General features: G+C 35.5%; 4 protein-coding genes across 4 annotated transcripts; 2 read left to right on the forward strand and 2 right to left on the reverse strand.

The window, feature by feature from the left end:
• Positions 1-2868: 2868 nt before the first annotated feature.
• LOC123530170 (putative L-amino-acid oxidase YobN) lies at positions 2869-13079 on the forward strand. The gene is made up of 6 exons (XM_053534159.1): positions 2869-3016; positions 5926-6010; positions 6528-6665; positions 8339-8440; positions 8835-9028; positions 9803-13079. The coding sequence occupies exons 1-6, from the start codon at positions 2885-2887 to the stop codon at positions 10736-10738; spliced, it is 1587 nt and encodes a 528-aa protein (XP_053390134.1). The 5' UTR covers positions 2869-2884; the 3' UTR covers positions 10739-13079.
• Positions 13080-25084: 12005 nt separating this feature from the next.
• Positions 25085-25585, reverse strand: LOC128553048 (uncharacterized). The gene has a single exon (XM_053534158.1). It carries the CDS (start codon positions 25583-25585, stop codon positions 25085-25087), a length of 501 nt encoding a protein of 166 aa, XP_053390133.1.
• A 359-nt stretch (positions 25586-25944) lies between these two features.
• On the reverse strand, positions 25945-27309 carry LOC128553049 (uncharacterized). The gene has a single exon (XM_053534160.1). It carries the CDS (start codon positions 27307-27309, stop codon positions 25945-25947), a length of 1365 nt encoding a protein of 454 aa, XP_053390135.1.
• A 9806-nt stretch (positions 27310-37115) lies between these two features.
• On the forward strand, positions 37116-38446 carry LOC128553050 (complement C1q tumor necrosis factor-related protein 4-like). Its single transcript, XM_053534162.1, has 2 exons — positions 37116-37470; positions 38316-38446. Exons 1-2 carry the CDS (start codon positions 37116-37118, stop codon positions 38444-38446), a joined length of 486 nt encoding a protein of 161 aa, XP_053390137.1.
• The last annotated feature ends 25358 nt before the right edge of the window (positions 38447-63804 follow it).

Below are 63804 nucleotides of genomic sequence, written 5' to 3' on the forward strand. Positions count from 1 at the left end.
ATATAAATTCTCTCTCTATATATAAGCCTTTTGTAAGTAAAAGTCAAACACAGGGACATGACCATTTTCTGACCCAAGAGTAGAGATGGTACCTACCCAAATAAATCAAAGGGGGACAACTCTGAATTGACCAATAAACTGAAGCCAACATTAAACATTGATCAAAAGTGAAAGAAAAATCAGATAGGTCCTTATTCAAACAACTTATCAGGCAGACAAAATATGACCTACATTTGTTTAAATCCCTTTGTATTCAATATACAATATGCATGCTTTTCTCATGACTTACACTGACAGTTATTTTGTAAGTTGTAGTGAGGCCCTGATAGAAAGTTTAGTAATGCATGAAGATGATATAGAATAATGCATACATTCCTTTGAAGAAAATTAACGACATTAAGAAACATTATTAAGTTTTGATCTTTTAGCCAAAGTTATTTATTTATTGTTCTCATTGGTGATACATTGGTTTACACAACATTTATGTATCAAAATGTAAAATGTATATATCTAACAATGAGAAATAACAAAAAAAGTTAAACTGGTAACACAAAAATTCATTGTCATCAAATATAATTACAATGTTTTAAGGTAGTGGTTGTAATTACTACATGTTAAGGTAGCTGATAGGTAATGACTATATGTAATGTATTTTAAGCAATTCTCAATTTAAACATTCTCTGGAGGGAACTAGCACGATCATTTGCTTTCCTTGAAAAACGAATAAATGCTGAAAAATCATATGGAGATTACTCTATTTGATGATTTTCGTTACAGGTCAACTACCCTAAACAAACTTTAAGGTGTCTTATTTATTGTTGAAAACAAGTAATTGGATAACTTCAGATATCAACATTAATTTAAAACTTAAACTGTTTACACAACTTGAAAAAAAGGTTTTTGTTGGGGCCTCTCATTTACAAATATATCAACAATGAGTGCATTCATGAATGGAAAATATTGATGGTAAAATGGTGTAGGGGTTTGTTTACAATATAAAATCTTTAATAACTTCTTTAAGGTACATTTTTGGTATGTTTTTGGTAAGCTTATAATAAAGAGCATGTCATTCTCTTTCACTCAGAATTTTTTTCAAGCGTTTTAGACTCTTGGCTAGTCTTGGAATTTGACTTTATTAAAAGACAAAAGGAAGTTCAGTATAGGCTCTTTCAAAATGTTGAAAGTAGAGTAAACTTTCATTATACCCTATTGAATTTATTTAGTTTTGGGAGGTTTTGATATAGACTATAATTGGGAAAGTCCTAAAATCTTTGAAAAACGGTCAATACAAGAGTTGTCCATTTTGCTTCAGATATTTTGAGAAAGTCATTTTTTAGATATCAAATATTTCTATTTTTGCCATGGAGAAGAGGAAAACCATAAATATATCTAGAAAATTGATGCACTTAGCATTCATTTCACTCTGAAAAAAAAACCTGTAAAGATGAATTTGAATTTTTTAGGTACCATCTCTACCAAGAGTAAAAATTTGAGCATTAATGGTGGAGAGGCAAACCCTGATATCACGTGCCAAATATCAAATGCTTCAGAGAAGATTTTCGAAGTTTGTTATACATAAGCCTATAGTATATACATGCAATAAAGAAATTGTTGGCGATGGGCGGACGGACGCTCGCAAGGACAAAGTGATAACAATAGCCCATCATGAGCACTTCGTGTTTAGATGAGCTAATGATGTTATAAACCGTTATTGTTGTTTTTTAAAAAGCATTTTTGTTTCAAAATTATTGTTGGTCCGTTGAAAACGCATTCAAAAAGGGACAAATCCTTTCAAACTTCTCGAGTGTTATAAAGATATCGATAAATGACGCATATTAAGGGTATCAAGAGAAATCGGAGGGTAAGGAGCATATTACATGGTATATGACAGGATATGTGACAATGTCTAAAACATTTTTTATCAATGTAAATACCTTGATTTTTCTCCTGAAATGAGAGAAAGTGTCAACAACTTAAAGTCACGTGATTCCAAACACTGACTGCATACGTTTATAAAATCAATAATTATGCTAGAAAAATTACATACGCTATAATTTTTGCATGGAAAGAAAACATCTTTTATTTTCATTGTAATAACATCTAAGACGGTCCTTACCAAAAGATTGTACGCGCAACCTGACGTGATTCATGAAAAACGTTAACAAAATGGCGTCGATAGAAAAATAACTTTCAAAATTTGACGCCAAAAATTCAAAGATAACATCTAATTATAGCTTGACCTAATTGTTCTGATGTTAAAGATCAAAATTGAATCGAGAATGTCGACTTTATGATTTTTCAATAGATTTAACGATATTTTAAATAAAAAACTGGAATTGTATTTTCATCGGACGGCAAATCACAATTGAACGTGGGTGGTTCTTTTTGCCAGTTCTGTTTAGATGTTGAAAAGATCGATATCCTGACTTTTATTTTGACTCTCTGATACTCATCGAAAGCAAATAGCAAGCTACCGTAAAATGTAAATATAAGAATTGAGTGCTATTTTTCGTGCATATATACGGGTATAAACTACATTGCAAATCATTCAAGAATTGCTAACATATAAACGCACAAAAAATAGCATTTAATTCTTAAAAAGTTCTATTTTGTTTTGAAAAACAGAATAGGAAAGTCAAATTTTAAACAGCACCAATGAAAATGATAGAGGTATATCAGCGCTAGGTATGCATAAAAATGTAAATAACTTGATATAAAGTTTTGATACAATCCTGACTAAAATCTGGTTGAACGTGCGTAAAATCTATTCAAGTAATTACAAAAGTCACTTTTTCATTATAGTGAAAGCGGAATTCAACAGGACGACAATTACAGGGAGTTCATGGGATGGATCACCAAAGGCGGGCTCAGATATGCGTATGCGATGTACAATGGCACACTAGAAAATCTTTACCGAAAGAAAGTGGATAAAGAACATAAACGTCACGTGATCATTGTTGGTGCAGGAATGGCAGGCTTATCTGCAGCTTATGAATTGGCTCAGATTGGTCATAAGGTAACGAGATGATCTTCAAACCTCTAGTCTTATATTATTTCGAACGTTTACTTATACTCATACATAAGTGATACACGTTAATATATTTCAGTTACAATACGCATTTACATGTCCATGCAGTTTTAAATCAAACTTTGTCGAAAGACTAACTGACAATCAAAGGCCTGAAGGGCCTGAGTCGGCTAATGATTGATGTACTGACAGTATAGTCTACCAGTTTCAGTTTGTTTTTAGTTTTTTTCTTAAAATTTCATAACACAGCTCGATATTTACCCAAAATATTATATCCGGGGAAGTGTCTATCGGCACGACCGTCGTGCCGATTATTTTTCTTATCCGCACGACGGTCGTGCCGATTAGTATTCTTATCCGCACGACGGGTGTTTCGGTGGCATTTCTATTTTTGGCGTAGTATATCTTAGTTAAATATACTAGCTGTAACAGCATCATGTTCATTGTTTGGTATTAAAACAATCATTATTAGTAAAATTCATTGAATAATTCATCCATTGCAAATAAATCAAAAGAATAGTTAGTTAGTTAGTATAACTTCATGCCGTTATTTTATTTTTCATATTATGTTTTTAATTCAATAAATCGTGTGTAAGGCAAAGGTAAAGGTAAATTTTATTTACCGTCGCTTTGTGAAACAGTTAACATAAGCTCTGTAGAGCTTTTGAGCGACCCTGTTTTAAGAACAGTTAAAACCAATTATACCTTACCCCCAGCAATTTGTAAGTGATTCAACATAATGCGAGTAGGTGCATGCCAAAATTGTACTTTATGGAGATTTGATAAGGCTTTTGAAAAATTATTTCCGGTAACATGCTCAAAAAAAAAATATGATCTAGGTCGGATTTTTTTTTAAGTGAGACTTTTCAGAAATTATTTGTGACAAAAAAATAATACAAATAAGGGGGTTATGTCTTTCGAGCGTCAGTAAGTTGATTTCTAACATCACTGACCATGTTTAAAGCATAAAAAGTGCAGTATTGCAACTTTTTGTTAAAAAGTTGAAAAAAAAATCTCCAAGGAAAAAAGGGAAAACTTCAGAAAAGATTAACTAAATTTCACATATGTATACAGTGTTTTTAGTTGTATCATGAACAAAAATAATCGACTTTTCAGTCATGTCAGCAGATCGTCGTGCGAATAACGAAAATAATCGGCACGACCGTCGTGCGAATTACGAAAATAATCGACACGACGGTCGTGCGGATAAGGAAAATTATCGGCACGACCGTCGTGCGGATAGCCTCAGCCTATATCCGGATACGATTACACTTTTTTCTTCAGTTTCAACAATATATTTTACAAATTGTGATGATAAGAAGACATTTAGCAGCAATTGGCAGTATCTGACATTGAAGTTTACGGTTAAATTACCTCTTATTTAAATCTTTTCATAAAAAAGTTGTTTCGTTTCGTGAAAGCAGCCAAACATAGACGATCTACTTTCGATTTCAAAATTTACAAGAAAATACAATTTAATGTTTCGCCGATTTGTTTATTTCTCTAAAAATAAGAATTAAAATCATTTTTAATATCAGTAGTAACTAAACAAACCAGTAAGAGCTTCTTCTTCCGATAACTTATCCGTTTACTGACTGCAAAATTCAACCCACGCAAAGTTTATAGAAATCATACGATGCGTGTTTACGTTCAATGTGGGAGAATTAAGGCTGATCGGCTATGTTACCTAACGCATCCGGACGATTCAGATTTTGTTTTTAAAAAAGCATTGTGTGCGTTTCTGTAATTTTATATACGTTTTTATAAGCTTAGAAATTATTAGACATGCGTATTTGCATTATTTCTATACGTAATTTACGCTAATACGCATCTTATCTGGAGCCCTGTGGAACTATTTTTTGTCTTTCGCTGGATGTTACCCAAGCTTTGTAAGCCTGCGCAATTCTTAAAATGCACATTTATGCTTAATGAGTTACATTCGAGTATTGCACAATTACAAGTCATAAATTTGACAGATTACATCGTATATTGGTCATAGCAAAGGGAATTGACACAACTTAACTTCATTCATGCAGTGAACTGTTTGAAGTTTGAGAAATCTAATGGAACTACATCCCTTCACGTGTTATTCGGTCCATTTAGAGAATCGCTGAACAGCAAGGACTCGTCAAAAGGCTTTCAGCCTTTAGCCGACTCAATAAAACTGGGCATAAACATGTATGGTACAGAGGTCATCATCATTTACATGTTGTCAGTTCGTAGTTATATATCCGGCAATTCATTTATTGTTTCCCTATTGGATAAACTTAAAGAGTGTCTCCTTTCTATCTGAGCCGGTCTATATGACAGTGTAACTGAGTAATCAGAGTTAATGTGAATTTACCATAGAAAAAAGAGAGCCTATTTATGGACGATAGTGGAAATGCAAGCTGCCATTCACGCCCTCAAGCCCCAGGTTGAATAGAAATAAAAAAAAAAATACAATTTAGAGACATCCACAGATGTATTCATACGGTGGTGAACATGGAATCTTCTATGACACAGAATGCAATTCCATGAAAAGCGGGCGTACGTTCCCTATTTAGAATAATGGGTTTGTCCTAAACGAGAAAACAATGGGCGGAACTAAACAAACTGAAATTTAAAGAGGAGATACTTGGTTATGAAGCCTGCATATCGAAGAAACTGCTCAAAGGCAAGCACCAAATTCAAGAAGTGATCAAGCAATACAAAAGGCTAATGAACAAAGATAGTAACAAAAACTAATGTATCCACAACTATACAGTACGAATTGTCTTTTAGAGACACAATATGTCATTCCCTTGAGAAAGACAGCAATTACGAAAAACTGAAACTGTACTTACACTACTAGAGATCTTTCAAATAAAGTGGTCGAACACTTATAAACTGGTCTATAATCTTTTTTGTGTCCACAGGTAACTATACTAGAGGTACAGTCCCGTGTTGGAGGTCGCGTGAAGACAATTAGAGAAGGTTTTACTGAAGGTCTTCTTTCTGAAGGTAGTCTCTACAGTATTTGTTTCGTATTTCGTCTTTATACTCCACAATCTGAAATCGTTAATAGTTAAAATGATAAAGCCCTTGTTGATGACTTAGTAGCAAATTCTTAAATTGCAAATAGACTATAATTACAAGGTGGGCACGTCTATTTCCGCCAGATGTACCATATCATAAAATACATTGCCAGGAACTCCACGATGAGACCAGCTTCTAGAAAGATAACATTTTCACCTAATAACAAAGCTTTAATTCATGAATTATTGATGTGTGGCCTGTGCCGGGATGCTTTTTTGTAATATTTAATGATGTATCTTTACCCCAAACCTGCTTCTTCTAGTTTCTAAAAACTGATATTAAACGTCAAGTGTTGTCGTTGAAATATCTGTCGCTCATGTTGAAATCCCATTTAATTATTGTACTATTATTGCACATTGACCTATAATTAGATTACGTTTATATTACTAAATTGTATTGCTAATGCTCAAGTTGATAAGCCTTTATATATTTTAAACCACAGCTGGGGCGATGCGACTTCCTCTGAATCATTACCTGACTTGGCACTACCTGAATTTGTTCGGTGTAGAGACAGTACCATTCCAGAATTACAACGAAAATGGATACCTATACTTGTACGGAAAAAAGATAAGAATGCATGGTAAGTTTCGAGGGTTTCAAGGAAAAATGTTGTTATTTAGCTTTTTTGATTCAATAAAGTACCACAGTTATCCGATCAGTTCTCTATGTATTTTACTAACAGGATGAAAATTGTCTACGCCAAAGTTAAGAGATTTTTCCTTGTGTACATTTTATTTACAGTCCCAAGATTAGCTTTGAAACGTTACGAGAGATCTCAAGGAGGTGGTCATAGTTCTTGTTTAGTTTAAAGTCACACCGACACAATATAGGTCACATGGCAAATTTTCCAGTTCTTGATGGTTGACGAAGACCCTTTGTGTCAATCCGGGCATTAGTTCAGGCAGTCGCGGGCACCTGTTCGAAACCATCAACATTCAAAAAGCTATAATGGGTTCCTCCCATGAATAATTCTACATTCCAAGTGAGCTTTTAAACTATCAGTCAGGTGCAAGCGATTCAAAGTCAGCGCCATTAACCACATTAGCCAAGAACATCAGAGGCCGAGAATATATATTTCTTTATACAAAAAAGAACTCAGCTGAAATAGAAAAGACTCCATGGTGCTAATCCTAAATCGTACACTTCATTGGTATAGAGCCAATTATTGTTTTACTGTTAAGTTATTTTGCTCGTGTCTTTCGATCATTTGGACTGTCCGACGATGAGCAATTTGATTTCTTATCAATAACCTTAGTCTATTGTCGCCAAACTTAATGTAATGATTGTAGGTGATCAGTAGACGATCCTAATTAACTATTTTGGGAAATACGTAAAAGTGACAATGGTCTTGTGGCTGAACACGTTTTCTGATCATGGTTTAAATTACTAAAGAACACGTACCCCGACATCAAAATTTCGTAAGCCAGCGGATGAACTATGTGGTTTTCTGGGTCATTGCTTCAAAGTATATGTCATAATGACCTCGAGACAGATATCAATTTCCTGTCAACAGCTAGAAAATCCTCGGGACTACGCCCTCAAATCTTCACAGAATGATTGCCTTCAGCCAGCAAATTACGTCTCAGAATCATTTGTGGTAAATGCAATCTTTAGAGAAAAAGACGTTTGCGAATAATGACATCTTTTTGGCCTACGGCTTTTAAACTTCATTGAACAATACATATGCCCTTCCATTAGAGGGTTCAGACTTTCAACAGTTAAGTCTACAGTTGCATGTATGACCGTGAAGTGAGTGAGTTAGATCTTACGGCGAGTCGAAACTAAAAGGCCGTAAATCGCCAAAAACAAGTGTTAAGAAAAAGTAAATTGTAAGCATCTTTAAAAACAATGTAAAAATGTATAAACATATATAGGGTTATAAAGTAAATTGTAATGCATGTCTAGTGTATGACCGTGAAAGTTCATAGGAAGATTGTTTATGGTCTGCAGATAAATCATCGTTTTCAAGTTGAAAGTCAAATCGCAGGGACCTTCATGCTGATTACGGTTTCTAATCAATAACATTTACTGGAGAACACTCTCTGTATTCATTGAATAACCCTAATAATTATATGGTCTGTAGGCAAAAGGTCAAAGTCACATAGTACTTGATACGGATTTACATCTGCATCTATTAAGTTATCATAGTTGTCATATGTGTTTTGCAAACAATAGTTGTTACCTTTGAATTAAAGATATCACAAACTTCAAATTTTAAAGGTGTAATACAAAAGTAATGTAACTTCATTTCAGATTGGAAGAAAAACAACAAAAAGTATAGTGACGAACTCTGGCCAGGCTGGGACAAGAATCTAACTGAGGAGGACAAAGCAAAATATAAGATTGATGGAATACGTAAGTGATCCATGAAATTTCTTTTTTTCTTTTTTGTGTTAAATGTCATTTCCCACACTATTTTGTTTTGTTTTGAGTGGCTTTAGTTGGCTTCGCTTAAATTATATATGAGAACATTCGCCTAGTTCGGAGATCGAACTTGCCACCTTTCTATTTTCAGTAATAAGACCTAAAAGGGCAATATATCATTGACTAGGGTTTATCAATTTTGTGAATAAAGCATACTTAATACTTCAAGAATGGGGAACACATAGTGCTAAATGTCTTATGACGTGCAAACACTTCTGGCGAGAGGGCTGGACTTACATAATGATAATACGTTAGTCTTTCATTCTATAAGTATTCCTAAACCAGTACAAAGAAGAAACATAAATGACATATTAATGACTTTCAGTTAGTTACTTCGAAGCAACAATGAAACCGATTAAAGATGAACTAGGACCCTCTCCATCAGAGAAGAAATGGCAGGACTGGCTGCATAAATGGAGTAAGCTCTCTACAGAAGATTTCTTAAGAGGGTTATGTGCAGATGAAATGAAGGTTTCTCCGCTTACTCCATGGACAGAGAAAGCCATTGAATGCTACAAGGTATTATATGCGGAATAACCACATTTCCGTCAAAAATTAACGAATATACGAAGTTTACCTGAAGCATAATATGTGTCAGTTAGAATTGTAAATGCAAATCGGGTACAATGTATATGATTTTATAGCCGGTGCTAGGCGTACGTGAGGTGTGTTGCAAGTTTTATTACCTCTAATGAACAGAATCAATCAAACCGAGTTTGCTATTATGTTGCCTAATTGCTTTCCATGCTTCCAAGGATCTTTTCACAAATACAAATGTAAATTTGTGTGTAGTTACGTTGTGAAAATTGCCAGATTAATTTTCAACAGTTTTGCCCCCAAATAATCAAATCTGTATGAAGATCCTTTTGAACAGCACAACAAAAAAAAAAAAAAAAAAAAAAAAAAAAAACAAGAAAAGCACATCCCCGGTTTGAGTCAATAAGTTCACGTCAAATTGAAGATTACTTGAGAAAGCCAAACATTGTGCCTTTTTGCTGTTAACTTACTTATTAAACTATTACCGTCGTAGCTTAGCGGTTCAGGTTGCTAATTTTCTTTCACATCCCCCGATTGGTTCTACCCACGTGCCATCCGTGCTTAAATTAGGCTCAGAGAGTCACCTGAGATCTTCTTCTATCACCAAAGCATGACCTAAAATTGTGTTGGTGTCTCTTAAAATCCAACAAATCAATCTCCTTCCACTCAATTTGAAAAGAACATTATAACTGTCAAACGTAATGCTTATTTAATCATTCTGTTGTAGTATTCATTATTTTTATATTCCAATAACAGGTTTCTACATATACACCAACACTTGGTACGGACTTAGCAACACAGCTTCGAGAGGATCTTGGAAAATGGTGGCAAGAATGTCTGAAAACACCTAAGCTTGGAATGGACACCCTGCCGAAGGCGTTCACTAAAAAGAATGAAAAAGGCTGGAACCCGTCTGTCGATCTCTCGCAACACATCAAGTTTGGAATCAAGGTAACAAAGGTGGAAAACGTTGAACATGTTAAGGACAAGAAAGCCAAGATGGTCAAGGTTACTGGAGAAAACAGAAGTACGGGACACAAGGAAACATTTGAAGGTGATGCCGTTATTCTGACATTACCGCTACAAATCCTGCGACAGCTCGATATACCGTTCAGCATTGAAAAACAAAAAGCCATTTCGCAAATTTCGTATGATGCCTCTACAAAGATAATGCTGCAATGCAAGAAAAGATTCTGGCAGAAAGACGTAGGTCATGGAGGTTTCAGCAAAACTGACATGATGATCGGACAGTTACATTACCCGGATTACGACGGCTCCGGAATTGGAGACAACGAAAGAGGAGTGCTGATGGTATATACTTGGCAAGACAATGCGTTGACGTATGGTTCACAACCAAAAGATCTTGCTATTCGCAGTGCCGTACATGACATAAGCAAGATCCATCCCGAAATAAAGGACGAATTTGAGGTTGGAACCGTTCAGGCATGGTACAGCGATCCCACATCCGAAGGTGCTTTCGCGAATTTAAAGCCCTATGAGTACATAGATAATATGAATAGCCTGACAACACCAACAGACACCGTATACTTAGCTGGAGAGGCACTGTCCTGGTCAAATGGTTGGATTCAGGGAGCTATATTCTCCGGGCTGATGCAAGCCTACTGTTTCCAGTCGCACCAAGAGAACAAAGAAATCGTCACGCCTGTATCTGTAATGCTTGGAAAGAACTAGATGACTCGTTAGCAGAAAATCAGACTTTAGTTTCATTATGATATATTAAGTTATGGCATTCTGCTTTGAAATACTTATAACCCCGAGTACAACCTCTTCCTACAGTTGTAGGCTTTAAGGTATTGGATCTGTATTAGTGTACCTAATTTTGAAGAGTATTTTATACTCAATAAGTCTACTTAAACTTACGTTTTCAGGGGCAAAGGTTCAAGCCAACTGGGACCAACATTGTTTTCCGTATTTTCCTTTCTCTAGCACGTTTTTACTTTTATCGAGACTTATTATTGATTTGTTGTACAAGAGTGATTTGTTTTTATTTGATAAGTGATTTCTTGCTGTTAAAAGTTAATATTCCTCTGAAACAGATTGGGGCAGAGTTAGAAAGTTTTGAAAATACTGAGTTATATGCAGTAAAAGTTCTCTGTTTTGCCTTTACTTTATATATTACATATTGTGGAAAAAATGTAGCTAGGTTTAACCTCTGCCAAGCTTAATTTTGAACGAAATCTTTTTACTTGAGGCACCCTTGAAAAAGAAAGAAATGGACACAGCTGTATTTTGTGTTTTATAATTGTTTACTTATAGTTTGACGTTTATTTTATCAAAATTAATGGTTTAATCAATTCTCTGCAAGCGTTTTGGACAGTGGCCATCACTTTAAAATTTGCCTCTACTTGAGCTTGAGTAAATATTGTAAATAATACAAAATTTATAAAAGAAACAAACACCGTAAAAGTTGTTTAAAATTGCAACACAGTGCGAAACAAGAATTCTGCCAAGCGAATGCCAATTTTTAACATTTCTATTAGGGATCTAATACCTTAAGTCCAATTTCGATTATCTCGAAGTAAAACGTTCGTATCTCTCGAATAAGAGTTACCGAGATTCAATATATAGAAATGCAAATCGGGTGTTTTTTGTCCGTGCATTGTAATGACAGCTTCAATAGGTTTTAGTTTTCTTGTGTATATTTTCTAAATGCATTAACGCGATGAAATCGGAAATTTTTTGTATTGAATTGACAATATTGTCAAAGGTAAAAGCTTTGAGTAAACTAGCCAGACACACGAACCTGTCTATGATATATGCATATAATTAAAACTTTGAAAGGGCATACATTTTATGTTTAACAATCACAAACCCCGTTGACTCCATAAAATTGTATCTGGAAGATAAAAGTTAGTGTTGATGCTAGGGCTTCGGAAAAGAAGAAACAACCTACTGACTGAAAATATATCAGGTCTGCTTTGAAGTCCTAATATTTGAATGAAAAGAACAATTATTTTTCAAGCATATTTGGCATTCAAGCTTGTGCACAAGCATGTATGAAATAGTATTTTTGTTGCATATAAAAAAACCTTGTTCTTCTTTTGAGATAACATAAACTAGATGCTTGCATTTTATACTCATAAATGACAATCTTATGCTGTATTCTGGTTCTGGGAAAGGCTTTTTAGTGTGTGCTTTTTTCTGTCTGATTTTTCTGTCTGGTTTTCTTCATTTAATGTTGGGGTTTTGGGATTATGTAAATATAAAGCTACTTTATTTGACTGTTTGCTAGACATGTCTAGTTCCGAATATACTTGTACACTATAATGTGTTACGACACTGCACCAAGCCCGCTCGCTTAAATCAATAGGGAGAGCCCAGAGCTACAAATCACGAGGTCATCAGTTGGATCCCCGGACGGGGCGTATAATCTCCGTGATGATTTGATAAAAGACAATGTGTCCAAAATTATTCGCCCTCCACTTTAGGTTATGTGGTAAAGTTGGCAGTTATTTGCGGAACAGATTTGTACTGGTACAGAATTCAGCAACACTGGTAAACTGCCTGCCGTTACATAACTGAAATATTGCGTAGTATCATCAGTACAAAATAGTTACAAATTTGCACCTTCTGCAGATTTGGAAAGTGGTAACAAAAGAAGTTACAATGATTTCAGAACCTTTGTTCCAAATGTAAATTAAAGTACTTTTACAAACATACTAGAACAATCGAAGTTAAACGGAAAACTTTGGAGTTAGAGGAGACAGATGCCTATTTACTACGTTTGCATGCCTGTATTTATAAGCTTTCGTACGAAAATATGCTAAATGATTGATCTACGTTTTGTTTTCTCTGTCACTAATCTACAGAAAAGAAAAGCAGTACTGTCTGAATAAGAAAGCCCAATAAGTACCAGATTGTATTGTAAATTTTTTGACATTTTTGTTTGTATTGGTCAGTTAATGTCGCTGAGTGTCTTTGTTCCATGAGAATATGGTAAACCGCTGTGCAATTTGCTTATTGTCTTTGTATTTTGTGAAGTGTGCCTCTCTTATTAAAGCTTATACAAGTTCGCTTTGTTCTCGTGGTAAATTGAGATCCAATTTGTTATATTTAAGCAATTAGTGCGACTATATTTGTATATTAAACTTACGTTTACGTTTCTTCAGACATAGTAGAAATCCTGTTAATTTATGCATATACATATATTTGCGTGATATTCTTTTCGTTTTTGCTTAACAAACAGAATGTTATAAGGGACACGTTAAACATTGGTCAAAAACAATAGAACTGATCTCCCTTTCAATTTTGTCAGGTAAAGACAATTTGTATTTCTTGTATTTTTCTTTAACGAGGCAAATACAACAATTATTCTATGCAACATACAGATATAATTGTCAAAATGTATCTGAACACAAAGACAACCTGTTCTTTATATGTACTGGCAAAATTCAACGTAAGAAAGTAAGACATATTTACAGTAAATAATTTTACATTTTCGCAAAATCACACTGAAACATTATGACTTTGCATCCCCACTGGCTCAATTAAACCGAGCAGCATTTTCGTTTATGTCGTGTTAGACGACTTGCGGTTTTCCACATTTTTATATTAATTGAAATTTCTTCGTGTTTTAATGATGAAAGATTAATTAATTAAACTGAAATTGGCTGGTATTTTCTTAATCTCATACTTCAGAGGGTGTCACATTAACGACAAAATCAGCATCTGCAATAAAACTACAGTAGAATATGTTTTTATATTTCAACATGAACACTATTATATCTTTCGGAACTAACTTAGTAGCATGGATTCACAGAAACTTGTTATTTTGTTAAAATTAAGATCATTCGATAATTATGTACAGTAAAACTCGGTTATATCGAACTCGTTGAACCAGGTTCTTTGTAATCGTATAACGAACCATATTTTGATACCTACTTGATACGTCAACAGCAATTCTATGGGGAATATAATGTGTTGCCATTGCAAAAATTAATGCTACAGTAAGTACTTTATGTATCTCCAACTTTGAAATAGTAACTCATACAAGCCATATGCACAATTTATTTGCGACATTTACCTACCTTAACAATTACCCTGCTAAATTTCTGTAATGGACTGGTTCATCATTCAATTTTGGCAATACCATTTATCATTTGAAGGAAAAATTCACTGAAAATTTATTGGGTGAATAGCGAACAGTTCAGACCATGATCAGACTGCACGGATGTTCAGGCTGATCTTGGTCTGCACTGGTCGCAAAGGCAGAATCACTTGCCGCCAGCAGGTTAAATGTTAAATACAAATTAATGTAGGGACCAAACGTTTTTGTTTACTTCCTGAACATTTGATGATTTTAATTATTTAAATTGTTCAATCGTTCATTTAATTAGAAGTCATAGAAAATAATATAAATGTGTCACAATAGCTCATTAGTTTTGAATAGATAATCAAACATATTAACTGTACAAACAGATCAAATAATAATGCTATTTATCATATAGAAAAGTACATGTTCAAAGGTGCTTTACAAAATAAATTGAAAACAAAACTAATAGGCATTCAACACAGACAAAAAATGCATTCCACATAAACAAAAATCATGCATGTAAAACACATAGATAAAACTAGAAATTGAAACTGAAACTGAATAATTTGATTAAACGCCTATTTTTATACAAAGTTATATTCAGTGGCGTTGTACATAATAATAAATTGATAATAAAGATTATTATAACAATATTTATAATGACAATGATAATAAAACAGCCTTATTGTAACAAAAGGTCAGATCGCATCCCTCCCCTTGAGGTTATTTTACCCCTATTGCAATACCAGTGCTTAAAACACCACAAACAAGACTAACATACATACATATTTAAAAGTATTTAAGTGACACTACGATAAAATAACTGTTTTACGCTGTTTTGTGAACAGGATTAAATGTATCGGTCAGTTAACGAAATGTTGTACAAAGAAAAGGATTTTTTGCGTGAGCGTCCTTATCTTGACGGGAAGTTCCAAAGCGTAGGAGCGATGAACAAAAAGCTGCGATCGTCATACATCATTGTGTTAGCTTTTAAAATAATTAGTGAGAGTGTGTCTTTAATCTTAGGTTTCTGACCGATTTATACATTTCTATCGCATCCCTTATATAGGCAGTGGACTGATTGTTTAAAGCCTTAAACGTGTGGGTCAGAACTTTGTTCTGCACCCTGTATTTCACTTGCAACCATGGGAGCTCCTTCAGAACCCGTGTTATTTGATTGCGACGGGGCGTCTTAATGATGCCGTGAGCTGCCGTGTTCTGGACTTTTTCAACTTGTTAAGTGTGCTGTTTTGAATACCAACTTAACAAGGCATTACAGTAGTCTAACCGTGAAGTAACCAGGCTGTTGATAGAGGTCTTTGTGGCATCACTGGTAAGATACCGTCTATTGTGACCTATTCTGCGTAGTTGTGCATATCCAGCCCCGCACATAGAATTGACTTGTTGTTCCATACTGCATCAAGACCTATAACTGTGTCGGTACGACGTTAAACTCAACAAAAAAAAAAAATAAATAAATAAACCAAGATTCCTTACACATTTTGTGGATTTAGCACAGTCACCAACATTCACCGAGACGTCATCAATGTACTTGGAGCTTTGATGTGAATAACATTGCCTGTTTTATCTGCATTGAAAATTCATGTCTACCACAATGAAGATTACTTTGTTAATTGTAGCATATCTGCCCAGGAAAGTAGACTATTCTTCTTCTAGAAACACATTAGTCTTTAAGCAATTTTGTTTTGTTGGTGCTGGTCTATATATCACTGTCACTCGTGCAGAAAATTCATTGATACTAAAATTACAATCCATGTTTTCAAATAGTTTAAAGGCACTTGCTACAGTTTTTCCGTACGGGTCGATATTTACCCCAACACCGTGCCAGTTTGGATCGATGTAGCTCACTGCAGACTTGGTGGTTGGAATTCTGCGCATGCCCGGAAGTGATTATCTAATGTCGCGTACGGCAAAAATTCGCAAATTATTGTATGTTCGCATGCATTTAATGTACACAATGTATAATATACTGACTAAAGGTTAGGGTAAGTATCACAATGGTTACCAAATATATACATTTAAAGTACTTTTAGTTCAAATTGCTTCAATTCGGCATATACTGGAGTCTGTTATTTATACCAGCGATCAAACTCTGCATTGAGTCACAGCTGTTTCTAATCCCGTACCGTAACCGTACCGTATATTCGTAAACTATAGGTTTTGTTAAAAAAAAGGGCAGAAACTTTCATCGTTCTATGCCATCAAAATGCTTCAGAAACACCTTAAAATCCGCTTATTAAGAAATCTGCCGTTTGATAATTTTATATATATATTTCTAAGTCATTTGCTCAAACACTGAAATAGTATTTCGTACCAACCTGCGTTGTATAAATGCCCGCCACACCCCACCTCGTTGTAATTTGATTTAAGCGATATCTAATATGGTGACCTATCAATTTTCTTTTTGTTTTAGATTAAGTAGACATAACCAAAGGTATGTGCAGAGTTTGATTAAATTCTATTATGTGAAATTCGATAAAATAGCAGAAGTACCAACTTAAAACTGACCAAAATATGCAAAATAGCCCTTGGGTCTGCTGAACAAGTATTCCTTTCTTTACAAAATCATGTTCTTTTTATTTCTCTGAGCATGTTTCAAATAGATATATTGTTTTCCGTTATAAAAATACTTAGATAATCAAATTTATGCTGATTATTGTACTTTACTGAAAGATATTTTAAGATTACAGAAATTTTGAAAAATGCTTAAAATAGCACCAGGGGCAAATTAAATTGAAACAAAGCTGGTGACTTAGTATTTTTATTTCATTTTTCAATACATCATAACATGCTCTTTGAATACAAAACATTTCATCAAAATTTATTATTGAGAAAAAAAAAACGAAACTGTAGCTATCGTCCTTAAACTCTTTGTCACGACTAGATGCAAACACAAAGAGTACAATCATGCAGATTTATGTATGAGAGCCACACTCCCTCCATGGCTGCCGCTGCACCGTGCAACATTTTCAATTGAATAACCATTCGGTATAAGTTCGCCAACACACGTTTTATCTAGAGTAGTTCCGAGCCAAGTTTCAGTAAGTGCTACCAAAAAAAATCATTTCAAACTATATGATCACATAGAGAAATTGTCTGATTTTTAGCTCACCTGAGCAATGCTCAGGTGAGTTTTTCTGATCGCTTGATGTCCGGCGTCCGTCGTCTGTCGTCTGTCGCCTGTCTGTCGTCTGTCGTCTGCTGTCCGTCAACATTTAGCTTGTGTATGCGATAGAGGCTGTATTTTTTCAACTGATCTTCATGAAATTAGGTAGGTCAGAATGATTACTTTGATGAAATCTAGGCCGAGTTTGGAAATAAGTCATCTGGGGTCAAAAACTAGGTCACTAGGTCAAATCAAGGAAAAACCTTGTGTATGCGAAAGATGCTTTATTTTTCAATTGATCTTCATGTTTTTTCAGAATGATTACCTTGATAAAATCTAGGCCGAGTACGAAAATGGGTCATCTGGGGTCAAAAACTAGGTCACTAGATCAAATCAAAGAAAAACATTGTGTATGCGATAGAGGCTGCATTTTTCAATTGATCTCCATGAATTTTTGTCAGAATAATTACCTTGATAAAATCTAGGCCGAGTTCCAAAATGGGTCACCCGGGGTCAAAAACTAGGTCACTAGGTCAAATCAAAGAAAAACCTTGTGTATGCGATAGAGGCTGTATTTTTCAATTGATCTTCATGAAATTTGGTCAGAACAATTGCATTAATAAAATCTAGCTCGAGTTTGAATGTGGATTATCTGGAATCAAAACCTAGGTCACTAGGTCAAATCAAAGAAAAAACAATGTGTATGCGATAGAGGCTGTATTTTTCAGTTGATCTTCATGAAATTTGGGCAGAATGATTGCCTTAATAAAATCTAGTTGGAGTTTGAATATGGGTCATCTTGGGTCAAAAACTAGGTCACTAGGTCAAATCAAAGAAAAACCTTGTGTATGCGATAAAGGCTGAATTTTTAGACTGATCTTTATGAAATGTTGTCAGAATAACTGCTTTGATGAAATCTAGGTGGAGTTTGAATAGAGGTCATCTGGGGTCAAAATTAGGGTCACTAGGTCATATCAAAGAAAATACTTGATTAAACTTAAGAGACCACATTTTTGGTCATATCCTTATGAAAATTGGCCAGAATATTGTTTCCATGAAATCACAAGGTCAAACATGTTTACACTGCTATGGTGTGTTTCTCAGGTGAGCGACCTAGGGCCATCTTGGCCCTCTTGTTGACAGATCTTGGATTGAAACTGCATACACGAATTTTCTTCTCACTTCTCCCAGTTGTAATGGATTCATAACTAATTTTGGTATTTATTTTTTTGTATTATGCTGCTGAATTTCAAGATTTTGGCTGTCCATACAATTTGAAATGTTAATACAAATTTCATTTCGTGGTCGAACTATAATTGTGATTGCTTCAGACAGTACTTGTAAATCAAAACAAGAGCTGTCCGTAAGACAGCGCGCTCGACATTTTTCAGTGCTTGACTCAAAATAAGAGCTTTGCAAGTAAACACTTGATAAAACTTTAAATAAGTTTAAAAGGGGTATAACTTTGACTACATTCAAACCAAAGTTATGGGGATTGTTTCTTCAAGTGTACACTTTGATATGTAATAACTATTTTAAGTTTCAAGTCAATAGCTTTGATAGTAACAGAGTTATTTTACTTTGTCAGAAACTTAAACCAAAATATCTAAGTCAAAATGGGGCATAACTCCATTAAAATTCAAATCAGAGTTATGGGGATTATTTCTCCTGGTGTAGACTTTGATGATAAATAACTATTTTAAGTTTCAAATCAAGTCAATAATTTTGATAGTTACAGAGATATTTGACTTTATCAAAAACTTTAACCGAAAATTCTAAGTTAAAAAATGGGCGTAGTTCCATAAAAATTCAAATCAGAGTTATGGGGATTGTTTCTCCTGGTGTAGACTTTGATAGTAGATAAACATTTTAAATTTCAAGTAAATAGCTTTGAATTAACAAGAGATATCGACTTAATAAAAAACTTTAACCAAAAATTCTTAGTTAAAAAGGGGCATAACTCTGTCAAAATTCAAAACAGAGTTATGGGGATTGTTTCTCCTGGTGTAGAATTTGATAGTAAATAACCATTTTAAGTTTCAAGTCAAAGACTTTATCAGAAACTTTATCCAATGGCGACGCCGATGCCGACGCTGACGCCAGGGGAGTGCAATAGCTCTACTTTTTCTCCGAAAGCTCGAGATAAAAATGGACCCCTTCATTGACATCCCATATTGACTTACCTCTATATTTACCCCCTCTTGTACCTCTGTATTTCAAAATACCTAACTGTTATTATAGTCAGGAGAGTAGCATCTGGCCGAGATTTCCTCCGGGCATATCTTTCAATATCAAGTAGTTCACGTCTATTGTACTGGTGTTTGACACGAAAAGTGGTAATTGGTCAATCATTGTGTGTGAAGAGAATTCGATAGAAAAATTCAACGTAATTCTGAAAAAAAAAGCAGAAATAAATTGAAAAAGTACAATCATAATGCAAATATTTCACAATATTTCACAAAACTAGTTACATCAATCCCCTCACAATCAATTAATACACACTTAAGACTACTTCCACAGTACATATATATATATATATGTGTGTGTGTGTGTGTGTGTGTGTGTGTGTGTGTGTAGTAATAATCGAAAAATAATCAAATCAATAAAATGCAGTCTACACTTGGCGCAATAACATAACATAGTTGTCAATTTTGTTAAAGGTTTGATTTACTTATAAAGATATTATGTGAGGATGAATGCCTTAAATTAGCACCTTAATTATTCCATGTATTGGTGATAGCTGATAGAACAAAAGAAGTAGTAAAAAAAGCCCGATAAGCTGCAGTTATATAATCCTTGTTATTTCTAAGAAGCTATGCCTTATCACTTGTAAGTAACACTGTTTGACTCTACACATTATCACAACATTTTGAATTTTCTTCTATGGACAGGGGACCAGTTTCAGACCTGTATCACAAGTAACAAGACGTTCCGCCTATTGTTTTAAACAGAATGTTTGTCCACAGTCGCGTCCAAGTCTATATATGTGTAGATTTCCTGTAAGCAGTATCAAAGCTGGAGATTGCGACATGTGAATGGACCTGACCATGCTCGATGTCATACAGATGTTAGATGTCGTTATAACCAGGGAAAACGTCAGAATAATATAAGGTGTCAGGGTCACCGATCCAGGTCTTTGTGATAATATGTCACAAGACCATTATGCAATTCACTTCAACACCTGTGCAATACAATTAGCTCCGGAATGGATGGCGGTCTTTTAGGAATTCACGATCTATTGACGTAAGTTCTTTCAAACAAGACATCTCAGCGTCCTATGAACTAAATATATTTCCAAAAGTCACAGACATGGATCAGCTAGTAATTGCATATTCAAATAGATTTTGCTTACTGATAGATAAACATGCACCCCTATGCATAAAAACTATCGCTCTTCGACCTAGCTGTCCGTGGTTTACAGATAAACTTCATGATGCAAAGCACTTAAAGCGCCGGCTTGAACGGAAATGGCGTAAATCTAAACTAACAATCGACAATCAACTTTATAGATACCAATGTGCTACCGTGTATAAACTTCTTATTTCAGACTGGAACTGACTTCTTATTCTACTTCTCTGATAAGGTAAAGTCATAGGGCACAGACAAAAAAGGCTTGGCCAAGATTACCAAAAATCTGCTAGGAGACTGTTAATATGCTGCCCGTGTGGCGGTATAGACAACAACGAAGACCAATTCCCTTGAGATGTACTGCAGACATACATTTATTCTATATTGTATTCTACGTCAAACTCTTTGGGACGTATTTTAGCCTTTTAAACGCAGAAAACGCAGAAAAATATCTTCTTAGAAACTGTTTGATTTCCCGCAAAACGCAATACGAAAAGACGAACCCTACGGTTACAATATCGTTGTCGTCTACATCTCGCTGTGATCAACGCGGTCCCAACGAGGCAGTCACAGGAATTAGGAAGACTAATTTGACAATGCATTACAACCTTGAGCACATAAACAATTACAAGTAAGCACTCAGTTACATAGGAATACATTACCAGGGTACCTCGACAATTACAAGTGAAGAGTCAATTACACAAAAATACAAAATTGCACCAAGAACAGCATTTAAATCTGAACTTGCAAAAATAGTTAGCAGACAATTAATCACTATAATGTACTAAAAAACAAAATTAATGTTTTAATATTCTATTGAATACGGTATAGAGTCTATATGCATTTATCAAAATTAGTCTACAGTGCTTAAATATACTTTTACAATGACATAGACATATATTATTATAAATCCAGCTGGAAAATAATAGAAGCAACATTTTGTTCAGTACCTCTGTGAATAAAGCAACAACATTAACATTTGTCCAACATTTTAACATTATTAAAGATCTTACTATTCTTAGTATCCTGAATAAATCTATATACATGTACTGCGTGTTCATAGAGTGAAAGGCAGACTGTTACGTACATATACACTACCTGTTAACAAGGCTCCTCGACGGGGATCTCCTCGGTTTCCTTCAACAACACTAACTTGTGGACTGGCCTTTCCATATACACAATAGAAGTATTGCGCTTACCAGTTTTGTCCAAACACGCCGTACCCAAAGCAAGTCTTACCTTACGTACAATCCGATCCGAGTCTTTGAACACCTCCTGTACTCGCCCTATTTTCCAGTTATGTAAAGGAGAAAAGCCGAAAACTGTCCATTATGTGAAAGAATGGGAAAATCGAGGCGCAACGCGCCGAGATTGTCCATTCTTTCACATAATGGATAGTTTGAGGCTTTTCTCTGACTTAAAACACGCTCCTCACGAAAAAATCAAGATTGTCGTGATATTATATAATGTCACAAATATTGTCCTCTTTGAGGCAAAGACAATTCATTGATTTGTGTCTCTGTGCTAAGTAAAAATACCAAGTCAAATAGATCTGAAATTGGATTGCATATAAATATTTATTGCAATTAAAAGATTTTTAAACATTAATGATATTCAGTGCTGATTCTTAGGAAAGGTCTGAACATATCTCGTCTTGTCGTATTTATTAATGATTGGAGGTACCTTTACAAAAAGTAAAATTTAACTTGGCCGTATGATGTATGTATCAATAGTTGTCCATGATTTGTTCGTGTTGAGTTTGCAGTATATATAAATGACGGGCCCAGGATAAGACATTCTTAAATGTATGTATGTATAATGTATTTTATATCATTATTGTAAAACAATCGTTCTTATCTCGTAATTACGAGATATTCTATCAATTTCATTAGAAGAAATTACGCGTATTACATTAGATCTTTACTAGTTACGACTCGTATCTCGTTATTGCGAGAAAATATTTTGTTGTTACAATAAATAACATCGTCATTGCCGAAAAATTGAATTGTTAAATTAAAGCTAAATTTTCTGGTAATATCGAAATACTGAAACGTGCAGTAAAACTTTAGGGAACTTGACGTTTTTCTTTTTTTTTTTGTCCTCGTAGTAGAAAGGTGAAATTACACATTTCTGGGTAGGACTGCAACACATGTCAGTTATGGCCAAAAATAAACCAATTTTACACGGAAAACTGCATGAGAAAAATAGGTCTGCAGCATTTCAAAAAGAAAGGAAAATTTCGTTTTCGTTAGATCTACTATTCAAAGAATAGGCAGACCTATTGGACTCAAGTTTGTATAATTTTGCCGATTGTTTTCTCGTTTATTATCCAGCCATTATTTTACACGGGGACCATACGCCGGTTTTCATGGAATTGCTATCTGTGCATCATTGAAGGTTCCATGTGCACCGCCGTATAAGTACATTTGCGGATGTCTCTTAAATACATTTTGGTACTTATAACATGTGGAAATATTGAGTTCTGCTTAACCCGGGGCTAGATGGCATGGACGGTAGCTTGCACTTCCGCTACCGTCCATGAACAAACCGAGCCTGCAACATTTTCTTTAATGACGTGTTGGGCGACCTGTGGTTTTCCACTTTTTTTATTTCATCTATGAGTCTGCGTCCGCGTCAGCGTCCCTATTTGTTTAAGGTTCATCAACAGTGTTTGGAGACGATCCTTCAGATGAATATTAATTTCTGAAATTTATATCTCATAGACCATTACCATTTATAATAAATATACTGACTTGTTCAGAGGAAGTAGGAAATACTTTATTCAAAGGTAAGATTGTTTAGGAATGTGTATTTTGTTTAATATCACATTCACTTCGACAGTAAACGTTCTATTTTGTAGAAAATATCAAACTTCTTTTTCAAACGTATTTTTCTTTAATTTTGTTTTGGTTGTGTGTGCAACATATTTATCTGGGTACTCCCCAGTAATAAAATGTTAACTTACATATTCTCTTGAACATAGCAGTATTTATTTCATTTTGACAGCTCTATTTTCACTTTCATTTTGCAATTTTTGCAACGTTTTGAAATGTGCATGTTTTTAACATTTTCAACACTGGGAGTACCTGGAGAAATATGTTAGGCACACAATAAGTATAGACATAATGTCAAAATATTTTTGAAAAGGAAGTTTGATATTTTCTACAAAACAGAATGTAGACGAGCAAAGTACATGTGATATAAGAGAAAATTGATTATTCCAAACATAACACTTCTCTTAAAAGACACTTCTACTTATTCTGAACAGTTTGGTGTACATTTTATGAAAAACAAAGGCTTATGATGGCTAAAAACATAAAACAAAAATTCCCCTGAGGGGCAGTTTCAAAACACTTTATATGAACCTTATTCACTGTGATAAATTGGATTACACTGCACAGGTTCAATAACTCTATTTTGCGTTTGTATAAACGTATGCCCCTTTAATGACAGACATGTTTTGATTGAGGTTTTATATGTAAGTAGGTATTTCAGTACCTACTAATGGAAATGGATTGAATCGTCACACACTTGTTCACTATTTTGATCTGATATGCAGTGCTCAGGTGACATAACTCTACTTTGCATTTTTCCAAATTTATGCCATTTTTTTCGACTAAGCAGTCGTTGGTTAAATTTGTGTAGGTAAACTGGTATCTCAGTACCCTCTAATGGGAATGAATTTAAACTTGCACAATTGTCCCTGTCATGAGATGATATGCATTGCACAGGTTCCATAACTCTTTTTGCAATTTTACAAAATTATGGCCCCCTTTTCGACTTCAATATTCATTCAATTGACAAAACTGTTGAATAGTCGAGCGTTGCTGTCCTCCGACAGCTCTTGTTTTTACATTACGTAGCCTAATTTCATCTATTTTCGACTGAAAATGCCATACCAGGTTTATATCTGCGATACTTTTCTATTGCGATTCAGGAGTACACAAAGAGGACTTTTCTACTTTCTAACGGTTGAAGATTTAAATTAACATTCAGTAATTACTTAAAGCACATTGTTTGATTTTCATTTGACTGATAATTTGTGGGGCGATTTGGGTTAAAATCATATGTCCCCCTTCAGCGGTTTTTTATTGCAGCTACAAATTGTGGAAAAAAAAAACGTTGCAGTTTATGTTTCGAAACTTTCGAATTTCATAGGTTGATGTACTCACACCTCTCAACGTACAAGGTTCTTACTATACCTGTCCATTATTAACCTGTACCTGTCCATTCTTAAAGCATCCATTATTTTAAGAATGGACAGTTACAGGTTAAGAATGGACAGGTATAGTAAAATAATCGTGTGTATAGAGCGGTATCGGTACAATAACCTATATAATGGACAAAACTAACAAAGGATTACATCACAGCTGTGTTTTAATTCTTGCTAGATTATCATCACGTACCAGAACAATATCACCGTTTGACAGGTTTCTTTTTGCAGATGTCCATTTCTTACGTACCTGCAAGTTTTGTAGATATTCGTTCCTTCATCTGGTCCAGAACTGATTTAGTAAAAACTAAAAGTGCCTCTGTCAGAACGAAGCTGACGAATCGGACCCCTGATTGCAATGAACCGTCTTAAAGAGCTGATGAATGAATCAGTTTCTAAGGACGTAGCCGTTTCAACGTGAACTGCCCTGCAGGCTAGACAAGTGAACAGAACCCCATAGCGCTTCATTTCCTTTCGCCCTTCCTTAACATAAAATGGACCAAAATAGTCTACTGCGCAATACGTGAATGGGGGAGATGGTTCTAGACGGTCAGATGGCAAGTCAGCCATTTTATGACCTTCAAAGGAACACCATAGCCTACGACAAACAACACATTTCAAAATTACATGAGAAACTGCCGAACTACAACCAATAATCCAGAGTCCATTATTCCGAATAATATTCGTAGTCATTCCGCGACCCTGATGTTTAACATTGTCATGATAATGCCGTATAACAAGCTCTGTTATATGACCCTTTCTAGGAAGTACAACTGGAAACTTCACCAGATCTGACATTTCGGCATGTTGAACACGACCACCTACACGAATTAAGCCATTTTTGTCAAGAAACGGATCTAAGGAACATAGGTTTTGACCTTCCCTTTAAGGACTTAGTTCTTAATGACTGTGTTGCCCTGTCAGAAGAAACTCTAACTATATTATGAGTTTTAAGTGTATCAATTTCACCCTTGAAATCATTCAACTGGACAGCCTTAAAGATTTCAGTATCGGCGTTCTGTAGTTCATTTACTGTGACGGGACTGTAATGTAATGAACGTTTCTCCACACCAGTAGTTTGCAACTTCCTTGATTTTTGCAACAATTTTCCCTTGTACCTAAGCACCAATGCTACTGCTCGTTTACACCTGTGCCAATCAGAGAAGTACACAAGCCGTTCCAACAAGCCGTTCCAACAATGAACTGAAGCAGGGTGGTTTTGCATTTGGCAAAAATGTTTGAACATGTTTTAACTTTGGGTCATCAGGACATACTGAAAACTGTGCACCGGTATTTGCTGAAATTGCATCCTGCTTCCAGAGAAATTCTGGACCATTGAGCCACATAGGGTTCTTAGCTAGCTCTGCTACAGATGCACCTCGAGAAGCCAAATCCGCAGGATTTTCACCAGAGACAACATAATTCCATTGGTTAGGGTTTGTATGCTCTTTAATTTGCTGAACTCTGTTAGCGACAAATATATGAAATCTCCTTGCTTCGTTGCAAATATATCCCAGTACAACCTTACTATCGGTCCAGAAAAAGGGTTTAAGGTTTGAGTACTCAAGTTCTTGATCCAAAAGTGAGGAAATTATAAATGACAGCACAGCTGCTGTAAATTCAAGACGTGGTATTGTGATGGGTCTTAAAGGTACAACACGAGATTTGCCCATTAACAACGAACAATGCACCTGGCCAACATCATTCACCAAACGAATATAAGAGCACTGCCCATACCCATAGCTACTTGCATCGGAAAAATGATGCATCTCAGTAATTCTAATGTCGCCAAAACCTTCAGGCTTAACACACCTTGGAAACTTCAAAAGAGGAAGATTCTTCAGGTCAGCGCACCACTTCACCCACTTGCCATTTAGACTTTCTGGTAAGGGGTCATCCCAACCCACCTGGTCTGCACACATCTGCTGCAGAATTTGCTTTCCGGATAAAGCCGCTGGAGATATAAAACCAAGAGGATCATATATCGAACTGACTGTAGATAAGATACCCCTTCTTGTGAGAGGGCGATTGTTTGAGACAATCTCATATTGAAATGTATCAGAGTCTAAACACCAAAGGACTCCCAAGGTTCTCTGAACAGGTAAGTTATCACCAGTCAAGTCAACATTTTTGAGATCTTCATCTCGAGACTCAGAGAGGGACTGTATCCCAACCTTAGAATTAGAGACAAACTTGTGGAGCCTGAGACCAGCCTTACTGCATAACTCAGTACTTTTCTTAATCAAATTGACAGCTTCAGGAACAGAAGATACAGACCACAACCCATCATCAACATAAAAATCACGCCTTATGAAGTCAGCTATCTCAGACCCAAACTGTTCTTCATTGTCGGAAGCCATATTCTTCATTCCAAAGTTAGCACAACCTGGGGAGGAAGTTGCTCCAAATAAATGCACAGTCATTCTAAATTCTGTAGGGGACCTTTCAAAGTCGTCATCCTCCCACCAAAGAAACCTAAGATAATCTCTATGGGCCTTACAAGCCTTGAATTGATGAAACATTTTTTCAGCATCACACATCAAAGCCACCGGCTCCTTTCTGAACCTGCAAAGGACTCCCGCGAGTTTATTGGTCAAGTCAGGGCCTTGGAGTAGATGTACATTCAAGCTTTCGCCTTCAAATGTTGCGCTGCAATCAAAAACCACTCGAATTTTATTACGTTTCGGAGAGTGATACATGATGTGGAATAAACCAAGAGGTCTTATTCGAATCAAGATCTGACTCAGGGACCCTTTCAGCATGGCCATTACTAATCAGCTCCTTCATAAATTGGGAGTAGTGTTGACAGAATGTTGAGTCTCTTTTCAGTCTTTGTCGCAGAGATTTCACCCTTTTCAAAGCCATAAACTTGTTATTTGGAAGAACTGGATCAGCTCCCTTAAAGGGGAGTAGCATAACATAATGACCATCCTGAAAACAGATACCTTTGGACAGCTTCGACACAAAGAGCTGATCTTCCTGAGACAGTTTGTTGCACATTTCCCCAGAATCGCAAAACTCACGGTCATGTATGCGCAAAATGTCACTGGACACAACCTCCTTGACCTTAGTACGCAGTGAGAACAGGACAATTTCTTTCTGACTATCACTGACTGATAGAGCCGAAGGAACTTCGCAACAGAGAACACGGTGACTCAAGTCGATTGAGTCATCTTCAACGCAGTTTAAATCAATAGTTCCAACTATTGTCCATCCTAAATCTGTCTTTTGAGCGTAAGGACCATTACCAACAGGAGTTATAACTTCCCGAAGGACTAGGGCTTGTGGGCAATTATATCCAATCAACAAACCTATCTCTGCCTCTTGCAGTGGTGGTAAGCAGTCAGAAATGCATTTTAAGTGCGGCCAGAACTTAGTATGCTCGGGTGTTGGAATGTGTGCACGATTGGCTGGCATTATCTCCCTTGTATAGGTGTCAGGTAAGGTTATACGGGTATAGTCATAGAAACCTCTAACTTGTAGACCCCTCAACTTTTGACTGTTCACTAATTTGTTCTCGGCATGCAGAGTCGATAGTGACAATTTAACGTCAACCCCAGAAAGACCCAATGCACTGCGTGTATTATCTAACAAAAAGGTAGTACCTGATTGAGTGTCCAATAAAGCATATACAAGAACCTCCCTATCAGGATTGTCGCAATGCGATACACACACAGGTAGAATCATTGAAACTTACTGGTCTGGCTTATGTTGCTTAAGAACGCAGCACCTGAGTGTCTAGTCTGTACAGGTGTACCTGTAACTGTGGTCTCCCTGTTGACATCACCATTACCATTTTCGCTGCCAGTCTTCCTGGAATCAATCTGGGTAAGTTTGTCACCATGTAGAGAGCTAGGGTGATTCTTAGAACAAACATTACATTTCAACCGTTGTCTGCAACTTTTAGATACATGGCCTTCCTGTAAGCAGCCAAAACAAAGTATCTTTTCCAATGCGAAGTCCTTTCGATCACCTACCGATTTTTTCAGAAAGGAAAAACAAACATCAAGACCATGGTGCATTTGACATAAAGGACAAACATTCTGAGACTGACATGAACCTTGATATGTAGTCGATTGTGTATTCGAAAGATAGGAACGACAACCAGGACTGGCAGAAGCCTTAGCATGTCTATGTGAGTATTTTCCAACCTTGTCACTAGCAGAACTGAGATTACCCTTGACGCAAAAGACAGAAGTAACTGGGTCCGAATCTATCTTTGCTTCCTTTGAACAAAGTCAACAAACTGCTTAAAGGAGGGGAACACCTTGTGTTCTTCCTTCGATGTGGCTGCAATTCTGTTCCACCTTATAACTAGCCGTTCAGGCAACTTGGACAACATTTTTTAATTTTCTCGACTATCATTCAAAACACTTAAGCTTGGAACATTACTCATTGCTGTAAGACACTGCTTCAAAAAGTCAGAGAATTTAAGCAGCCCAGAAGCATCTTTTGGTACAACCTTTGACCAGGATTCAAGTTTATCCCGAAACGCTGATGCTATCACAAATGGGTTACCATACCTTTCGTCCAGTAGTCGTTTCGCATCTTCGTAGGCATCGTCTGTTGACAACAGAAAATAATTTTCTACCACCTGTCTCACTGGGCCACCTAAATACTTCTTTAAATAATGAATCTTTCCCCATCTGGAAGATTTCTTTGCTTTATCAATGTTTTGAACGCTGTCTTCCATGTGGGAAATTGGATGGGGTCTCCATAAAAAATATTTGGTTCGGGTGGTGGGAGTCTATTCAAACTGACCTGGGTAGCAAGAGATTTTGTTAGTTCTACAAGATTTTTACCAAGTGATTGAGTAGAGTTACCATCAGGAATGTCTTCATGTGTTTGGGTTACACCTGCACTGTGACTTGAAGTGTTAGCTACAAAATCTTGTGCTGATGGATTTAACCTAGAACCATTTGAGTCAGTGTGAGTTTGAGATGTTGTTTTCAGAGGCTTCTGAGAGTCGACACCCATTTTTACCTCATTGACGGCATTATTCACTATTTGTTCTTGTTTAATGATGAGATCTGATTGCGAGTCCTGTGACGCATTCTGAGATTTGACATAGTCATAAACATAATCCTTTGACACATCCTTTGGCACTCTCAACATCTGCCTTGGTAACATCCGGGGAGAAAGGATCAACAGAATTAAGAACCTTTAGCTTAGCATTAGCCATCTCTAACTGTTTCATTGTTTCAATTTTCTCTAGCTCCTCTCTGGTTTTTGCCTCAACTTCGATAAACTTTAACTTAGTTTTCAGACTAGGAGCCTCAGCTTGAACGGACACCCTTGTAAGAACTGAAGATATTGAGAGGAATGTCAAGAGGAACGACGAGATGACTGGGACTTACCCGAAACAGCTGAAGACCTTTCCGCCTTGATTGTTCTAATGGCATCGGATATACCAATCATTAAACTTTGATGTTCACTTTCAATGCATTCATATTTTTTCACTTCTGGGGAACTATTATCTAACTGATAGAGTGAAATACATTTTAAACATCTGAAAAGAGTACCTCCAGCACAGAACGCTCATTCCTAATAAATTCATGATTGTCACAATCTGCCAAATATATAGTAATCTGATTGGCTTGTTTACGCCACTTCGTAACTACAGATCTAAATTTACCTGACAACTGCTCTTGTCTGTCGGTTTCCGTTCACGAACCTCACCAACCTCACCTTCAGATGTAGTAGACTGTATCTCTTCTCCATGAGCATCTTCGCCACTTGTTTCATAAGATTCTTGTGTACACACCTCACCTTCTGTTTCACACGTTTCTGTAGTCTGCGACATTCTGAAGAAATGCATATTAAGGAACAGAGTACAATATTTTGTCAAGCACACATGTATATATGTAATAAATCTAAACCCTTAAAATGAAACCTTAATGCTCGAATGTAATTTATCCAAAAATGCTTGCAATCCAATAAAATTCAAGTTCTTAAATTTTAAGCAGTCATAGAACAACGAAAGAAAAAAATGTAAGAAAGGTAAAGTACAGTGAGTGGTTACTATTTATGGCTGATCGGTGCAAACTAGAAATTTCTGTAATGCAACATGACAAAATATGATCACAACAGACGCAATTGCAACCAGTGATTAACAATACGTGGCTGGGCAATCCCGGTCTACGCAATAAAGTTCAGTTAAATGTGTGGCTGGGCAATCCCGGCCTACGCAATAAAGTTCAGTTAAATTGCACCCGATTATTTGCTCTACCCCGGTTGCATACTACCATGAATGATGATGCTAAACACAGTCCTTAAACATTTTTCACTTCAGTGACGTCAGCCATGCTCTACAAAGATTTTCGTCCGGATGAATAACATCTGAGAGTAAGTTGAAATTTATGGAGTAGCGTCCCCGCGATGACTTTGCCTTCCGAGATCTCACCAAATCTTGGTTAAATTTCAATGTGTATGTATCAACTTGACTGTTTAATTCATCAATGAAATTGTTTGCAGAATCAATAAGTTCGGTTAATTTTTTGTTATCGGATTTGAAGGTATCTGGAGATTCTAGACCCTTTCGGCTGTTCCAAAGTTGAATTGAATAGTATGTTTTTTGCAAGAAAGTTACTTTAGAATTGTGGTCTGCGCAGCATTGCTTGATTTTTCCAAGATTTTCCTGAAGCTTTTTTAAGCATGTGTCCGATTTTTTGCGTAAATTTATGAAACGGTGACCCTTTTCTGCGAAATCACACGTGCCAACCCAAATATACACACTCATGGGTGAAAGTGTGCTAATTTTATTGTCAATATTGTTCGACAGCCACCTCAATGCAGCCGCAGACGTCAAGCCACCTTTACAAACCCAATTAATTTTTCTATCAAAGTTTGAACTCGTGTTAACTGCTCGTATGTACTTTCCCTTGCTGTCACTGACAAAAAAAAGGTGTCAATATAGGGTTAGTAGGTTCTTCCACAACTCGACCAGCTTGTTTTAATAATTTCCGGTTACTCATCTGATGTCATCAACACGCTGATTTTGGCAGAGTTTGACTGTGGCGGTATAGACAACAACGAAGACCAATTCCCTTGAGATGTACTGCAGACATACATTTATTCTATATTGTATTCTACGTCAAACTCTTGTGGACGTATTTTGGCCTTTTAAACGCAGAAAACGCAGAAAAATATCTTCTTAGAAACTGTTTGATTTCCCGCAAAACGCAATACGAAAAGAAGAACCCTACGGTTACAATATCGTTGTCGTCTACATCTCGCTGTGATCAACGCGGTCCCAACGAGGCAGTCACAGCCCGTATCTCCAACTCATCCACAAAGGAACTTCATACAGCGCCTTCGCCGCAGAATATCTTTTATCCAACAAAACTTCGCATTATTCTCACCAGCAACTATGCGCTCTCGCAGTTACCCGATATACGACGACTGATCGATTGATATCGTTTAGAGCCTTAAACTATATGCATAATTTTATACTCGAGGTAAACTGAATACAATTTTCGGTCTATACTCTGCGTGGCATGGTTTATGCTTTATTGTGTCTGAAAGGGCGGATAGACCGTAATTAAACTTATACACTGACTGACTGAAATATACGTACTGCACCTATTCAAGCTGGTAAATAACGGACAGTTATTTTGGTAAAACGTTTTAACTAAGCTTGTGATCCGAGAGATAAGATCGATAATCAACGGTCTGAACTGATCCGTTATCGTGGCATTATCGTATACCTGTACGGCCCTGTGATGTGTTACGCGTATTGAAAGCTTTATGAATATGTTGTGAAAACTGATCAACAATGTGTATGTCAGGTTGTGAAACAAAGAACAAACAAGAATGGATCAGCAAATATTGCAGGCCGTCCAGAAGTATCACGATATGTGTTTCATTCTTGGCCCTGGCCTCGTTATCCGATTTCGTTCGGTGATCGGTGATAAGCAACGGTAAATAAACTAAGCGCTGAGCTACATTTGCATATCTTTAAGCTTAGTTGCATGCGTTCTAACATAAAATCAATATCACACGTACAAATTGATATTGATATGCCTTACGCACGCAGCAGCATCGTCTTAGCAATGCGTACGTATGTTAGATTATAAATATGCAGCTTAGTATTTATTCTGTCAAATAACGTGAAAGTATTATGAAAACTTTGGGCGAAAAGATATCCCTGAAGGAGCTAATCGCTGTGAAAGTTGAAACGGTAATATATATTGATTTCATTTTTAATATGATTATTCGTTTAAGTTGCAGTTTTCTAGCGAAAGAAGCCGAAAACATGAATTGTCATGAGTATGTTTGCTTTCCCCTGAGGTTAGAGTATACAGCACGATAAATGTCAATATTTGCCACCAATCCTTCCATAAAAAGGTGTTAGTGAAAGAACGACCAGGTTCCGCATTTTAAGACAATATCTAACGTCTTCGGAAAATACTTTTTGACTTTTACAAAGTTTACCTTTTGTAAATTATTGTAACTGTATAGTAATTTGTAAAACAGAAAAAAAAACTACGAAGTTACTTCAACAACAGTCCGTGTAGTGTTTTACATATTGATCTTGTCTTCTACAATATAGCGGAAATTTTCTTCAACACCCGAATTCATTGCATTTTACAATACAACGTTGAATAAAAGGTATGTACTCTGGATTTAATTGAATGAAAAGATGTTGTTAACATATCTATAGGGAGGCGTAAAATCAATAAGTAATAGATCTAGAAATGAAACATTCAATGCGTTTTAGACATTTTGTTTTAGTTAGGTTGCGCTGTACTAGATGTGTTTTTCAGACAATCATATAAATGCCACTGGCAAATCAGGTGATATCAAAAAAGGGATATAGGTTTCACCCGAGGCAGACTTCTTTTTGTAAAAATGCTCGAAAAGCAACATTGATACATGCCACAAGTCGTCTGATAAAAAATCAAGGCGAACAATCCTGTAAGGTCTTAACTTGGTAATGCTTAAAGGTATATCAGCTCAAAATTTCGTACCTAAAAACAGGAACAATTACTTCCTACAGTTTTATGGCTGTATCAACAGCACTATGCATTAGCTTTAAACTTGTACACACTGCTACATGTATAGATAAATACATAATAAACGTGTACAACCGCTGAAATAATGGCTTTAATATGTTTGTGGCTCAATATATCAACATACAAACTTAATTTGTATTTTTAGTAAAGTTAAATACATTTGAAGCTGATTATATATATTTCAAGTAAATTTTAATTTTTAGCAAGCGTGCTGCACAAGAATGCTTCTGGCTGCCCTCAAAACAACTCCACCAGACAGCATTGTTTTACATTTCAATTTTATCATGAACATATCTATAATGCTGGCGCTACATGCCCAAATCCCTTCATTTCCGTCTCCCAGTCAGACAACAGGTTATCATCATCAATACCGTCTATGATATCTGAGTGCAATATTTGCTCTCAATATTAGTGTCTTTCGCTTGCACGCTCGGTTTATAGTTCAAACAGGAATGATCCCTTTGTTACAGCCAACCTTCGCTACACCCGAGACAGTTATGATGAAGTGCGACAGATTCTAGCGTATCTATGACGTACCTAGCATACTTTAATTGTAAATATTTACATTCGCACTATTCTTTTCCACTGAAAATTTTAACGTTCATTTCGTATGAATAGCAAAAGAAAAGGCGCGTGAGTAACGTCAACGCTGCTTAGTGATAACTGACCGCTGTTTTGACGACGTTCGCGTATAGTCAGGGAGAACGTTCCTTAGATGACGTCTCTGTTGTTCCGTCTGGTGAACAGAATGGCCGGGAAGCTGTCTTTAATTTTGAATGCCACAAAATATTTGCAATTTTTAATATTATCTTTTTTATAAATCAAAAGGAAATGTAATGTTAATATAATAAAATGTAAATATAAAAAATATAACTATTTTTTCAGTGCCCATTATAATATACCTTCGTATTATAAATAAATAGATATATATTTATGTACAAAGTAAGCTACAATTAATCGAGTATGGGCACACATTTATTGATTGGTACACTCATACATATGGAGCCAGCTAGGAGGAGTTCGTACTTAATTACGTAAATAATTTTCAATATCGTTGAAATTACTTGTAATGAATATTAACTTATCGGATTACTAGCTGCTCCCCTAACTCACCCAAAGAAATATAAAATACACAGAATGGCAACTGGCGGTAATCTCACGTGATCTCGTGTCAGAGCGTGAATCGGCGTTATCTTAGTGAAGCGCAATATTCAAAATACTTGTTAGCTTCTAAAACAACATCAGTTTAATGTGAAATAGTCTTTATCAATTGAGACACATGAAATTGTCTTCAGACACAAAATAGGCCTACACGTTTCTTACCATCGAAATAAGCGTGGTCATACAATGATAATTGATTTACCGATTAATAATTAAACGTGTCCCTTTTTTGCATACATATGGCGCTTGGAGAATGCGTCACTTCCAGTAAACGAAATCTCGTTCAGTTGTATCGTTTTTTGGTGAGATTTGCTCTATATGCTTTTCAAGTTGCCGATCTATTTATTTTTATAGCTCTTTAATTGACTCACCCAAAAATACACTGTCTAAACAATACACACATTACATCCCCGAGCAGATTAATTGTGTAATCTAACTGGATTAACACACCTAATGAAAGGATTCATTGTGTCATCTGAGCGGATTAACATCTTAATGAACGGATTAATTGTGTAATCTAAGCGGATTAACCAAAGCGGATTATTTACTCATTTACTCCGCTAAAACAACAAAAACGAAACCCCCGATCACCGCTACTCATGCGGACATCGCACATTCTCCGTACGGTGTCCTTAATACCGTACGGACATCTTACATTGACCGTGCAAGTCCTCTACGATAGTAGTGTGAGCATCAGCAAGCCTCGCAGTTTTCCAAATCCGTGCAATGCCCGTACGAGCTTCTCCGGGGCCCGTGCGTTCCCGTACGGGGTTCTTGCGAGCTGCTCCCGATTTCAGAAATCTCTACGAGCTAGTAAAGAACTCGGGAGCTCGGTGAAACAGAGTTCTCTACGAGTTCAAAAAATCCGCACGACGGTCGCACAAATTAACGATGTCCATGCGGACGCCGTACGAGTTTGCCAAAATTCGACTGAAAACCTACTCGTACGGAGCTCGTAGCGTTCTTGTGACCAAGGTATAAGGAGAGTGCAGATCTACGGATCGCACGTCCGTTGGCGGGGCGTATGTTCTTCGTCACGTTTTGATATTATACATTTTGCCAGGAGTCATTTCGTCTTCCGCCTCTGAATCATGTGGAGAAGTTGGCAGTTACGTATGGAGAAGAGATTAGTACTGGTACAGAATCCAGGATCACTGGTTACGTTAACTTCCTGCCTTTACATAACTGAAATACGGTTGGAAAACAGCGTAAAATCAAAAGCAAACAAAACATAAATATAAAAGACTTCTGTGACTGACTGTTACGGTCGCTGAATTTAAATCATTTGCCCCTAACTGACCACGTTTGGATCGTAGAATTTTCATGTGAGGAAGCCATCCAGGTGGCTGTCGGAATGTCAGTGGTTCAATTTAGGTGCCCGCACGTGATGTAGTAATGCCCAGACGCGCACCTAGGATCTTCCTCCACATTCAAAAGCTGTGCAAATCGCCATATGAACTACAGTGAAACGGTGGAGCCCTGAACTTAACTGAATCAAAATGTAAATATACAAAATCAACAAACATCGTTCTTTTTAATTCGAAGTAGCAGTATCTTTATTTTGTAATGACAGAAAGATTTACTCTAAATAGCTCTTTTGTTGTAGCATGGTGATAAGTAAGCATGAATAACACAATTCAAAAAGTATAATATTATATCGAAATAACGAAAAACTAACCTGTAATTACATTGCAAATCATATATGAACAAAATTTAAATTTGATAAAAGTGTTAGATATTAAATATCAGTTTTGATACTGAGAAATATACCCTTACCTATTATCTTTTTATAGATCTATAAATTTCAAAGCTAAAGCACAGAATTATTGATGAAAGACGCGTCAGGCAAGGACTGGACATTTTTAGCATGAACGCGTCACTGATTGTCCAAATGGACCACACTCGTTTGCAAGAGATTTTGAAACACCCCTTGATGTCTAAATGATAAAATACTCCCGCCTACTTCTTAAAATGTTATTCAACACACAACGTTCTAGTGTCTGCTCAAGTTCATATCTATTAAGATATATTTGTAAGTCATATTAAAGACTGTGGTATTAAGTCAAAGATATGAATATGTTAATTATTTTTATTGTAATTTTTACTCCACACAGTGCGTCAGGATATTTGACCGAACTTTCCGACGGAAATAAATGTCAAGATTCATGTGTGAATATGAGATACGAGAAACACTTACAAATCTTATGGACAGAATTTCTAAACTGGAAGCGCAACAGAGACCGGCAGTATCGGCCTACGTACGTTTATCTGAAACAACAACCCTCGGTACATCCGGAAGAGTCAAGTATAATATTGAAATTACCAACATTGGTGGAGCTTACAACTTTGAGGCTAGTCAGTTCATTGTTCCCGTGCCCGGTATCTACATAGTTGACGTGACCGCGTGTGTGGCGAACTCTGAAGCCATGAACATAAATATCATAAAAGACGGTCTTAAAATCGGAGTTGTGAGGTCTGGATCCCCGGATTATGTTGATTGTTCATCAGGTGAGGCTTTTGAAATACCATATTCATTAAAAGTATTTTCTTTTCGAACAGAAGCTTGAAACATTGCTTATGAATAAATATAAACCGTCTCGAATTTTTAGGCTTTTAGCATAACTAATTATGCGCTTGTGGTTGGAAAGATACCAAGTGGGTTCGATCCTTGCCATGGTTTGAATTGTCTCTTGTGAAGAAGCATTCTAACTGTTTTGCCTTTTGCCTCAACTTAAGAAAATGGCTCTTCAGGTGCCCGTCGCCTGAAAAACAAACGTCGAAAAGGACATCCTAGTAACATTTCACAATTACACATGAAAGTTTGAAAATTTAAATCGACAAAACATCAAACAAAATGAAAAGTGTAAAAATGCTTTCGTTATTGTAGAGGTCTCAACTTGGTTTAGAATTCATAAGCTTGAGACAATAAGCGAAAGTTTGCATATAATTATGTTGTGATTTGTCGTGTCTATGGCTAGAGGAATCTCTAGCATCTCAACCATTCTAAGAATCAAAACAAAAGTTATTAGGTGTAAGTGATTTAAACCTAAATTGAAAATATAATACTGTGAATTGTAAGCCCTTACACACATATATAAAGGTGAAAAGTCCTTGTAAAATACTAGATTTTCTCCTGTTACTTAAAAAAGACAGGTACAGAGGCGTAGCCAAAACAATCGGGCGTCTGTGCCTACAAAAAGTTTTTCTTCACCATTTCATGAAAAAATTACCAAATGGCCTTAGATGTCAGCAGGATTTGAAACCCATATAACATGGCAATGAGAATATCAAGAAATTGTGCTTTAGACATGTTTTAATAATAAATGACGTACATGATCCTTGATATATTGCAGCTTCCCTAAGCATCCATCTTGACGCTGGAGACAATATCTGGGCGGAGCGTGGTGAACCTTCTTATTCACACAGCTTGTTTGAGGGACGCGGATGGAACTCCTTTGCAGCGACACTCATACATGCAGACTAGATTCATGTTTTATGCTCTGTGTATAAACAGACTGATACATAATGGATTTGTGTCCAATTTATATTAGGAAAATGTTGAATTGTTGCACGACTGGGTGAATCCCCAACCGAAGAAATGATAACATTAATGCAGGTTGGGGGTCACCAAATACACATTCTAATGCTTTAAAGATATTTAATGTGCATCTTAGAAGTGTATTTTTGGCACTAACATTTTCATCAAATGAGACCAACTTGATTGAATACATGTATATAATTTAATGTTTGTAGAGCTACATAACAGTCATCTGTAAAAAAAAGCCGTAGATGTATTAGGAGTGTACTACATGTTCTTTAAACCTAATTCACAAAACTGTTTATATAGGAGATATCGCCGTGACGTCACGCATTAACATCTGTTTATCTGGTGGTGGGCAAAACAAATGTTTTTACATCGTTTCTGTATGACATCGGAATTTTCAATTTTTAATAACTTTTTCGCTCATTTATGGATTTTCAAAATTCAAAAAGTTTTGAAATACTTACAATTTTCATATTTTCGTATTCAAATATCTTTTTTCAATGAATAACCGTTTTAAAGCAGCATGCCTCCAGATTTGGCTAAAAATAATCTTTCTTTCAAATTGAAGTTTTGGTCATTTTATGAACATTAGATTATGAATTTTTGTCTCTAAAATATTTTAAAAATTCCAAAGCAATAAAAAAAGATGACCGCGTCGGGAATCGAACCCTGGACCGCCGCGGCAATAAAGAAATTTTCTCGTCGTCGTAACTAATAGTGCTATAGCTGAAGTAGTGAATAATGACTTCGAAATATAGATATTTAAAATTGAGACAGTTTACCTGGAGTAAAAGCGTGACAAATGCTTTTCGATTTTCATCGTACAAAGTAGTAAAAACAGCAAATTCTCATGTAAAGAAATATAGCATTTATTTCAAGATATTAAAAAGATTTTTTTGTCGAACGATTTGGAGGCAAATGACATATAATTTTAAAAGCGGCGTAGTGATGTTCAAAACTGTTAGATATTTTTTACACTGTAAGTTAAGCGTTCATAATTATTCCATTTTATTTCGAAATAACAATTAAAAGTAGTTAATAAATTGCTTGTTTTATAACCTTTCCATTGATCCAAAAATATTGATATAATTTGTGTTTTAAGAAAGTTTAGACCGTTAGAAAAACACCACTGTTAATACAAAAAAACTTTGACAGTCGGCTTCTGCCCACCCGATCACAGTCTTATAGGTTCTAAAAATAGAAAATACACCGGATTTGTATACAAACACGATCTCTCCTAAACAGTTCGTTTTTGTAAACACCATGTTTGTAAAGACTGCGTTTTGTAACCTTAACTCCGGCTTCCATAATTTAATGTTTCTAGTATAAGAAAAACGTGAGCTCAAGCTAAAACAAAACATAATCAGAAAGTAGAAAGGTCATTTTGTAAGTAGAGAAATTTTGAAATTGAAAAACCTGTAAATACGTATGACCTAGTAATCGAACTGTATATAAGCATATTAATTTTATATTTACATAGATATTATGAAGTTTTTGTGCATTTTCTAATATATCTTAAATTCTTTGTGTTGAAATGAAAGGATCACCTTTAAACCATTTTGAGAAATAAAGAATAATTGTGTTACTTTATTGTTCATCTTTTTGTCCGTTGTCTGTATAAACTTAAAAAAATATTGACATTGCATGAAACTAGATAAACTTCAGATATTTGCAATAAAAGCTGTTTTCATAGGAAAATGGAAGGCACACAATAAATGTAACACAGTAAAAAGTTACTGTACCCCTCCTCCACCTCCCCATACTCACAATTATAAGTTAAAACAAGGGTATAGTTCCTGATGAGAATATACAACTAGAGGGTAATGTAATTTTTATACCCTCGTTTTGAAAAAACGAACGTGTTGGCGTGTGCGTCTGTCTGTCCGTCACTTTGTTTCTGGAACATAACTTTAATAACCATTTAAGGTATTGCCTTTAACTTGACCTTCAGGAAGGTGATAAGGAGACGTTGTGCAGAATGTATGAACCGAGTTGGTAGGTCAAAGGTCAAGACCACACACTGAGGTTAAAGGTCAAGATCACACACTGAGCTCAAATGTTAAATCTTTCCTTCACATTTAGTATCCGGAGCATAACTTAATAACTATTCAAAGTTTTGACTTAAAACTTGACATATAAGTAGGTAGCGATTAGACAATGTGCAAAGTACAAAACCTTGTCGACATGTCAAAGGTCCAGGTCACATACTGATGGTCACATACTCAATGGTCAAATCTTTTTTCATATTTTGTGTCCGGAGCATAACTCAAAATCATTCAAGGTATTGACTTGAAACTTGGTATATAATCTGTTGGCGATGGGTCAATTTGCCGAACGCATGAACTCGTTTCCGGATCATAACTACCCATTCAATGTATTTACTTTAAACTTGGCATATAAGTAGGTGGCGATGAGACGATGTAAGGAGTGCATGAACTGTTGTGGTAGGTAAATAATCAAGGTAACAGAAATGTCAACTCTGTCCATCATATTTCATGTCCTGAATATAACTTAATAACCATTCAATGTAATGATTTCAAACTTAGCTTATATTAGTAATTAGATGACGATAAGATGATATGCAGAGCACATGGCCCAAGTCGATAGGTCATGTTTCAAGGTTACAAATTGAGCAGGTCAAATTTGTCCCTAAAGTAATTCACTAGGTCAAATCAAAGAAAAACTTTGTGTATGCGATTGGCTGTATTTTTCAATTGATCTTCATGGAATTTGATCAGAATAATTGCCTTGATGAAATCTAGGTCCAGTTTGAATATGGGTCATCTGGGGTCAAAAACTAGGTCACTAGGTCAAATGAAAGAAAAATCTTGTGTATGCAATAGAGGCTGTATTTTTCAATTGATCGTCATGAAATTTGGTCAGAATGATTGCCTTGATGAAATCTAGGTCGACATCGAATGGGTCATCTGGGGTAAAATAAAGGTCACTAGGTCAAATCAAAGAAAAATCTTGTGTATGCGATAGAGGCTGTATTTTTCAATTGATCTTAATGAAATTAATTGATCTCCTTGATGAAATCTAGGTCGAGTTTGAAAATGGGTCATCTGAGGTAAAAAAGTAGGTCACTAGATCAAATAAAAAAAAACTGTATACAATAGAAGCTCTATTTTTCAACTGATCTTCATAAAATTGGGACAGAATGATTGCCTTGATAAAATCTAGGTTGAGTTCGAATATGGGTCATCTGGGATAAAAAAGGTCACTAGGTCAAAACAAATAAAAAACTTGTGTATGCAATAAAGGCGGTATTTTTCAATGATCTTCATGAAAATTTGTCAGAATGATTGCCTTGATGAAATCTAGGTAATGTTAGAATATGGGTCATCTGGATTCAAAAAGTAGGTCACTAAGTCATATCAAAGAAAATATTAGACCGCATTTTTGGTCCAATCGTAATGAAAATTGGCCAGAATATTTGTTTCCATGAATTCGCTAGGTCAAACATGTTTACACTGTTATGGTGTATTTCTCAGGTGAGCGACCTAGGGCCATTTTGGCTCTCTTGTTTAAGTAATTTTGCACAGAGTGACAGACTTTTTATTTCTCCCATATGAAAAGTTCGCCAACACAGATTGTATGCCATTTACCGCGCAGCTGGACACATAGAAGACTTGGGAGGATAGTGGAAGGTGCAGGACACATTCTAATTCAAGAAACTCGTTCTTTTGCGTGACAGGTGTGAAACACCTGTACACGGGACACTTAATATTTTAGTTGGATAAGGATGGGCTTGAACTCACGACGTCGGGTTTCTGAGTTTTACCACTTGACCACTGCGTCCGCTCTTTTATTCATTGCCACTCTATAGTATATCGAAAAACTTGTAATTGATGCAGAATAACTTATTCAAATAAACACATTCTAATTGTTCGAAGCAGTTGCTGAATCAGACGGCTTCGAGGAGTTGATGGTCTAACTCAACACGCTTGATTTTACTTGACAGTCATACAGTCCTTGGAGATAGTGAAGGATACCTATTAACATTGAAGTCACACTGATTGTTGAAAAGCCATTGACCTACGATCCTCCAACTGTAGGCATATTGCTTATGTACCTTATATAAATCATATTAAGATCATAAGGTCAAAGGTCAATGACACACTGATTCATATTGCAAAACCCGTTTGAGAACGACTTGGCCCTTGACCCTCAAACTTGATTACACAGTGCCATTGGACATTTAATGATCCTGATTGACATTAAGGTCAGTTGGTCAAAAGTCAAGGTTACATTGAATAACATTCACCACCGACCCTTTTTAGCTCGACTATTCAAAGAATAGTAGAGCTTTTGGACTCACCCGTGCGTCGGCGTCGGCATGGGCGTCCCGATTTGGTAAAGTTTTTGTATGTTAGCTGGTATCTCAGAAACTACTAATGGGAATGGATTGAAACTTCACACACTTGTTCAATGTGATAAACTGACTTACATTGCACAGGTTCCATTTTTAGCACACCTGAGCACGAAGTGCTCAAAGTTGAGCTTATGTGATCGCCCTTTGTCCGTCGTCGTCCGTCCGTCGTCCGTCCATCCGACATCGTCAACAATTTGACTGTTAACACTCTAGAGGTCACAATTTGGCCCAGTCTTAATGAAACTTGGTCAGAATTAGGACTGGGACGATTACTCGGTTAATCGGATCCGATCCGATTACTAGGTGAAACCGGTTTCAATTTTGTAAAACCGCTAATCGCTCTCAAACAATAAACATCACAATTTGTACTTTATCGCTATACATTTCTTTGACTAGCACATAGCCCCGCGGTATATTTCCGCTAAAACACATTGAACATAGTCAATAGACCCTGATTTGCCTGTCGTGATATATGTAAAATAAAATACACCAAAATATGACTTATTATTTATCACATTGTTTGCAAAGGATAAAGTTTTTAAGTTCCAATTGTAATCAGCTGCTGGATGTACCTTGATACCGTCGTCAGGAAAGAAAACAGCATTTTCAATATGGCGGCCGATTAACAGGTTCGATTCGATTTCATACAAAAGATTAACCGGTTTCAAAATTTTGAAATCGTCCCAGCCCTAGTCAGAATGTTACCCTCAATAAAATCTCGTATGAGTTCGATATTGGGTCATCTGGGTTAAAAAACTAGGTCATCAGGTCACATCGAAGGAAAAGCTTGTTAACACTCTAGAGGTCAAAATGTTGGCCCAATCTTAATGAAACTTGGTTAGAATGTTACCCTCAGTAAAATCTTGGACAAGTTTGATATTGGGTTATCTGGGGTTAAAAACTAGGTCACCAGGTCAAATCAAAGGAAAAGCTTGTTAACACTGTAGAGGCCACATTTATGACTGTATCTTCGTGAAACCTGGTCAGAATATTAACCTTGATGATCTCAAAATCCAGTTTGAATCTGGTCATGTAGGGTCAAAAACTAGGTTACCAGGTCAAATCAATGAAAAACTAGTTAACACTGTAGAGGCCACATTTATGACCATATCTTAATGAAACTTGGTCAGAATATTAATCTTGATGATCTATATGTCACCTTTAAATCTGGGTCAGGTGGGGTAAAAAACTAGGTCACTAGGTCAAATCAAAGGAAAAGCTTGTTAAATACACTCTAGAGGCCACATTTATGACTGTATCTTCATGACACTTGGTCAGAATGTTAATCTTGATGATCTTTAGGTCAAGTTTGAATCTGGGTCATGTGGAGTCAAAAGCTAGGTCACCTGGTCAAATCAAAGGAAAAGCTTCTTAACACTATAGAGGCCACATTTATGACTGTATCTTCATGAAACTTGGTCAGAATGTTAATCGTGATGATCTTTAGTTCAAGTTTGAATCTGAATCTGGGTCATATGGAGTCAAAAACTAGGTCACCGGGTCAAATCAAAGGAAAAGCTAGTTAACACTTTAGAGGCAACATTTATGACCATATCTTAATGAAACTTTGTCAGAATGTTTATCTTGATGATCTTTATCTAAATAGGTCAGGTGAGCGATACAGGGCATTCATGGCCCTCTTGTTTACAAAGTTATGCCCCTTTTTCGACGTAGAAATTTTTGGTTAAGGTTTTGTATGTAAGCTGGTAACTCAGTACCCGCTAATGGGAATGGATTGAAACTTCACACACTTGTCCACTGTCATATCTGACCTGCACTGTGCAGGTCTCTTAACTCCACCTTACTTTTTTTTCAAAATTATACCCCTTTTCCGACTTAGCAGTTTTTTGTTAAGTTTTTGTATGTAAGCTAGTATCTCAGTATCCACTAATGGGAATGGATTGAAACTTCACAAACTTGTTCACTGTCATGATAATGGTTCAGTAACTCTACTTTGCATTTTTTCAAAATTATTCCTCTTTTACAACTTAGCAGTTTTTTGTTAAATTCTTATATGTAAGCTGGTATCTCAGTACCCACTAATGGGAATGGATTGAAACTTCCCACACTTGTCCACTATCATGAGCTGATAAGCACTGTGCAGGTTCCATAAGCCTGTTTCCCATTTTTACAAAATTATGCCCCTTTTTCGACTTTTGTATTCATTCAGTTGATAATAACTTTTCTTTACCTTTACCTTGCCCGAGGATCGAACTCGCGACCCCGCGATTCGTAGATCTGCGCTCTCCCTGGCGGACTGGAGCAATGGTTACACTTACAGTAAGGAAATGAAGGCATTATACATCTGGAAAGCAACGTATTGTAAGCACATATTTCATTTTTTTTTGGAACAGCAAAAAGCCGAAATGGATATCACAATACATGTAATATAGATTTTATTAGTAGTGTCTCTTAAATTAAGGTTCGTTTAAGTATTCGAGTAAAACACAGATAAGAAGTATGTGTTAACATTTCAACTTCAAGTACAGTCAACTGAATTTGAAAATCATAAATTACATTTTTTGCTAACATGGATGTATAAATAGAGACTGTCTCATAAATATAAAGAGCCCTCCAGCTTATCTCAATAAGGAGAGTGCAGATCTACGGATCACACATCCATTGGCAAGGCGTATGTTCTCCGTGACGTTTTGATATTATACATTTTGCCAGGAGTCATTTCGTCCGCTGCCTCTGAATCATGTGGAGAAGTTGGCAGTTACGTACGGAGAACAGATTAGTACTGGTACAGAACCCAGGATCATTGGTTAGGTTAACTGCCCGCCTTTACATAACTGAAATACGGTTGGAAAACAGCGTAAAATCAAAAGCAAACAAAACGTAGATATAAGGCCTCTGTGACTGACTGTTACGGTCGCTGAATTTGAATCATTTGCCCTTAACTGACCACGTTTGGATCGTAGAATTTTCATGTGAGGAAGCCATCCAGGTGGCTGTCGGAATGTCAGTGGTTCAATTTAGGTGCCCGCACGTGATGTAGTAATGCCCAGACGCGCACCTAGGATCTTCCTCCACATTCAAAAGCTGTGCAAATCGCCATATGAACTAAATTGAAACGGTGGAGTCCTAAACTTAACTGAATCAAAATGTAAATATACAAAATCAACAAACATCGTTCTTTTTATTTCGAAGTAGCAGTATCTTTATTTTGTAATGACAGAAAGGTTTACTCTGAATAGTTCTTTTGTTGTAGCATGGTGATAAGTAAGCATGAATAACAAAATTCATAAAGTATAATATTATATCGAAATAATGAAAAACTAACCTGTAATTACATTGCAAATCATATATGAACAAAATTTAAATTTGATAAAAGTGTTAGATATTAAATATCAGTTTTGATACTGAGAAATCTACCCTTACCTATTATCTTTTTATAGATCTATTAATTTCAAAGCAAAAGCACAGAATTATTGATGAAAGACGCGTCAGGCAAGGACTGAACATTTGTAGCATGAACGCGTCACTGATTGTCCAAATGGACCACACTCGTTTGCAAGAGATTTTGAAACACCCCTTGATGTATAAATGATAAAATACTCCCGCCTACTTTTTAAATTATTGTTTAACACACAACGTCCTAGTGTGTGCACAAGTTCATATTTATTTAGGTATATTTGTAATTCATATTCAAGCCTGTGGTATTAAGTCAAAGAATGAATATGTTAATTATTTTTATTGTAATTTTTACTCCGCACAGTGTGTCAGGATATTTGACCGAGCTTTCCGCCGGAAATGAATGTAAAAAATTCATGTGTGAATATGAGATACGAGAAAAACTTACAAATCTTATGGACAGAATTTCTAAACTGGAAACGCAACAGAGACCGGCAGTTTCGGCTTACGTACGTCTATCTGAAACAACATCTCTCGGAACATCCGGAAGAGTCAAGTATAATATTGAAATAACCAACGTAGGCGGTGCTTACAACTTTGAGGCTAGTCAGTTCACTGCTCCCGTGCCCGGTATCTACATAATTGACGTGACCGCGTGTGTGGCGAACCAGGACTACATGAACCTAAATATCATGAAAGACGGTCTTAAAATCGGAGTTGTGAGGTCTGGATCCCCGGATTATGTTGATTGTTCATCAGGTGAGGCTTTTGAATAACCATATGCATTAAAAGCATTTTCTTTTCGAACTGAAGCTTGTAACATTGCTTATGAATAAACATAAACCGTATCGAATGTTTAGGCTTTTAGCATAACTAATTATACACTTGTTGTTGGAAAGATACCAAGTGGGTTCGATCCTTGCCATGGTTTGAATTGTCTCCTGTGAGGAAGCATTCTAGCTCTTTTGCCTCAACTAAAGAAGTTGGCTCTTCAGGTGCCTGTCGCCTGGACAACACATGTCGAAAAGGACATCCTAGTAACATTTCACCATAACACATGAAAGTTTGAAAATTTCAAACAACAAAACATAAAACAAAACGAAAAGCGTAAAAAGGCTTTCGTTATCGTAGATGTTCCACTTTGGTTTAGAATTCATAGGCTTGAGACAATAAGGGAAAGTTTGCATATATGTTATAATTTGTCTTGTGTTAGAGCTTACAATTGACAGTATTAAATTTTAAATCTAGGTTTGAATCACTTACTCCTCACAACTTTTAGTTTGATCCTTAGAATGGTTGATATTTCAGAGATTCCTCTAGCCATAGACGTTTTTGCTCAAGTTGACTTCCTGCATAGTGCCGACCCGTGTCGACGGGACGTTATTACATTCTGACTTTGCAGTTCCATTGGCAATCTGAAAATCAGTGTCTTGTCGGGCTGCCAAAATGAATTTCGTTTTTGCAACTTTAAATTTCGAATCCTTCCTCGTTGACTTGTTTATAATTATGTTTTATAGTCTGTCGACTTGACGGTTTCTTATCATGAAATTTGTACAAATCTTTTAACAATATTATAAAATCAATTTAAAAAAAATTGTATTAAGATTAGCTATTTTTGGTGTGGTCTAACCAAAGAAAAAAGTACAGAATGAACAAATCTGGCTACTAGTAGATTAAAACAATATATATTTGCGCGGAGGTTGGCAATTGCATCGGCATGCTGAGAACATATAAACCCAAAGAGACTCTTTCGTAAATGAAAGTTGTTTCCATCTTGTGTAACTGCTCGATGGAATAACAATATTATGTACATCACAGAACTTTCAGTTTCAGACAAACGGGCCGCTGACTAGCTATGGTAGCGCTTTCATACTGACGCACTGACAGAAATGACGTCACGTTCTATGTATAGAATTGACTACCTGTGCTACAAAAAAATTTTCTCAACCATTTCATGAAAAATTATCAAATGGCCTTAGATGTCAGCAGGATTTGAAACCCATATAACATGGCAATGAGAATATCCGGAAATTGTGCTTAAACATGTTTTAATAACAAACGATCTACATGATCCTTAATATATTGCAGCTTCCCTAAGCATCCACCTCGACGCTGGAGACAATATCTGGGCGGAGCGTGGTGTTCCTTCTGGTACACAAAGCTTGTTCGAGGGGCGCGGATGGAACACCTTCGCAGCGACACTCATACATGCAGACTAGATTCGTGTTTTATGCTCTGTGTATAAACAAACTAAAACAATGGATTTGTGTCCAATTTGTGGCACGATTGGGTGAATCCCCAACCGATGAAATGACAACATAAATGCAGGTTGGGGTCACCAAATAAAAATTCTAATGCTTAAAAGATATCAAATGTGCATCTTGGCACTAACATTTTCATCAAATGAGATCAACTTGATTAAATATATCAATTACCTTTGATTGTAGAGCTACATAACAGTCATCTGTGAAAAAGCTATACTGGTTGGGAAGCAGTATCCGGACATAACCAGTTTCCGGACACATGTAATAACCGCTTTATTTCGGCGTTATTCACGCAATTGTTTCATCTGGATCATTTGGATGTTTGTTCTCCATGTCTACAACAAACCACTATATTACTATAACAACCTTCAGTTGTTATTTATCTATGTGTGTTTTTTATTATACAATAAGGCCTGAAATTCTATTATTATAAACTTTTTAACGCCTCAAAAAAGCTAGATCCTAATATCTGAAGTTGAATGAATTGATAGGCATTCCGATAGACATTTGACAGAACTGATAGACATTCCGATAGACATTTGATAGAACTGAAAGACTTAGTCAATCTTCTTGAAATCAAGTTCCATTTGAAAAACAGTTTAGTTCAATAGTCACATTATCATTATGTAACAATTTAGTCACTTTTAGTTTGATGTTAGACTGATATATGCATGATTTCTTCAGATTTTCTCAAGAATATTTTGAGATTTAACGCGGAATCTTTCACTTCCGGTTGTCTGTAATGCTAAGTTTTCCAGCAATTGTTTGTAACATATACTATAGGCTGTTTTCAGATCGATTCTGCTCAAAAGTTGAGTAAGCGCCATATTTTGAAATGTCTTCCGCTCACTTCATTCGTGAAAGACATATGTCTTTCGCCCTCTACCTGATAAAATAAGCAGTTCTACCAACCTTAACTTGCATGGATAAATTCCTTATATTCCAAAGCATCCATTTGTTTAATGATAGATAACTTTCAACTAGTTACATTTATGTATTTTATCATTAAAGATATTTCAACTGCGAGATGTCTTTCAAGATGGCGGCATTCTGATAGATTTGCCAGAGATGCTGGCTGTAACGGCTCATTTCATTGGTCGACATTTTTAGACCGCGTTTTTTCATTGGTGTTAGACTTTTCTTGCCAGACTTTTTCTCTATAAATATAAGTGTGTCACTGGAAAAACCTTAACCTTCACGCCTACGTAAAAAGTATATATTGAAACTAGACTACTTTTTGTAAACTGCTACGCGACTAGTAAAACTTAGTCGTGCCATATTGTATGCCTGATAACTTAATACACCTATCTTAATGAGATGTACAGTTAATTATCATGATTCAAAAGTTGTTTAAGTAGTAATGAACATCTGATTATAGATATTTTGAGCTGTTTTGCATCAGAATTACCAATTTGTGATGTATTGCTAAGGACTACTGAATCAGTTATAAAGTTTAGTAAAAACTTCTAGCAATCTATATTGCTCATTACAACCATGAACTTTAAACTGTGTTGACTTTAATTTCTTCCGCCTGCCATTACTGACTTAGCACCTACGGGTGTTACATTACTAGGCTGTATAATGTTAGGTTTTATGATGATACCTCACCTGTGTTTACAAAACTACTTTCTGTCTTAACGGGCCTGAAGATAGCATTGCGCATGCGCAGTTGTTTACACTTGTCAAAATATCAAACGGGGAAGAAATAATTAAACTACAAATTGATTGTCTGTTGATAACCCCTGCTACTTTTAATTTCACGGTAATAGTTACATAAAATGCAGGCTGTCGAGTTTTGCACTAATTTTATTCTATATCTATTTGAATTATCAAGAATTCGTGTTAGACCGTCGAAATTCGAGTTTTTATAGTTAGCCTGTCTTTGCTTTCGTAGCTACTATTGAAAGTCAGGTTATCTTTCATAAATATCATATGGCAACCTGTGTGGCATTGATATTGTCAACCCGAGGACAGAATGTCACCCGAGGCGAAAGCCGAGTGGTGACATTCTCTTTCGAGGGTTGACAATATCAGTGTCACACACGCTGCCAAATGATATTTATTTTATTATACCGAACAAAATTTAGTACATACAAAGTTTTAAAATGCTTTTAATTCATTTAATTCAACAGTTTCATCTTAAGCGCGGTAATCGCCTGTGTACATATTGAATAGTGATGTCACTACTATATGTGTACAAGGGAGACAATCATTTGGCTAAAACATTGAAGCAGTTAATTTCCCTTATATGACATTCAAAATATCAGCGCGGTCACATGACCTGACAGTCACTTTCGCTTGGTCACGTGTCAAAAAGGTTGAAAATGTTTTTGATAGTCAAAATATCTCTTTTTCGGGTTATGGGATTTTATCATTGTAGACAAAAGAGTTATAATAAAACTTAATAACCATTTAAGGTATTGACTTTAACTTGACCTTCAGGAAGGTGACAAGGAGACGTTGTGTAGAATGTATGAACCGAGTTGGTAGGTCAAATGTCAAGATCACACATTGAGCTCAAAAGTTAAACTTTTCCTTCACATTTCAGATCCGGAGCATAACTTAATAACTATTCAAAGTTTTGACTAAAAACTTGACATATAAGTAGGTAGCGATAAGACGCTGTGCAAAGTGCAAAAACTTGTCGGCATGTCAAAGGTCCAGGTCACAAACTGAGCTCAATGGTCAAATTTTCCTTCATATTTCGTGTCCGGAACTCAAAATCATTCAAGGTATTGACTTGAAACTTGGTATATAAGCTATTGGCGATGGGACAATTTGCCGAACGCATTAACCGGGTCGATAAGTCAAAGGTCAAGGTTACCCATTGTGCTCAAATGTCAAATTTATCTAATTTTGTTTCCGGAGCATACCTTAATAAACATTCAAGGTATTTACTTTAAACTTGGCATGTAAGTAAGTGGAGATTAGACGATGTAGGGAGTACATGAATAGTTGTGGTAGGTAAATAATCAAGGTAACAGAATGGTCAAATCTGTCCATCATATTCCATGTTCAGAATATAACTTAACCATCCAATGTAATGATTTCAAACTTAGCTTACTAGTAGTTAGATGGCGATGGGACGATAATTATGCAGAGCACATGGACCAAATCGATAGGTCAAGTGTCAAGGTTACAAATTGAGCAGGTCAAATATTTCCCTCAAAATTCGTGTCTAGAGCATAACCATTCAAGATATTGACTTTAACCTTGGCATATAGGTAGGTTGCAATGGGACAATATGCAGAGCGCATAGGTCGGATTAGTAGGTCAAAGATTAATGTAACAAATTGATCTCAAAGGTCAAATCTGTCTGTTATAAAAGCTATTCAATGTTTTAATTGAAAACTTAAAATATTGGAAAATGGTGATGATTCGACGTACAGAGTGCCACAATCCACATGACGCCACCCCTATCACTCACATTTATCCCAACACCCACCCCCTCAATTTTGTTTTCAATTTAATTTCTTGTGACTTAGTATCCCATCACCGTCATCGCACATCCCCGTGCCCAACCCCAGCATCTGTCCCAATCCTCACCCACCGAAACATTACCCTTACCCCCAACACACGTACAGCCGCACAAATATTCTTCCTCGTCTGGTCTAATACTTCGGACGTATATTGCCCGAAGCTTCTTGTTAACATTTAAGGTAATAACATTCTGTCCAGTAAAGGAAATTCAATGTAATGTAGTAAAAAGTAACCATAAATTATGTAAGCACAGTACATTGTATCCAAGCAAAATAACAGCTGGCTCGATTTGATTGTCAGTTCATGACAGGGCTCTGTATCGCATAATTATGAACATTAATTTTTCATATTTTTGTAGACAATATATTTGACTCCAATAAAGTAGACGGAATTAGTAAACTTGATACAATGACAATTATCTCCCTTTGTATACTTATATGCTAAGTTTTCACATTTTTTCACCGTCTTATACAATAAATTTTAATTTCATGATGGGTTTTGATGTATCTTAAGATATTCATTGATTGCAACGAAAATGATTCTTTGCACATGTTCGTCTAGGGACAATATCTTTTCAGCCACAGAAGAGAAATGTATATTTTTTTCTTGGTGACAAGTACTCACAGATTTCAAAAATCGAAAAATAAAATATACAAAGGAATCGTTTGCGCAAAATCTCAAAAATTAGACCGAGACGAACTATTTCACATTGCTTTTAAAATATTTTCCTTGTTTCAATATTTCGGTCGTGTGTAGATTGTTTACCTTCTGTGACATGTTTTTGTGTCAACCATCTTGATAGTATTGAATTACTCACAGGAATGATCTTGTTTTTGAGCCTTACGCACAGTTTCGGTCCGAAGATGCCTTAAAAGATAATCTTGTCTGAATCTTGCTAATGAACAAAATGTCATTTGTGCATAATTCAACAAGAGATTCAAATGGACCGTAGTCGCTTAACTGAGGAAGACCTTGACAAGTAGATCTTGCTTCTGACCACGTTAGATGAGCATTTTTTACGCAGTTCACTATCAGTTTTTTATATAGTTTTTGCTGTGGCCGTCCAAAATCTGTTACCATAAAACTAGCTTGAGAGTTTGGTAACGGTCTATCAAGCGATTTATTACAAGACGTTATTTAAAGAGTTTTTTTTTTCTACTTTTAGGTTTGGTGGCCCCTCAAAGGGACCAAGTGGAACCATTAAAATAAATAAATAAAAAAAAACAACTGAGAAAGTCTTTAAAGGCCGAATTTGATGACGATCCGTCAAGCGGTTCATGAAAAAACTTTTTTAAAGTTTGTTGTTTTTTAGCTCACCTGAGCTTTTGTGATCGCCCGTCGTCGTCCGTCCACAATTTCTTGTGAACATGATAGAGACCACATTTTGCAATCGATTTTAATCAAACTTGCACATAACTTGTATTTGCATAATATCTCGGTTCCTTTAGAAAACTGGCCAGATCCTATCATGGGTTCTAGATTTATGGCCCCTTAAAGGGCCAAAATTTGTTATTTTGTCTTTTGCAGCCATGTAGAAACTCCATTTATGGTTTGATGTAATACAAACTTGCAAAATGTTTTCAACAACAACAGATCTTGGATTCCATGATGTATCCGTCAGATCCAATCATAGGTTCCGAAGTTACGAACCCTGATTGAGCCCTGAAAGGGCCAAAATTTGTAAATTATTACCTTGTGAACACGATAGAAATGACATTACATCGATTTTAATCACACTCACACACAACTTAAGTCACAATAAGGTTCGTTTCGAAAACCGGCTAGATTCCATCATGGGTTCTAGAGTTACTGCCATATTAAAGATTCATTTGTGCTTCGATTAGATACAAACTTGCACTTTATCTTGATGATCTCTAGGCCAATTGCAAAACTGGGTCATGTACATCTCACTATACAGTAATATTGTCAAAGCCGTGACTTAATAAACAATAGTGATCTACCATTGCTATTTACTATAATTTATATAATATTATAAAATTATAAAAAATATATACATTGTGTACCTAAGGCTTAGTTTACTGCTTTAGATGCATGAACAATAAAGTACCGTAAACCATGTTACAACGCACAGGGTTTACAACTCTTTACAAAAATATGGCATAATATCAGTTTCTAGTATTTATACTGAAAATTGTTTTAATTTCAACTACGATATCTATATATATATATTTAAAGTCTAAGCACTGAGGGCACACAAATCATACCATTTATCATAAACAAATTGCAAGTAGCTAATATTACTCTTATTTTTCGTTTCGTTAAGAGCCGCTACACCTGCAGTCAAACAATATTTCTAGTAGTATTCCCATACAATATGCTCTTAAATTATTTTTAAGAGCATATTGAAAATATGGCACTCTACTGCAAACAGTGTACCATTCAGACCTCACTTTCTGCAAATGTTACAATTTTGATTAAAAATAGTTAATACACATACCAGTACAGGGCCTAAATATATGGCTTAAGCACAAATCTTCACCATAGGTTACCTACTGGATGTAATTTTCCTTCTGCAGGCCTTATTTTACCGGGTAGAGCTATACTGTAGTTTCTTTATGATAAATATAAACTTTAAAAAATCTAAAATACTCACAAACTAGCTGCCACAATCATGATTCTTATATCCAACGCCATACACTTTAAATCCATTTCAAGAATATATACAGTAGTAATAATATTATTTCACAGTGACAACTATATACACAGAATATGTGGCACTTATCAAGAATCTTACTTCCGCTTTTTTCCTTACATATTTTGAAACAAGTTTCTTCTACATAGCTTGTATTATAAAGTTCTTCTTAAACAACGTAGTTCTAGTGAAATTACTTTAATCATTTATCTTCTTATTTCCCCACGTGTAATCCCGTTATGAACAAAATGGTTATCCCGTTATGAATAAATGGTCAAGCAAGCACATGTGTCTACCATCAATTACACTTTACCGACACGCTTTTCTGAATGACATAATCTGACCTATTTTTAACATGTAACCCGTCTTAATTTGCTATAAATAGAACTTATAGATTCCTTAGTTCGATAAAATCAATGTAATTGTGTGTGCTGCCCTCATTGATTTGCGTGACTATATGCAATGTTTTCTTTAAATTCTTGTATTTGTCTCATGTTTTTGTATGTATACAAACTGAGAATTTGTTGATTAAACTTGGAAACTTGGAAAATTTAATTTAACAGTAATATAATTAGAGTACTTGGTCACACTTTCGCACCTTTTTACTACCTTTTTACTGATAATTTATTTATTGTCATTATAATGATTAGGTTATTATATTAGGAACCATTATATTAAAATGCGGGTATATGTTTAACTATTTTGAACATCTATATATAAAATTAAAGTAGTTGTATTTAGAAAAGGTGGAGTTTTGAATAAAAGTTGTAACTGAACATAAATTTTAAGTGTACATGTGATGTATTGCACTCTCACAATTTACTGGTATGTTTAGTATACTAGGTATTAGGCCTAAAAAAAGTCTTTGTTTCCGGTAACATGCTCAAAAAAATTAGGGTAGGTAGGTCGGAATTTTTTTAATTTTTTTATTTTCTATTAAGTGAGACTTTTCGGAAATTATTTTTGTGTCGAAAAATGAATACAAATAAGGGGGTTATGCCTTTAGAGTATCAGTAAGTTGATTTCTAACATCACTGACCATGTTTAAAGCATAAAAAGTGCAGTTTTGCAACTTTTTGTTAAAAAGTTGAAAAAAATATTCTCCAAGGCCATAAAAACATTTAGGGTCGGGCCAAAAATTTAGGGTAGGTCGGGATACCGGAAACAAACAATTTTTTTTACGCCTTACCATTTTTCATATTCAGGCATGTGTATATTTGTAAATGGCCAAAGGCAAATTGTTTTTTGCTGATTATGCCAATAAACTTGAAACTATATATTTAACATGTTGAGAGTAGAGTTCGTGAACTGATATAGATATCAATGGAACAGTTTTTAATTAATATCATTATGCCATTAAATTTATATTTTGAAGAATGTGATTTTCTTTTATTAATACTTTGGTATGAAGATAACTAAACATGAAATAGTAAAGTTATTAGTATATCTGCGTTTTCCGGACTGTCCAAATGAGACCACTTTGATGTCCAAAGATTAAATCTTTAACGACCACACAACAGAGAATATAAAACGTAACATCCAAACTAAAAACAAGAAGGTTAAAGAAATAGCATATAAAACTCTTGTCAGGCCACAGGTAGAATACTCATCCACAGTCTGGTCACCCTACACTAAACTTAATATCAATAAGATAGAAATGGTACAAAGAAGAGCAATCAGATGGATATACAACAACTATTCCACATATGACAGTGTCTCAGGTATGCAAAATTCTCTCGGTTTAAGATCTTTGGAGAACAGACGAACTGATGCAAAATTAATAATGTTTTACAAAATTGTCCATTCACTAGTAGCTATTCCTGTCCCAGAATATTTTGAGAGACCAGGGAGACCTACTCGTCACACACACACCCTAGCCTATAGACAAATCCATACAGTTTCCAATTACTACAAATTTTCCTCTTTTCCAAGTACTCTGGTCTTATGGAACAACCTCCCATATGAAGTTGTTCTCCTGCCTACGTTTGAATCTTTCAAGCTGTATGCCAACATACATGCAATTAGTTGTAGCAAAGTGCGTTTTTAACCTGATTTTACTACTCTTGTCTGTATATCTAACCATTTTAACTTTTTTTCAGTCTAACTTTTTCACTTTGACATCTCACTGTCAATACTTTTGTATAAATATTTCTCTTGCACTGGCTGCGCATCTGCTAATAATACTCGAAAGGGGAGTTAATCAGTATACGAAGATAGATAGATAGATAGATATTAACAAGGGTTAACACGTGCCATTGATTAATTAATGAGGTATTAAAGGATTAAATATGCTATGCTTCAAACACCTAATCAACCAGGTGTAAACATTTCTGTTGATTGTTAAATTGAATAAAAATATATTTTAGATTAAATCCATAGTTGCGAGTATTTAATTGTGTACAATACTAAGAAACTACGTACACAAAAAATATAGTTTTACATCATGTTATATACATACAGGTATTAATACTAAATAGTCTAACCCAGTAACATTATTTCCTAAAAAAAATCTCATAATCATTATACCCGACCAAAGAGCTATAAAATATACTTCTTTGACCTGACCAAAAAGATTTCATAAGTTGTGTTTTTAAAGTCAATTGTCCTCAGAAACTAAGTCAAAGTAATATTGGATCAAAGCTTAAAAATATTTCTGAGGGGTCGAAATGTCTTTGGGTTGAAATGTCTTTGGGGTCGAAATGTCCAAGGAAATTCAATTTGGGGTCGAAGTGTCTTGGAGTTGAAATGTCTTGGGGTCGAAATGTCTAGCATTCGCTGAAAATACTACCGTGCCAGAATAATTATATATTTTGATGGTTGACTAAATCTATGGCTTGGAACTACTTACCGCACTATTTTGTTCGGTTTGCAGTAAGGAAATTTCTGCATTATTACCCGCCGCCAGGTTGGTATGCTAAAATATTTTCGCGTGTGGGACATGGAGCAAGTCACGTGACAGGTTTTCGATACTGTACAGATATTCTTTGTTCGTATAGGATGTGTGATACACTAATACGTTATTTAAATGGTAAAATATTCTATATATATATATATATATATATATATATATTTTGTTTTTATAAAATAAGAATAAAACTTGGGTCACGTGACACGTTTCGACCATCTTCGTAACACACCGTAAGTTACGACCATCTTGGACGATCCTTTTGTTTACATTCTTATTTCTACAATTTTCGCCTTTCATGTGGTACATTTGACTTAGATACAAGAATTTTATAATTTGGTTGTGATGTAGGATTACCAAGATTATCGGAGATTTGTGGAATTATGCTTTTTCTTAATATTAAATTGCAAAAACAGGTTGTGTATGACGTCATCAATATCCCCGTACATAACATGTTTACAAACAAATAATCAGCTGTTTAGTGAGCTGATAACCTTTGATAGAGATGAGTAAATGGAAATGTGTTTACATTACTTCTGTTAGGATTCTGGTTAGGAAAGTGTGGTTAGTTTGCATAAACTATAGATATTAGATTTTTTAGGATATATTTAATATATTTAGATTGCCATGACCTGCAGATGACCCCAATTCTTTTTGAGATCATTAAAAGGACATTCATTATGACTGATCTGAATATACATTTCTGGCGGCGGAAAAACTTTTGACTTGCACACCGGTAAATTTCTACGACCTCATTTAAAACCTTGCCGTACTGTATTTCGAAATAGGTGAATAAGTTTTGTATGTTGGGTAAAGTAAAATCCTTACAGACGGCTAATACACAGGACTTATAGTGCAAATACAAATAAAAAGATATACTCACCTTTTTAAATTTGAATGCCTCGATGATGTCTTGGCAAAACAGAACTCGCCTGTTTATCGGAATACTTGCTGGTGTTTCAAACTGTTACAGTCTGTCTTTCTTTACATAAAACGCAACGAAATGATTAACCAAATGTGTAATAGAAAGATAAGAACTAATCTAAATAATCCACTTAATACAAGTAACGAACTAGGTTGGAATGATAGAACAATGTCCAGCCTAAAATTATATACGTCATTGTCACTGTTGTGATTGGATAATATTTTTGGAGAAAAAATGCAAGATTCTGAAATTGATTTGATTGGTTGAAAGTGTAATGGGCAATGACGTGACTACTGTCACCGTTACAACGAATACGATAAAAAAAAAGAATAACAAAAAAGATTTGTCAAATTCATTGTTCCTATTATATATTCAATACACTGTTATAGCGATTTCAGGTCTTACAATTTGTTACTGATATCAGTATTATATAAGCATAAATGTTACTTACAAATATCTTACATTTTTACATGTTTGCATAATTACCCTACTGATCTTATTGTTTGAATTAAATATTCGAAGAAACATTTTTTTCTTCAAAATGGCGGATAACCAGGAATAAATACGCTCGTACATCATTAAGCATGTCTTAAATTATTGTATCTGTTCGAAAGAAGAGAGAATTTGAAATGTCTACCTTACATTGTTTCGGTTAAAACTGAAATGACTGCATACAATATACCAGAAATCATGCAAAGGTATAGTATACCTTAACGTATTTCTAGTACCACATTTTGGTGTAATGTCCCTCCTCCCTCTCAAAAAAAAAAGGAAAAATAATTTACAAATTTTCCGTAATTTTGTGAAATCAAACTAACGTTATAATTGCTAAAATGAACAGAAGTGTTTCAGATTCTTACACGATCCGATTCATTTTCTTATTACACAAAGAAGGCTGAAAACAGTGAATTATTATACAACAATTCACTGTTCTATCGACATAGCGTCAAACGGCTTAGCGCCGATTGAAAACGGGCACATATTTAATGAATGCCGTCAAGGGTCTACTTTAAAGTCCTTTGTAACGTGTTAGAATCGAAACAATATAACTCATTTAATAATTTGCTCTTGAATAACATCATTGTCGTTCAGATGCGCATTATCATTCAGGGATATAAATTCGCAGGGGCCCAGTAGCCCATGGCCCCTAGATTTTGGGCTGGGCCCCTAAATTGCAAGTTGGAGAAAATGCCCATATACCTAATGTTTAACATTTATTTTTTGACAGCCTGGGCCCCTAACTAAAATAGCTGGTTTATATTCCTGTCATAGTGAATAAATGCTAGCTTTTTACTAGTTTCCGTGCTTAAATGGTGAGAAGACATTCGTTAACGTTGCAAAAACATTTATAATTTAGAACCTAAACACCTTTTTACGCTGCTATTTGAAACTATAATAGCCACCTTTCACATTCCTTAGTTAAAATTGAGCTTTATTCTTGATATGTTCTTTTACTAGATTTATCTTCATAAAGTGCGTAATGTTCATTGGTTATTAGATTTGTATCGAGATATATACATGAGCTCTGCAGAGGAAATATTATTATTTCGCGAAAGAACGAATGCATATTTCTCGATGCAAATCTGATAATCTTTTTATAACATACGCATTTACACTTAAAAATCTTATAAATGATATAAATCTGTTATTAGGTCTGAGTGAAATTGAAAATACCGTCTTAGAACTTTTAAATGTAACGACATACATGAGACAGACGTCAAAAATTACGTCACATACAAAAAGTGAAATTTAAACGTCAATTTGGAGAACAAATATTAACGTTTCAGGTACCATTGAATTTCAAATGAGTGTGTAATTAATTATTGGATTATCGTGTCAGAAATATTTAGCAGTCTTAATATACTGATGCTGGTGAAAACAAGAAGTTAATAAAGAATTAGCCTTACTTTTAAGAAGATTTCTTAATAATTTGCAAGAACTAGCGAGTAAGGTTCAAAGCGTAGGAATGTCCATTTAATTGAAAAAATGTATCACATATTCATGTAGATCGGTTACATATATGAAGTTGCATGTGAACAAACGTCTAAAACTCGCACTTAACTGCTAATGAAGTTATACACATAATGATTTAATTAATTACCTTTTTGTACGCGAACATGATAAAGATCTTGACAACATGTGCTATTGGCGGTCTGATTGCTGAGACCAGTTTTCAATTATTTTATTTTCTGCAGAAAAATGTCTCCAGATGTACGCTTCTGTCGAAAGTATACTTTCATTTGTTAATATTGATATATAACACAAATAAAACAAAAATAAAAATAAGTTAAAATAAATAAAGCGATTTCAAATTGGATAGACATGAAACACATTAGCACACATTTAAAATGTTGAAAATTAAAATTGTTTCGGTATTCGAATAGCTACAAGAATGAACGTTTGAATATCAGTAAAGTTCTTTAGATCAGTTAGATTTGTGGAAAATTCTCCTTCCATGTGTCAAAGTTTTGCTTTAACAATATGCTTGCATTCGGATTACCGTCAGCCTAGATTATTGTACTGTTTTATTTTATTATAATGTGGAATAAAAACTTCTTTTGCACTTTCGCATGACTGATACATGCAAAGACAATGACCGCGATATATTAATAATATAGTCGCGTCCTAGTCAACTTATTTGATCGTTGTTAAAATCATATTTCAAACATTATATACTTGACCGTCAGATGTATTAGTAATTTCACTTCAATCGGAAGAAGACCTCTGTAAGCTAGGCTTGCGGCCGTATCCATTTTCAAAATGATTGTAAGATTGTTAATGTTAATATATTAAATCTAACTGAATAGTCGCGACGGTTTGTGAACAGTCAAGAACATGCCCATTGTCATAGCTGGGTAAACATAAAAAAGCATGTCAGCTGAAGTGCTACTATATGCTTGTTATAATTCCGAGGTCTTTAAAGTTATTGAATAGTGATATTTAAAACTTGATTTTAGAGGGACTAACCTATACTTATTAGGCGAAAAATAATATCTTCCAAAAGTCCATAAAAAAGTGAGTACTCTGAAAGTGACTAGTGGTACAAACTTATTGATCCAAGACTTTTGTAAGATATTCTTATAAATAACAGAACAGAACAGAACAGAACAGAACAGAAAATTTATTAGTCGAATGCATGACACAGCATACAGACATATTTGACCTCTGTCTATAATATCTAGGTATGTAACTAATACGCAAGTCTTTAAATGCATCACACTCCGACACAAAATGAAACTCGTCTTCAATCGTTAGTTTATCACACAGCTCACACAGTCTATTATGCCTCTCAATAGTCCTATGTCTTCCATATTCAATGTTCAAACAGTGCGCAGACTTCTTATCTTTGACAGTATTTGTCTATGTTTGAAATTGTTAACTTTCATGAGATACACCGAAAGCTCAATTCTATTTTCCAGTTCTCTAAACAATGTCGAACTAGGTCTACTGTCCATTTCTATTCAATACTCAGTGATGAAATTGTCAACACATCTTGTTTAAAGTACATGCAGAAATGCATCGACCTTAACAGATGCAGGAAATAATCATACATAATTATGCAAAACTTAACTCACGTAACAACATTTTAACATTGTACAACCAGTTCTTTTTACGATTTTCATAGTCAGTTAACAATGACTTATACACATTTTCTATAATAGGGCCTACAATTCTCGCTCGTTATTATTTTCAACCAATATTTCACCGTACGAATCTTCCAATTTGCATATAATGGAAACCTGCCTGTTTCAACATATACAGCAGCATTACATGTTGACATTTTCACCTTTAACATTCTCTTAAGATACTTTCTATGTAGTCTTTCAAGTTTATCTGCATAATTAAAACCCCATATCTCACATGAGTAACATAATATGGATGCAACATAGGAATCAAACAGATTTAGTCTAATATTAACAGGTATTTCCATGCCTATAACCAGAACTTTTGTGCATAAGGTAGAAACGCTTTTGAAATAATGCAGAAAATTAACACTCTTCTTGCATTCTTAAAAATACCTAACTATTATATTCACCAACTTTATTATCTTTCAGTGGCATATATTCATTCCATCATAACCTTTGTGGAAATGAACATGTTGAAATAATTCAACCAATCTCTGGGCGAGTACCTTTATCTTGAATTCTAATTTCATTCAAAGAGTTTAATCAAACACTCAAAGCCCGGCTCAAGATATCGCAAATAACTAAAATCATAGTAATTTATTGTGAAATTTTGCATACCCAATATAAATGAAACAGAGCATAAAATATTGAAAACAAAATGTTACACTGTAAAGAAATTAACAATTATTACTAACAAACACTAACTTTATAGCAATTTAGGCCATGACAGACCGGAACATTTTAGTGTAAGGCAGACTGATATTGTCTTTTATACTAGTAAAATTTTAAAACTATTCAGACTGAACCAAAAACGTGGGCTCCACGTTAAGGATAGCAGAACCCATGAGACAGCCATGCCGGCTCAAGGTCAAGGTCACAACTCAAGGTCAAAGGTTTGAGCCTTCCATTTCGTGTCCGCTCTGTATCTCCTAAACCCCTTAAAGGATAATCATGAAACTTGGGTCAAATGCTCACCTCATCAAGAAGATGTGCAGAACTCATGAGTCAGCCATGCCGGCTCAAGGTCAAGGTCACAACTCAAGGTCAAATGTTTGAGCCTTCCATTTCGTGTCCGCTCTGTATCTCCTAAACCACTTGAAGGATAATCATGAAACTTGGGTCAAATGATCACCTCATTAAGACAATGTGCAGAACCCATGAGTCAGCCATGTCGGCTCAAGGTCAAGGTCACAACTCAAGGTCAAAAGTTTGAGCCTTCAATTTCGTGTCCGCTCTGTATTTCCTAAACCCCTTGAAGGATAATCATGAAACTTGGGTCAAATGATCACCTCATCAAGACAATGTGCAGAACTCATGAGTCAGCCATGTCAGCTCAAGGTCAAATGTTTGAGCCTTCAATAAGTTTAAACACATTTCAATTTCGACCCAGGGTCACTATCGTTTTTGTTGGCATCCCTTTAAATACCTGATTTTAGCTTACCTGTCACGATAGAGACCACATTTTGCAATCAGTTTTAATCAAACTTGCACTCAAGTTGAGTGTCAACTTGTATTGGCACAATATCTCGGTTCCTTTCGAAAACTTCGCAAATCACATTATGGGTTCCAGAGTTATGGCCCTCTTATGGGCTAAAATTTGCTGCATTGGCTTTTGAACATGATAGAGACCATATTTGCAATTAATTTAGATCAAACTTGCACACAACATAAATTGGCATAATATCTCTGTTACTTTCGAAAAATGGCCAGATC

The sequence above is a fragment of the Mercenaria mercenaria genome, unplaced genomic scaffold (assembly GCF_021730395.1).
Source record: "Mercenaria mercenaria strain notata unplaced genomic scaffold, MADL_Memer_1 contig_3429, whole genome shotgun sequence".
Lineage (NCBI taxonomy): Eukaryota > Metazoa > Mollusca > Bivalvia > Venerida > Veneridae > Mercenaria > Mercenaria mercenaria.

Excerpts from the sequence above, each read along its gene's own strand:
- LOC123530170 (XM_053534159.1), top strand. The coding sequence starts at position 2,885 with ATGTACAATGGCACACTAGAAAATCTTTACCGAAAGAAAGTGGATAAA. Across the intron at positions 3,017-5,925 it reads TGGCTCAGATTGGTCATAAG|GTAACTATACTAGAGGTACA; the intron begins GTAACGAGATGA and ends TTGTGTCCACAG. Across the intron at positions 9,029-9,802 it reads AAGCCATTGAATGCTACAAG|GTTTCTACATATACACCAAC; the intron begins GTATTATATGCG and ends TTCCAATAACAG.
- LOC128553048 (XM_053534158.1), bottom strand. The coding sequence starts at position 25,585 with ATGTCAGATCTGGTGAAGTTTCCAGTTGTACTTCCTAGAAAGGGTCAT.
- LOC128553049 (XM_053534160.1), bottom strand. The coding sequence starts at position 27,309 with ATGTTTCATCAATTCAAGGCTTGTAAGGCCCATAGAGATTATCTTAGG.
- LOC128553050 (XM_053534162.1), top strand. The coding sequence starts at position 37,116 with ATGTCAAGATTCATGTGTGAATATGAGATACGAGAAACACTTACAAAT. Across the intron at positions 37,471-38,315 it reads TTATGTTGATTGTTCATCAG|CTTCCCTAAGCATCCATCTT; the intron begins GTGAGGCTTTTG and ends GATATATTGCAG.